General features: G+C 42.2%; 3 protein-coding genes across 8 annotated transcripts; all 3 read left to right on the forward strand.

The window, feature by feature from the left end:
• The first annotated feature begins 5,162 nt into the window (after positions 1–5,162).
• Positions 5,163–11,746, forward strand: sac3d1 (SAC3 domain containing 1). Of its 3 annotated transcripts, none has more exons than XM_017700979.2 (4): positions 5,163–5,254; positions 6,535–6,889; positions 9,783–10,059; positions 10,702–11,746. In XM_017700979.2, the coding sequence occupies exons 1-4, from the start codon at positions 5,229–5,231 to the stop codon at positions 11,163–11,165; spliced, it is 1,122 nt and encodes a 373-aa protein (XP_017556468.1). In that variant the 5' UTR covers positions 5,163–5,228; the 3' UTR covers positions 11,166–11,746. The 3 variants fall into 3 exon arrangements, with proteins under 3 accessions (XP_017556468.1, XP_037396929.1, XP_037396928.1); XM_037541032.1 differs by lacking the exon at positions 5,163–5,254 and adding an exon at positions 5,278–5,411; XM_037541031.1 differs by lacking the exon at positions 5,163–5,254 and adding an exon at positions 5,428–6,354.
• A 2,334-nt stretch (positions 11,747–14,080) lies between these two features.
• LOC108429307 (MRG/MORF4L binding protein) lies at positions 14,081–28,525 on the forward strand. Of its 3 annotated transcripts, none has more exons than XM_037540954.1 (6): positions 14,081–14,321; positions 16,832–16,953; positions 17,036–17,117; positions 17,212–17,286; positions 17,542–17,578; positions 26,824–28,525. In XM_037540954.1, the coding sequence occupies exons 1-6, from the start codon at positions 14,186–14,188 to the stop codon at positions 26,909–26,911; spliced, it is 540 nt and encodes a 179-aa protein (XP_037396851.1). In that variant the 5' UTR covers positions 14,081–14,185; the 3' UTR covers positions 26,912–28,525. The 3 variants fall into 3 exon arrangements, with proteins under 3 accessions (XP_037396851.1, XP_037396850.1, XP_017556467.1); XM_037540953.1 differs by having other exon boundaries at positions 14,088–14,321; positions 26,828–28,525; XM_017700978.2 differs by lacking the exon at positions 17,542–17,578 and having other exon boundaries at positions 14,101–14,321.
• Positions 28,526–32,850: 4,325 nt separating this feature from the next.
• Positions 32,851–46,496, forward strand: eef1a2 (eukaryotic translation elongation factor 1 alpha 2). 2 transcript variants are annotated; one of them, XM_017700976.2, is made up of 8 exons: positions 32,851–33,009; positions 33,607–33,807; positions 35,991–36,170; positions 38,455–38,751; positions 39,482–39,632; positions 41,370–41,626; positions 42,964–43,198; positions 45,818–46,496. In XM_017700976.2, exons 2-8 carry the CDS (start codon positions 33,664–33,666, stop codon positions 45,943–45,945), a joined length of 1,392 nt encoding a protein of 463 aa, XP_017556465.1. In that variant the 5' UTR covers positions 32,851–33,009; positions 33,607–33,663; the 3' UTR covers positions 45,946–46,496. The 2 variants fall into 2 exon arrangements, with proteins under 2 accessions (XP_017556465.1, XP_017556466.1); XM_017700977.1 differs by having other exon boundaries at positions 32,870–33,009; positions 33,612–33,807.
• Positions 46,497–71,492: the final 24,996 nt, after the last annotated feature.

The following is a 71,492-nucleotide window of genomic DNA, read 5'->3' on the forward strand; positions in this document are numbered from 1 at the left end:
CACACCTATTAATATTTTACACAACTTAAAATCACATGAACTGAAATGGTTTCATACCATGGCTGATCAGGTCAGATGGTCCCTCAATGAGGTGCAAGGAATCCTGCTGGGAAAAAGTCTGGTTAAAACTCATTGTCGTCAAGATGACTCTGGATTATTCAAATAGCGTTAATCTCAGATTAAGCCTCAACGCGTTAAACATCAAAACAATACAAAGCTGATCGAGAAAATGTGGCTGTGTGTATTTGAGCAAAAGAATGGAAGTGAATCTTCAACTGAGCCATTCAAACCCAAACATTCCGATCGCAACATTCCAATATTGCAACATTCCGTATCAAATCAAATCAAATACAATGTATTTGTAGAGATTTTTACAACTTATGTGGTCACAAAGCAGCTTCACAGAATTCCAGAAAAGACAATGTTTTAACTTGAATGTAAAACCCCCAGGTGAGCAAGCCAGGGGGCAACAGTGGCAAAGAGAACCTCCCTCAGAGCTGAGGAAGAAACCTTGGGATGAACCAAGGCTCACAAGGGGGGACCCGTCCTCCTCTGGTCAGACTACCTACAGAGTTATTATACTACTAATATTAATAGCAGTAGTATTAGTAGTAATAGAAGTAGTAGCAGCAGTAGTATTAGTAGTAGTAATAGCTGGGAGTCTATGAAAACTTCAGTGTAGGGTGGGCATCTAGTCCAAGGCAGGTGGCAGTAGCTGGGGAGTGGGCAGCTGGTCTGAAGTGGGCCGCAGGAGGGCTCGACAGTCAGTCGTCCTTCAGTGTCCGGCCGGACATGTGGGCAGTTGTTTACTCGGAAAAAGGCAGGGAGAGAGAGAGAGTTTTATTCTGTCTGTTTATACGTAAAACAGGGAATGTGAACATTTCCAGAGTGAGGCTAACGACTCCAGCAGATCTCACTATGACAGCTTAACTAACAGGAGAGAACCAGAAGGACACACAGACACGAGAGCACTCTGAGATAGTCTGGCATCCCTCCGCTCCACCGTCCACAAACCTGCGAGCAGCGGGACGACAGCACCAGCGTCTCAGTTTACTATAATTCCCTGTGTCCAGGGGCCCCTGGATCTGCTGCCTTTATCTAAGGGGGGAACATTAGCTACCAAAAGCTAAACAGAACACGTGAGTGTTCAGCCTAGTTTTAAAGACTGAGACTGTGTCCGAGTCCCGAACATTTTCTGGAAGATCATTCCAGAGTTTGGGGGCTTTATGAGAAAAGGCTCTTCCCCCCACTGCAGCCTTATGAATTCTAGGACCTATTAATAAGCCAGCACTCTGGGATCTGACTAGTCGTGATGGCTCGTAATAGGAAAATATATATTTACAGTGTTGACAAATATGATGAGAAGCCAAACAGAATATATATCATTAACACTGATCTAACTATTACATGCAAGCAGATTTTGTCATATATGCATATATATGTGGACAGGGGTCAGCTTGGGCACGCTGACTGGTCTGCGGCTATGCAGCCCCATATGCAACAAACTGCAATGCACTGTGTATTGTGACGCCTTTCGATCAGAACCAGCATTAACTTCTTGGGCAATTTGAGCTACAGTAGCTCATCTGTTGGATCGGACCACACCAGCTTTTGCTCCCCAAGTGCCCATGAGCCCATTGTCTGTTTGCCGCTGTTCCTTCCTTGGACCACTTTTGATGGATACTGACCACTGCCGACCGGGAACACCCCACAGGAGCTGCCGTTTTAGTCGTCCAGCCATCACAATTTGGCCCTTGCCAAACATGCTCAAATCCTTATGCTCGGCATTTTTCCTGCTTCTAACACGTCAACTCTGAGGATTAAATGTTCACTTGCTGCCTAATATATCCCACCCACTAACAGGTGCCGCTATGAAAAGATAATCAGTGTTATTCACTTCACCTCTCAGTGGTCAGAAGAGTAGTGAATCCGATGCTAAGCTGCAAGTGGTTTCGTTTTTTATTTATTTATTTATTTTCTAAAACTGATGGTGTTCTAGGGCCACTGTTAATAAAAATAAAAATAGTAGACTTTGAGAACAAAGTTGTATTATTTTGAGAAAAAATATCAATATTTCAAGAATAAAATTCATGAAATTATGACAGTAAAGTGGCATTCATACCAGGAAAGGTCACAATACTGTGGCTAAAGGCTTTGCAAAGGGGTGGTGAGTTGGTGGAGCTGCACTTTCATATCTATTCCCCCATAAAGAAACACTCAGCCTCCCCGTCTCTCCTGCACATCAACACCAGCCTGGTATTAGTATGAGAGATGGCTGAAACGGCTGAGCAGGAAACTGTTTATCTAGAATAAAGAGCCAGACGGACTCGGAGGAAACCGCCTGTCTGTGTTGTTGAAGGAGAATCACAGGCAGTGTCGTCTACACGGCAACTGGTGGCTACATCTCCACAGCATTCAAAGAGGACATGAAGTTTCACAGACAGTGAGAAGAATAATAAAAGTGATCCACAGAGAGACGGGAGTGAGTGGAGCTCCAGCGCCAGTACAGCAACCAAGACCCCAACACGTTACGGCAGCCCCATTGTTTTTATTAACAGTGGCCTTAAAACGCCGTCGTAGCTTTCCAAGCTGCCTCAGGCCTTAAAAAAGAGTTGTGAGAACTGCATCTGCTCTACTTTGTGATACTTTGCATGTGTATTACTGTAATAATAAACACACACCCCTTTACATCCTCTCCTACAGATCCTCAAGGCTACAGCTACAAAACAGCCACTAATAGCTGATGGTGTCTGCAGGGGTGTTGATAGTTCCAGTGATGCCATCAGTCCAGCCACAGTGGAGATATTTTGTTTTGCCCCATGACTTTTTATTGATATTCAATCTTTCAATGCAGATATTAGCAACATAATCCCACTTAAAGACTTAAAGATTCTTTAAAAAACACCACAAATACTTGAGACAGACCACAACGCTCAAAACGCAACGTTAGATCAAATGAACAATCACTGGTGGACGAAGTTCAGACACCATGTGCTTGAGTTAAAGTAGATACCCAAGGTAAAATATCACTCCAGTAAAAGTAGAAGTTCCTCCCTTTAGACCTCCACTTGAGTAAAAGTACTAAAGTATTTACCCTCAAATGTACTTAAGTATAAAGTAAAAGTACTAAAAGAGGAATTCTGGCTCTGATGTCCTGTTATCATTTTTATAACCAGACTGGCTTCATGAACTCATTTCAGGTGAAAGTCCTCCAGCGTCTCTCTTGGTAAACCAGTCTTTTAATAGAAGGTCATTAATTAGTGACGCTGACGTCTATTAAAATGATCAGAAGCACAAAACACTGAAGGTAAACAGTTTCCATCAGGGAGAACCGAGTGGCTCTGAAATCACTTTTTACACACAAGCAAAGTTTCAGTTTCAGATTTATTTACAACTTAGTTCCAAGTTTAAGTTGAATAAAAACTGGCTTTAAACTCAGGATCACAGATGAGCTCCTTTACTATGTTGATCTGTAGGCGTCTGTTCATAAACATGTTGTCTTTGGTTAATATTGTTTTTCAGCGTTTGCTGGTGCACAGTGAGGTAATCAAAACTCAAAGTGTTATATGGAGGCAAACGTCACTCCACAGGATTACAAAGATAATAAAACAAGCTTTATCATGGCATGGTGGGTGGCGCAGTCGCCTCACAGCAAGGAGGGCATGGGTTCGAGTCCCCGGCCAGGTGACTTGGGTCCTCTCTGCGTGGAGTTTGCATGTTGTCCCCGTGGGTTTCCGCTGGTTTCCTCCCACAGTCCGAAGACACAGTCAGGCAGTTTGGACATCCTAAATTGGCCCTTGGTGTGAGTGAATGTGTGTGTCTGTCTGCCCTGCAATGGACTGGCGACCTATTCAGGGTGAATCTTATATTTCACCCAATGACAGCTGGGGTAGGCTCTAGCACCCCACCCCAACCCCCAAGAGAGAGAGAGAGAGAGAGGTGGTAGAGAGTGGAAGTGAAAGAGAGAGAGAGAGAGAGAGAGAGAGAGAGAGAGAGAGAGAGAGAGAGAGAGAGAGAGAGAGAGAGAGAGAGAGCTTGAGTCACATCTAAGTTGAGCAGAGAGCTCCATCTAGCGGTTGATTTGTTAAATTGTTTTTCAAAGACTCAGAAACTGGGCTCGGCTCGGTTTGAACCGCAGGTGCGCTTTAAACTGCAGCTTCTGAAGGAAAACAGGGGCTGAATTTAACAACCCGTCGCTCTTTCAGGTTCAGCCGTTCTGTTCGGCTACATTTGGGGTAAATAAGATTTTTCTGGGGGGTAAACAGTTGATTTGTGACCGAAGAATCGTTTTAGTCAACGATTCCAGAATTTACCGTCAGATACAGATGTGGCCTCTCAGATGTGGAGTCTTAATCCGATGTAATTAATCTGCTCCATATACATGTATATGGATGGGGTGTAGGGGAGAGACAGTTACACCTCCCATCAAGCTCTTTCTAACAGTTTTACATAATCTTACTAACTTTTTTCACTTTTCTCTTTCTTGCAGCTTTTACTACTTTAATAACTGATCGTGATCATTAGAAAGTATTCAGTCTGCACCTGATGGTAAAAACCGAGTTTAGCGCGAGAAACACAAACACACACATCAGCAAATCCATCAGTGTGTGAATCACTTCTAATATTAATACACATAGAAATAAAATAAACCCCCCAAACACAGAAAGAAGGACGGAGCTGAATTCGGCCTCCTATTCTCCAGCTTCTGGTTCCAGTTTTCCCTTTCTGGAGCCTGAAGCTGCTCCACTTAAGGTGGAACGGGAAAACTCGAACGAGAAGCTGGTAAATAAGACTCTGACTTCAGCTTCGTGTCAGAAGGTGCTGACGTTAATCTATTATGAATATCTACACGGATTAAGGAACGCTGGAACTTACCGAGCTGCACAGCTTTAACCATCACTGTAAATAAATAACTACTACATAAAGTTAAGACCCCCTGAATAGACTATTAAATAAAATAAGCTGAATATAAAACCAGAGGAGGAACAATCACAGCAACAGGTTCTCTGTTCATCACCAACCACACGACCACATCTACACACAGTGATTTTGCGCGAACGCTCCATATCAACCCATTCATTTTGGACTCGCTCGTTGGCGCCCCCTAGCGTTTGCGTTACCCTGATCACGTTGCAGAGTGGGAGGTCTCCTCTCTACAGGCTCTCTGGTACAACGAAAACGTACGTCACAGCCACGCGCCGTTCTGCTTTGATCCTCTGCCCCGACCAATGAACAGGAGCGCCGCGAGCCGCCCGTGAGCGTTTGTTTGTGATATGATTGTTTTTTTTATCCAGTAAAATGTTTTGAATGCACTTCAGCTCGAAATGATCTGCGCTGAGTTTAATCGGCAGGTCTCTGTGCTATAGCCTGATCTCTATAGTAGAGACCCACTGTGTAACTTACACTCCTTTGTAAGTCCAGTTTAGACGTTTTAATGCAGTTGTGACGCTAAATATGAGGTGTTTGTTGGGACTGATGTCAACACAGCCTCACTTACTGACCAGCTTATGGAACCAGGTTTTATTACAAAGCAGAAACCTGAGTTTTTGTATAGTGGCCAGCCTCTCATAGTTAACCTTGATATTATTGATAATTGGGTGCTTCACTTCATGAAACAACGATGCTTATTATAGTCCATTATAGTCCATGGTAGTCGATTATAATCCATTATAGTCTACGGTAGTCTATTGTAATCCATTATAGTCTACGGTAGTCTATTGTAATCCATTATAGTCTACGGTAGTCTATTGTAATCCATTATAGTTTATGGTAGTCCATGGAAGTCTATTGTAATCCATTATAGTCTATTGTAATTCATTATAGTCTATGGTAGTCCATTATAGTCCATTGTAATCCATTATAGTCTATGGTAGTCCATTATAGTCCATTGTAATCCATTATAGTCTATGGTAGTCCATTATAGGCCATTGTAATCCATTATAGTCTATGGTAGTCCATTGTAATCCATTATAGTTTATGGTAGTCCATGGAAGTCTATTGTAATCCATTATAGTCTATTGTAATCCATTATAGTCTATGGTAGTCCATTATAGTCCATTGTAATCCATTATAGTCTATGGTAGTCCATTATAGTCCATTGTAATCCATTATAGTCTATGGTAGTCCATTATAGGCCATTGTAATCCATTATAGTCTATGGTAGTCCATTGTAATCCATTATAGTTTATGGTAGTCCATGGAAGTCTATTGTAATCCATTATAGTCTATGGTAGTCCATTATAGTCCATTGTAATCCATTATAGTCTATGGTAGTCTATTGTAATCCATTATAGTCAAAGGTAGTCCATTATAGTCCACTGAAGATTGCAAGATGTCCGGACAGGTCAGGGGGAGGTGGGTTCTTCTTAAAAGTCTCTGTCATGATGTTGCATTTGATTGTATTCAACGTCATGGGTTTGATGATTTTTCCTGCTCAAACTTGTCTACTAAACCTGCCCTTTAACTGCTGATTTGAACCAGCAGGCGTAGCTGGACACCCTCTAAACATCTTCTTGTGAACTGCCCCATGTACAGGAGACCCCACTCCAGGAAGGCTGGAGGGAGGAGGCGTGAGGAACACTGCAAAACAGAAGAGAAAGCAGATGATGTGGCCCCTCGCGGCACCTGCACCACCATGTGTCCCATTTCAGAGGTGCGGCAGCGGGAAGCACAGAACCGGCTGCACCACTTCGAGGTCCTGGCCGGCACGGAGAGAAACCGCCTGCCCCGTGCAGACGTCTGCCGTGCAGTCAAGGAATACAGCCGCCCAGCAGCCGGGAAGGACACAACAAGAGCCAGTGAGCTGCGGCCACCAGACGTGCTGCTGAAGACTGTGTGCTATTTGGTGGACGACGTAGCGGCCTGTCCTTCGCGTCAGCCCTGGACTGAGGTGAGCTGTGGGTCTCTATGTCTTCACGATGAGTGTAGATGCTGATCTAAGTATCTGATGCCCTTTACTTTGTATGTAAATTTCATGATGAATGGACCAGAAGAAATAACTCAAAACGACTTGGAAAAATGTCCGGTTCCATTGACTTACATCACAAGTGAGACTTAAAACATTAGTCATGTACGGAGCCCCGCTGGTGACATCCTGTAGAAATAAAAATAATGCATGACCACGACTTAGTAAGGCATGGGTACGAGATAATGAAGTTGTGGCCGCAACTTGGCAAAGCCTGGGAACAAGATCCTAATGCATGGCCATGACTTGGTAAGCCGTGATCTCATTCCCACACCTTACTAAGCCATGGCCACGCATTAGGATCTCGTTCCCACGCGTTAATAAGGTGTGGCCACACATTATTTTTATTTCCACAGGATGTCACCTGCGGGGCTACGTAGTCATGAGCTTATCTCACATACCTTTTTTTGTTTGATTCATGATATATTAACCGAGGGCCTCTTCGGTGCATGTGTAAACTTATTTTGATGTTATCTGGTACAGCCAGGTGAGTTTGGATCCCATTCGGTTCATCTTTGAGACTTGGGCCCAATCCCATTTTCTTCTTTTTACCCCTACCCCTTGTTGGTTGAAATCTTGTCCTACTAAATTAAAAAAAAGAGCATCACTTCATTAACAGCTACTGGCGCTGCTCTGTAGGCGACCCTGCCCGTCTGCAGTGGCTACAGTGGAGGGGAAAGTTCAGCTCCTCACTGCTGGGCTTTAGTTACATTTAGGCATTTAGGGCATCATACACCTTCAAAGAGGTAGGCAATTATTTATTATCACCCCCCCCCCCACCCCACCCACCGCCTAATTCTTCAGTGATATGAAGCTGAAGTCAGATATTCTCCAGATTCCCGTTCAAGTTTTCCCGTTCCACCTTAAATAGAGCAGCAGTGACATTCTGGTGCTTCAGGCATCAGAACTGCTGGACTAGAACACGACATTAAACTACAATAATAAGGTTAAGGTTGTTGTAATTTTCTAACAGAGAAAATTCTCACATTTGAGTGTTGCTTTGGTGTCTGCATGGGTTTCCTCCGGGTTCTCCAGTTTCCTCTCACAGTCCAAAGACATGCAGTCAGGCCAATTGGACGTGCTAAATTGCCCCTGGGTGTGAGTGTCTGTGTCTGTCTGTCTGCCCTTCGATGGACTGGTGACCTGTCCAGGGTGTATCCTGCCTTCCGCCCGATGACCGCTGGGATAGGCTCCAGCACCCCCCCGCAACCCTGAGGGAGAAGCGGCTTTATGGATGGATGGATGGATGGATGGATGAATGAATGGATGAATGAATGGATGGATGAATGGATGGATGGATGGATGGATGGATGGAGTGTTTCTTTGGTCTCTTGCTTTCTTCTTTCTTTTTTTCCTCATAACTCTCTATTTGGAGTCTCTGAAAAACCTTTTGTAGGACCATGCATCTCCAACACTCCGCCATACCCCTCTATCTCAACAAAAATTGGGACACCCTATGCCTAGACATGAACACACAAAACAGAGGGCCAAAGGCTCAGTGGTAGGGCTGAGGGGTGATACGGGATTGGGCCTTGTTTCCGGTTTTTCATACCGCTTTTGGCTTCTGCTTATGTGGTAGAGGTTTGTAGCCGGATTTCTACAAAGCTGCTTTGTCTTGATGTCTATTCTGAAAGTGGTGTAGAATTGACTTCCGTACACATTAAGCTCATTTGAAATGTGGGTCTGGTAGCCGGTATATTAGCCCGTATATTGTTCACCAAAAGTCACACAGAGGAGGAGAAATTTCAAAGGAAATTTTCTTACCTTACAGTGCCCTGTATGTACCACTCCACTATGAATTCATTTAAAAATATGTTTTAGGCCACAAGCTTGTCTCAAAACTGTTATTAAATATCAGGCAGCACATTTTGTGCCATGTTTCCATGAGGGAGCTTTTAGAGGCAATATACGCTTCTGACTTCTAGTTACCACCACTGTGAACAACCCTGACTTTTTAAAGGGGAATTCCACCAATTTTTCAAAACTTCTTAAATAATTTAGTCCTTGAGATGTAAGCATGGTCATTCAGAGTGGTTTGATGTGGCGTGGCTTATTATAGAGACACTAACAGACTCCAGTTTCTTTGCAGTGGTAGTGATGGGAACCAGGGGTCACAATGGAGTTTTGTTTGTAATGTTGATGGTAAAATGGTAAAATAGTCATAAGTATGAACAAAATCGGTTCTTTTGTAACTATTTTGTCCACATGAAGTTTGGAGGTCTGTAGTGATTGACTCTGCAGAAAGTTGGTGACCTCTGCGCACTATGCCCCTCAGCATCCGCTGACCGCTCTGTCATTTTACGTGGCCGACCACTTCGTGGCTGAGCTGCTGTCGTTCCCAATCGCTTCCACTTTGTTATAATCCCACTGACAGTGGACTGTGGAATATTTAGTAGTGAGGAAATTTCACGACTGGACTTGCTGCACAGGTGGCGTCCGATCACGGCACCACGCTGGAATTCTCTGAGCTCCTGAGAGCGACCCATTCTTTCACTAATGTCTGTAGAAGCAGTCTGCAGGCCTAGGGGCTCGGCTTTATTCACCTGTGGCCATGGAAGTGATTGGAACACCTGAGTACGTTTGGAGATATAGTGCACAACACATTCTCCAATCTGAAGAACCTTTTCACCATGCAAAGAACGTTTAATGCATGTGAATGGATCTGATTGTTCATGGCTCTATATAGAATGACCGTCTTTTCTTTTGACATGACAAGGTTTTAAATTCAGAGGTTGATTCTGTTTTCATATCAATGTTCCCAGTTTTACAGCTCATCAGGAGTATGGTCAGGTTTATTGTGTCTCTGGATGTTGTTCAGGTCTACAGCTTTGTGTTTGACCGGTTGCGCAGCGTGCGGCAGGACATGGTCATCCAGCGTGTTTCTGGGCCGGAGTGCGCGAGCGTGCTGGAGCGAACGGTGCGCTTCCTCCTGTACGCCTCTTACCGACTGTGTGGTCAACCTTTAAGGCTTTACGACCCGCACATCAACGACACACACCTACAGGAGAGCCTGAGCTGGCTGCTGGAGTGCTACAGTGAGGGACAGCACCAGCACCAGGACGAGTTCCAGGCCCTCAGCCTGCTCTACAATCTGGGTGAGTGGATGGGATGCTTGTAAGCGTGTTGCTCATGCAGGCATGTTAGTATGTACACCGATTTGCCAGTTTATTAGGTGCCCACCACATGTGCACTCACTGGCCACTTTATTAGGTCTTGTATTTTTTTAGATCCACTGACCATATAGGAGCACTTTGTAATTCTACAGTTACAGACTGTAGACCGTCGGTTTCTCTGCAGACTTTGTTAGCCCCCTTTTATGCTGTTCTTCAGTGATCAGGACCACCGCAGAGCAGGTGTTATTTAGGTGGTGTCATTCTCAGCACCGCAGTGACACTGACGTGGTGGTTGCATGCACTGTCAAAACATTATGCAGCTTTTAGACCTAAAAAGTAACCAAGTTGACAATTTTGGACAATTTTATGCTTCCAACTTAGTGGGAACAGTTTGTGGACGGCCCCTTCCTGTTCCAACATGACTGCGCACCACTGCACAAAGCACATATGAAAGTGGCTCAGGTCTGATTTGAAAAGATCAGATTTGTGTCCACACAGCCCTGAAAACATCAGATCTGAGTCACATTAGGGCAAAAAATCGGATTTGTGCCACTTCAACCTGGTAATGTGAACGTAGCCCTGGTCATTCTTTAAAAGCTTCTTTACTTCTTTGTGTGTTTCCAGGTTCACCACGTGCTCTCCAGCACGCCCTCGAGCTACCGCATAAGGTGCGGCACTCTTCACCGGTTCAGTTGGCTCTGGCACTCAATAGGGCCTACATGGAACGCAACCCTGTCCGGCTCCTCCGCCTGGCCCAGAGATTGGACTTTTTGCAGGCCTGTGCACTCCACCGGCACCTGCTGTCCTGCAGGAGGGATCTGCTTCTGCTCTACAGCCACGGACACAGCAGCCGAAACTGCCGTTTCCCCATCCAGAAATTAGCAGACATTCTGTCTCTGGAGTGTTCTCTAGCTGCTCAGCTTTGCCAGACTCATGGGATACACGTTAACGGGGACTACGTTGTCTTCTCAAAGGGTTCTTTCACAGAGAGCCCGTCTGAAGAACTGCAGTGTGCACATATGCACAAGCTAGTGGACGACAAGCAACAAGATCTTTCACTTAGCAACATCATTCATGGCATTGCTTGAACATGGTTTGTAGTGGGGCTGCAACTAACGATTATTTTCATTGTCGATTAATCTCATGATTATTCTCTTGATTAATCGATTAGTTGTTTGGTCTATAAAATGTCAGAAAATGGTGCAAAAAAAGTTGATCAGGATTTTCTGAAGCCCAAGATGACTTCCTCAAATGACTTTTCTTGTCCACACCATAAAAAGATATTCAGTTTGGTGTCACAGAGGAGTAAAGAAACCAGAAAATATTCAAATTTAAGAAGCAGATATCTGAGAATTTTTACCTTTTTAAAAAAAAGAAAAAACAATACTCGGTCTGATTAATTGGTTACCAAAATAGTTGGCGATTAATTCAATAGTCGACAACTAATCGATTAATCGATTCATTGTTGCAGCTCTAGTTTATAAAGGGGTTGTTTGCCAAAGTTTAAAATGTACTTTATTGTTGAGTATTTTAAGGTGGTAAACTTGGAGTGATGTTTTAATGCTAAGGATGTTCTGTGCTGCTTTTAAAGCCCTATGGTATTGTATTGATCTGGGACTGTTTATTGATAAGTTCACTGTTAAATCAATAAAGTGACTTATTGGCAGGATTTCAGGCGGTACACAAACCCTTTTGCCACATGCATTTCAGTGAGGTTTTTTAGTTTTTGCAGGTGAAACTTGAAAAATAAAAAATGTTTCTTATGAAATGTTCTGTGGACTAAATGTTATGGCTTATTAATATTAACACAGAATCACTGCAGATGGAGAAATCGGAGCGGTTAGGAAGAAAGCCTACGTTCTTTCTTCATGATCGTCTAATCTGTCATGCTTATGTTCTAATGTCCTTTATAATATTCATTCAGGTATGCATGAAACATAGACTTTCATTTTTCCGTTTATGTGAATTGGCATTTGTTCTTTGTCAACAACTACATAAATTTGTAAACAAGCCCATAAATTTAGCCTATGACTCCAGCTTCATAGCTGGAACATAAGCGGCACATCTAAATTCATATGAATTTCATGATGTGTATGTTTTGCGCTGAAAAAAACATCCTCAGATGTACTTTTTCGTAGCACAAGGGAATGTCCAAAACGTCTTCAGGGCAGCTGTCATTCATTCATCTCCTCAAGTGTGTGCATCATAATGCACAACTCCATGTTGCAAGCATCTCAGTCCTTCCATGGCTGGGGCCCGCTTACTAGACATGACGCCCACTATAGATATTCACTGAGCATGTTTGGAATGGATCAGGCGAACATGTATAGAAAGCATGTTCCAGATCCCACAGCAACATTATGAACTGAAGACATTGGTCACAATATTTCACTCATATCTGATTACAAAACAGTCGATAGATAGGGAGACACATAAACAGACAGACAGATACACTATATTTCCAAAAGTATTCAGTCACCATTCCAAATCATTGAGTTCAGGTGTTCCAGTCACTTCCATGGCCACAGGTGTATAAAGCCGAGCCCCTAGGCCTGCAGACTGCTTCTACAGACATTAGTGAAAGAATGGGTCGCTCTCAGGAGCTCAGAGAATTCCAGCGTGGTGCCGTGATCGGACGCCACCTGTGCAGCAAGTCCAGTCGTGAAATTTCCTCACTACTAAATATTCCACAGTCAACTGTCAGTGGGATTATAACAAAGTGGAAGCGATTGGGAACGATAGCAACTCAGCCACAAAGTGGTCGGCCACATAAAATGACAGAGCGGGGTCAGCGGATGCTGAGGGGCATAGTGCGCAGAGGTCGCCAACTTTCTGCAGTCAATCGCAACAAACCTCCAAACTTCACGTGGCCTTCAGATCAGCTCAAGAACAGCGTAGAGAGCTTCATGGAATGGGTTTCCATGGCCGAGCAGCTGCATCCAAGCCTTACATCACCAAGCACAATGCAAAGCGTGGAATGCAGTGGTGTAAAGCGCCACCACTGGACTCTAGAGCAGTGGAGACGTGTTCTCTGGAGTGACCAATCACGCTTCTCCATCTGGGAATCCAATGGACGAGTCTGGGTTTGGTGGTTGGGAGAACGGTACTTGTCTGCCCGCGTTGTGCCAAGTGTAAAGTTTGGTGGAGGGGGGATCATGGTGTGGGGTTGTGTTTCAGGAGTTGGGCTCGGCCCCTTAGTTCCAGTGAAAGGAACTCTTAATGCTTCAGCAGACCGAGATCTTGGACAAGTTCATGCTCCCAACTTTATGAGAACAGTTTGGGACCCCTTCCTGTTCCAACATGACTGCGCACCAGTGCACAAAGCAGGTCCATAAAGACACGGATGAGCCAGTTTGGTGTGGAAGAACAACTGGCCTGCGCAGAGTCCTGACCTCAACCCCATAGAACACCTTTGGGATGAAGTAGAGCGGAGACTGTGAGCCAGACCTTCTCGGCCAACATCACTGTCTAACCTCACCAATGCGTTTCTGGTAGAACAGACAAAAATTCCCATAAACACTCCTAACCCTTGTGGAAAGCCTTCCCTGAAGAGTTGAAGCTGGTATAGCTGCAAAGGGTGGGCTGACATCATATTAGACCCTATGGATTAAGAATGGGATACCACTAGGTTTCATGAGTGTGAAGGCAGACGAGCGAATACTTTTGGCAGTCGATCGATCTTTACTGGCAATTGCAGTGTTTCAGTAGCAAGACATAACTGCACTTAAACTATGCAGAAAGTAAAAACACAGACATAAGCTAAAGAGAGTAGAAAAAGAAGTATATCTATTTGCATATTTACATATATAAGCAAATAAGACTTTTGATGTATTTACATGACAGCAGGCCCTGAGTAGTACGAGGTCTAAAGGCACAGTGAGTGTAGACATAATTAGCAGTTGCAGCAGTATTACGAAACCTTTGCTGGGCTTAAAAGTGGTAATTTTATATTTATATGTTCACGATATACCGCAGACTCTTAACAATGACCGCTGCGATGTAATATATCGTGCAGCCCGTGGAGCCGGGCTTGTTTTGGACCTGTAGGCGGGCTTTGAGGACTCTTAACTGCAGCAGCTCGGTCGTAGTAAGGCAACCACAAGAAACTATGGGCGAAGCTGAAGCAGTCCCAGCCGACGAAAAGCAAGGGGATTCGGGCAGTTGTGCCGCTGATGAGTCGGTGGTGTGGAGTCAAGAGGTGGAAGTGTGTCTTTTTCACGCCATGCTGGGTCATAAACCTGTCGGTGAGACACATTTTTTGGTATTTTTCTTACGGTCTCATCACACTAGGCCTCGGTCCCCGGTGTAGAGTGCAGCTTTCAGTCCGTCAGCCGGCAACCCGAAAGCCCGCATACGGGGCGGCCGTGTGGTCGGCCACATTTTCCGGAGCCAGTGTTGTGAGGAATTTTACTTAGTTAGTGCAATTAAACGTTTTTAAAATACACGTATAGTTAGCTGGGCTTCTAGGTTCATTTTAATTGGACTGGTAAACCAGCGCTTTGAAGCCAGAGTCAGTTAGATTTATTTGCCGGCTAGCCAGTTAGCACGAAGCTAACTTACGGAGCTGTGCTGCTAATCTAATGCAAAAAACGACGAGAAGATTTAAAAAACACACGTATGCAGGCAGCAGTCGACCTTTTAAGGCAGTTTGTTGTAGAGTAAGTTAGTTAGCTTATGAGGGCGAAGCTGAAGTGAAGCTTCTTGTTGGAATTTTCTCCGGTCCACCTTAAATTCTGCAGCGGTTATGTTCTCGCACCTGGCGCTGCTGCACCATTTAAGGTGGAAAGGAAGAATTAGAATAGACACTCTACTTCAGCCTCATCTGTTTAGCCCTCAGTCGGCTGCCTGTGCGGATGCTGTAAACGGCTTAAAATGTGTTTAAATATGTTTTATAAAGTCATTTAACGGCTTGTTTAACCTCCCATCTCGGTTACGTTCATACAGAAGTCAAATGCAGTGTCAGGGACGGAGGAGGCCTCGTGGTCCTGCCACAGTAACTTCACTGGTGCTGTGATGCTTAAGTTCAGCTGCCCCATATGACCAAACCCTTCACAAGCCATGTTTTTCTCTGCACAGAGGCCTTAGGACAGTATGGGGTACATAGGCCTTAGATCAGGGGTGCACGGGTTCTCCAGACCTGGAGAATTTAGAACCATTTTTGCCAACTGGAACTGGCACGGTGGAATTAGACCTCTGCATTTCACCCATCCGTGCAGTGAAACACCAACATGCATGTACACTTGCCTGGAGTGGTGGGCAGCCTTATCCACGGCACCCGGGGAGCAATTGGGGGTTAGGTGCCTTGCTCAAGGGCACTTCAGTCATGGACTGTGAGTCAAGGGGATCGAACCGGCAACCTTCCGGTCACAGGGCTCATTCCCTAACCTCCAGACCAGGACTGCCCTCATAGAGAGCTGTAGTCTGGCACAGTTTGGAGGTTTCCCTGCTCAGACACACCCACTTAACCTGGCAGTTAACAGAAATGTAATCAGGTGTGTTGGAGCAGGTAAATCACCAAACTGTGCTGGACACCGGAGTTGTGCGCCCCTGCCTTTAGATAAATAAGCGAATGGAAGAGGGGAAGGGGATGCATGATGTTATTCGCTGACTGCTGGTGAGGTATTATATCTTTTCAGTGACTTGATATGAATGTGACCTGTAGGGTTCATGAACTAACAAGGTAAACCATTTTCAAGTTGACGTCACTCCTGTAAGGCCAGTTTTTATCCACCCTTTTCTGTTAATAATGCCATTTGTGGTGTTGTATGTGCTATATACATGCATGTCACACATCAGTCAGATTTGGGAGGGTGCATATCGGGTTTGTCGGGCTCATTTGGTTAAATACAGCTAATTTTGCTCATCTCAGCTGACTTAGGAAGTGTTGGAAGATGGAAAAAAGACTGGTAAAGTTGTGTAATGTAATGTTTATTTAAAAAAAAAAACTGGTGGTTAATTGGCAACAGGTCAATAACATGATTAGGTATAAAAGCATTTCTGAGAGTCTGAGTCTCAGAGAATCTGGAGAAATCTTTGTATGCACGGGACAAAACCTGTATTTGCTGGCTGTGATCTTTGAGCCCTTTGGCACTGCATTAAAAACAGATATGATTCTGTAGTGGAAATCACTGAATGGGCTCCGGAACACTTCTGAAAGCCACTGTCTGTGAAAAGAGTTCATCGTTGCATTCCCAAATGCTAATTAAAACTGAAATGCAAAGAAGAAACTATACATCAACAGGATCCAGAAATGCTGCCACCTTCTCTGGGCCAAGCTCGTTTAAAGTGGACTGTGATCCGACGAACTCGGCTTGTTATCAGTGCATAGTTCAAAAGCCAGTGTTCATGATGGTATAGGGGTGCGTTATATCTGTGAAGGCACCATTTATGCCGAATGACATACATGTTTTGACAACATATGCTGCCATCCAGGTAATGTCTTTTTCAAGGAAGGCCTTGCTTATGTCAGTAAGACAGCAACAAAACACATTCTGCATGTATTACAACAGCATTGATCCATATTGAAAGAGTGCAAAGCTGGCCTGTCTGCAGTCCAGAACGGTCACCCACTGAAAACATTTGGCACATTATGAACTTTTTGGGAAATGGGGTTGTAATATGAATCAGTAACTGGTTAGTAGCAATATACATTGTACGCCTATATACATCTGTAAATGTATTATGCAGTTGAGTGAACTAGATAGCTGTTAACAGAATAGCTATGGCTATTTTACTGCTTCTTCTCTTATTGCAGGGGTCAACCGTCACTTCCATATGATTTGCATTCGTGATAAATTTAGTCAAAACATTGGGAGGCAGGTGTCTTCAAAAGTCATCTGGGATCACCTGGGGACAATGTACGACATGCAGGCGCTGGTGAGTCAACCGCCTGATTGAGAATATAGTATCATTTGCGGTGAGAAAATAATTAACTTGTTTTTTTTGTTTTTTTTTACAGCATGAGTCTGAAATACTGCCCTTTCCCAACTCAGAAAAAACCTTCGTGCTACCTGAGGACATAATACAGGATGTTAAAGAAGGTGAGATGCATTTATCTACATTTTTAAGGGCTGTTTCTTCGTATATAGTATTTACCGTGTCTTAACTGAATGTCTTCTTTGGTTCTTGCTGCAGGGAAGGTAGGCTCAGAGGACGACTTGAAAGAAGAGTTCAAAGAAGAGAGGGATCTTTCCGCCACACATGAAGAAGGTTCTCTTTTCTCTTTTTTTTTATTTATTTATTTTTTTATTTTTTTTTTTATCCCCCCTTCATTTTCTTCCACATTGCTGTCCTCTGCCTTTTTGCTTTGCCCTCTCTTTCATTCTCTTTCTTTCTTTCTGATGCAAGACGTCTCTTTACATCTGCGTCATTGCATTTTTCTTCTTTTTCTTTCCTGGATCGTTCTCCCATTTGGCTCGTAGCTCGGTGCAGCTCACCCTGGTGATTTGTGTCTCATTTTCAAAGGTCTGGGTCCCAGTATGGCTGGCCAGGAGTTTGCAAGGTATGGACAGAAGAAAACGTTTCACTCTGTTCCAAAACTCCAGCTTGAGCTCAGTACAGACCAGCTCAGAACCAAAGGCCTCTGTAGGCAGTCCTCTGAGTCTCTCTCTCTCTCTCTCTCTCTCTCTCTCTCTCTCTCTCTCTCTCTCTCTCTCTCTCTCTCTCTCTCTCTCTCTCTCTCTCTCTCTCCTTATGTGTTGTACCTTATCTAGTCTTGCTGTGTGTGGATAGAGGCAAGCCCTATCAAGAGGTTGAATGAGTCTTAGACCTAAAACATACTTCATGCTAGGACGCGAATGCAGACACTTTGAGCTATGCAGATGGGGTTTCACGCATAGCTGCCTTAAAAAACATATAACAAGTATATATTTCATAACGTGATGCAAGCACAAGCTGCGTTTGGAACATTAAAGCAGGGGGCGCTATAACATCAGCCAAGCCTGACCAAGCTGTCTTGTACTGCCAGTGTGCTCTGTCAACTGTCATAGCAGAAAAGCAGTTGAGTCTCGCGCAAAGACAGCATAAAAATATGGGTATCGCATTTTCATTCCAAGAGGAGAGAGAAGGCAGCTCGCTCCCCTCGACTGTCCACATTTAGCTCCTGAGGCTGTTGGAATAATAGTAGATCTCTCTCTAATTTGCCCTCCATCACCTCTTTCAGTACGGAGTGGTTTAACCTCCACAGCAACGTAAGAACGCGTGGTGAATTTGTACAGAAGGACCGAGCGTTTGCAGTGCTTTGGCCAAGCGCGGTCATCTGTAATTTGGACTGTGTAGGTGTTTCTGACTGCTGTGACTAGCATAGCTACGGTAGTGGGTTTTATTATATATATATATATATATATATATATATATATATATATATATATATATATATATATATGTGTGTGTGTGTGTGTGTGTGTGTGTGTGTGTGTGTGTGTATATATGTATATATATATATATATATATATATATATATATATATATATATATATATATAATGTGTGTGGAAGTGACTACAGTAACTGACCATTTGCTCTGATAGTGTTGTGGCTGAGACGGGTGGGTGACAAGTGTTAGCTTTTGCTACACACATTGTTATACGTGTTTACAGTGGGTTGCAAAAGTATTCAGCCCCCTTGAACTTTTCAACCTTTTGCCACATTTCAGGCTTCAAACATAAAGATATGAAATTGTAATTTTTTGTGAAGAATCAACAACAAGTGGGACACAATTGTGAAGTGGAACGAAATTTATTGGATATTTTAAACTTTTTTTAGAAATAAAAAACTGAAAAGTGGGGCGTGCAATATTATTCGGCCCCTTTACTTTCAGTGCAGCAAACTCACTCCAGAAGTTCAGTGAGGATCTCTGAATGATCCAATGTTGACCTAAATGACTGATGATGATAAATAGAATCCACCTGTGTGTAATCAAGTCTCCGTATAAATGCACCTGCTCTGTGATAGTCTCAGAGTTCTGTTTAAAGCGCAGAGAGCATCATGAAGACCAAGGAACACACCAGGCAGGTCCGAGATACTGTTGTGGAGAGGTTTAAAGCCGGATTTGGATAGAAAAAGATTTCCCAAGCTTTAAACATCTCAAGGAGCACTGTGCAAGCGATCATATTGAAATGGAAGGAGCATCAGACCACTGCAAATCTACCAAGACCCGGCCGTCCCTCTAAACTTTCAGCTCAAACAAGGAGAAGACTGATCATAGATGCAGCCAAGAGGCCCATGATCACTCTGGATGAACTGCAGAGATCTACAGCTGAGGTGGGAGACTTTGTCCATAGGACAACGATCAGTGGTACACTGCACAAATCTGGGCTTTATGGAAGAGTGGCAAGAAAAAGCCATTTCTCAAAGATATCCATAAAAAGTCTCATTTAATGTTTGCCACAAGCCACCTGGGAGACACACCAAACATGTGGAAGAAGGTGCTCTGGTCAGATGAAACCAAAATCGAACTTATGTTTGGCGTAAAAGCAATACAGCTCATCACCCTGAACACACCATCCCCACTGTCAAACATGGTGGTGGCAGCATCATGGTTTGGGCCTACTTTTCTTCAGCAGGGACAGGGAAGATGGTTAATATTGATGGGAAGATGGATGGAGCCAAATACAGGACCATTCTGGAAGAAAACCTGTTGGAGTCTGCAAAAGACCTGAGACTGGGACGGAGATTTATCTTCCAACAAGACAATGATCCAAAACATAAAGCAACATCTACAATGGAATGGTTCACAAATAAACGTATCCAGGTGTTAGAATGGCCAAGTCAAAGTCCAGACCTGAATCCAATCGAGAATCTGTGGAAAGAGCTGAAAACTGCTGTTCACAAACGCTCTCCATCCAACTTCACTGAGCTCGAGCTGTTTTGCAAGGAAGAATGGGCAAAAATTTCAGTCTCTCGATGTGCAAGACTGACAGAGACGTACCCCAAGCCACTTGCAGCTGTAATCACAGCAAAAGGTGGCGCTACAAAGTATTAAAGCAAGGGGGCTGAATAATATTGCACGCCCCACTTTTCAGTTTTTTATTTCTAAAAAAAGTTTAAAATATCCAACAAATTTCGTTCCACTTCACGATTGTGTCCCACTTGTTGTTGACTCTTCACAAAAAATATCAATTTCATATCTTTATGTTTGAAGCCTGAAATGTGGCAAAAGGTTGAAAAGTTCAAGGGGGCTGAATACTTTTGCAACCCACTGTATATACGTATACGTGTTTTAGTACTCGCCGATACTCAGTCAGATATCATTCTGGCAGTGTTCACATTAAACGATTTTTGCCAATCCGATTACAGATTAAGACTGAGGTGTGTGTATATGTTCACTCTACTCAATAATCTGATGGAACATCTTCGTTTACATGCTCACTGCAAGTAATCCAGTCGACTAGGTGCATACGTAGAGAACCACTTGTTGTAGATGTTACCATGACGACCAGCATCACGTGAGTCCAATTCAGAGTGAGATGAGCAGCAGTGAGCAGTGCTTGTGTTTTCAATGGCTTTAAAATTATGTCAGACTTAGGAAAACGTCCTTGTTAACGAAGACCGAGAGGAATAAGTCGTGTTCTGAGACGCATAAGCCGGACGTCCGTCCCACCGCCGTCTTTTAAAGATCAGAACATAAACTTCGTCTCCTCTGCAGACCAGTTTCTGCTCCACCATGTTGAACGGTATAAACCTTCACTGTGACGCGACACACATGCAGAACAGACTTACTTTCCAGTTTTTTTTTATTTACAGGATTGTCCACCTCGTTCAGTCGGATAGAACCTGTTTTCCGAAAGGCCTTAATTGGACTAGACTATTCTGATTTGAGGTGTTGGTTGGATTATTAACAAATTATTAGGCTGCATGTAAGCGTGGTTACTGAGTAGCCTGCTTAGAATTAAACAGCTGTTAATGTAAATGAGGGCAGTGTACCGAAAATCATTAAATCTAGCTCATTTTAATGAACTAGAGTTTTACTGCACATCTAATAAGTGCGTCTGTACAGCTGTAAATAAAGTACGTTCCATAGTTTTGAACCCCAGTCTATTTTTAGGCTCAACGCCCTGTGCGGTCTCTGTAGAACAGTGACATCGGAAGCTGATCCAAGGAGCTCACTTGTGAAGTTTTACGCCTGAAGTATTTTGGTTGGCTGGTTGAGCTGTAGCTGTAGCTGAATGTCCTCTGAGGCCAGACTTGGGCCCAATCCCATTTCTTCTTTTTAACTCTACCCCTTGTTTTAGAGTGTCACCCTAACCCCTTGCAACTGGGTGACATGGGGTAGTGGTTGAAATCTTGCCCTACAAAATGGGACCCTCAAATAAAAATAAAATAATAAATAAAAATGATTTAATTAACAGCTACTAGCGCCGCTCTGTAGGCGACCCTGCCCGTCTGCAGGGACAGCAGAGGAGGGGAAAGTTCAGCTCCTCACTGCTGGGCTTTAGTTACATTTAGGGATCATACGCCTTCAAAGAGGGGGGCAGTTATTTATTATCACCCCCCCCTAATTCTTCAGTGATGTGAAACTGAAGTCAGATATTCACCAGATTCCTGTTCCAATTGTCCCATTTCACCTTAAATGGAGGAGCAGTTACATTCTGGTGCTTCAGGTGTCAAATTTTTTTTAATGGAGAAAATTCTCACATTTCTGGGTTTCTTTGGTCCTGCTGGTTTTTCTTTTTTTCTTATAACCCTCTGTGTTGAGTGAGTCTCTGAAAAACCTCTATTTGAAGAGTCATGTAGCTCTAACTCTTCGCCCGACCCCTCCGTCTCAACAAAAATTGGGACACCCTACGCCTAGACGTAGCTTTACAGAAAAATCCGTGTCCAAGCCACCATGAGTGTCGTCAATGGCAACAGTGGCAAGGAAAAAACTCCCTTTTTTTTTTTTTTTAAATTATTATTCCTTGGCCACACCACCCCTTTTCCAGGGGACATATTATTATTTCTTTTTCACTTTGTTATTTAAGTCACAGCTCATCATTTATTAATAATAATAATAATAATAATAATACAGATATAAGGTGATGTGGCACCACAACCACCCAACACCCCTCCAAACACCACCACCACCCCACCCTCACCCACCCCTAGCAAAACAAAACATATAAAAAAAAGAAGAGAGGATGAAATAACATTAGTAGTAATAAGCATAAGAAGAATGATAACAATAACACTTAACAATGGACAAACTGGACATGCAGGACAGACAAACGCAAAAACTTAACAAAAAAAAAAAAAGTAATGCCCCCTTTTGTAATCATAACATGGGTAGTTATCAAATCCTCTGTAGGGGTTTAGACCCTGTCCTGATGGGTTTGGAGAGAGAAATCAAATCAACTCTCAATGTATTGTAAAAATTGTGACCAGGTTTCCTTGAAAGGTTTTGTGTGATTTGTGAAATTTGCTGCAAGTCTCTCCAGGTTACCGTGATCTGTGAGGAGGTCAAGCCAAAGCTTTATTGAAATTTTGGTTCTGTCCTTCCAGTTCAGCAGTAAAGCTTTTTTAGCAATGGTAAGTGATATGAATATAAAGGGTTTGAGGTGATTGGATGATGAAAGTGAGGAAAGGTCATTAAGTAGCGCTAAGATGGGACATAAAGGGATGACAAGGCCCAAAATCTCTGATAGCCTGTCCATGACCTCTGACCAAAACTGCTGGATCGGGGGGCAGTTCCAGAAGGCATGATAACAGTAATCTGTTAAAGCTGGACAATGCTGGGATTGATCACTGTGACTGAAAGAGGCTGTAATATATATTCTGTGAAGGCTTTTATATTGAATTAATTGGAGTTTTGAATCGCTGGACATAGAGAAGATGTCACTGGATATATTTTCCAGTTGACATTACAAGGAAAAACTCCCTAAAAAGCAAGAGGGAGGAAGCTTGAGAGGAACCAAGACTCGATACTGGATAGCAAACAGCATTAGTTTAAATTATATTAATACAAAACGGGGGGAAAACGGGTGGAGCAGAGGAGGGGAAAGTTCAGCTCCTCACTGCTGGGCTTTAGTTACATTTAGGGATCATACGCCTTCAAAGAGGGGGGCAGTTATTTATTATCACCCCCCCCTAATTCTTCAGTGATGTGAAACTGAAGTCAGATATTCACCAGATTCCTGTTCCAATTGTCCCATTTCACCTTAAATGGAGGAGCAGTTACATTCTGGTGCTTCAGGTGTCAAATTTTTTTTAATGGAGAAAATTCTCACATTTCTGGGTTTCTTTGGTCCTGCTGGTTTTTCTTTTTTTCTTATAACCCTCTGTGTTGAGTGAGTCTCTGAAAAACCTCTATTTGAAGAGTCATGTAGCTCTAACTCTTCGCCCGACCCCTCCGTCTCAACAAAAATTGGGACACCCTACGCCTAGACGTAGCTTTACAGAAAAATCCGTGTCCAAGCCACCATGAGTGTCGTCAATGGCAACAGTGGCAAGGAAAAAACTCCCTTTTTTTTTTTTTTTAAATTATTATTCCTTGGCCACACCACCCCTTTTCCAGGGGACATATTATTATTTCTTTTTCACTTTGTTATTTAAGTCACAGCTCATCATTTATTAATAATAATAATAATAATAATAATACAGATATAAGGTGATGTGGCACCACAACCACCCAACACCCCTCCAAACACCACCACCACCCCACCCTCACCCACCCCTAGCAAAACAAAACATATAAAAAAAAGAAGAGAGGATGAAATAACATTAGTAGTAATAAGCATAAGAAGAATGATAACAATAACACTTAACAATGGACAAACTGGACATGCAGGACAGACAAACGCAAAAACTTAACAAAAAAAAAAAAAGTAATGCCCCCTTTTGTAATCATAACATGGGTAGTTATCAAATCCTCTGTAGGGGTTTAGACCCTGTCCTGATGGGTTTGGAGAGAGAAATCAAATCAACTCTCAATGTATTGTAAAAATTGTGACCAGGTTTCCTTGAAAGGTTTTGTGTGATTTGTGAAATTTGCTGCAAGTCTCTCCAGGTTACCGTGATCTGTGAGGAGGTCAAGCCAAAGCTTTATTGAAATTTTGGTTCTGTCCTTCCAGTTCAGCAGTAAAGCTTTTTTAGCAATGGTAAGTGATATGAATATAAAGGGTTTGAGGTGATTGGATGATGAAAGTGAGGAAAGGTCATTAAGTAGCGCTAAGATGGGACATAAAGGGATGACAAGGCCCAAAATCTCTGATAGCCTGTCCATGACCTCTGACCAAAACTGCTGGATCGGGGGGCAGTTCCAGAAGGCATGATAACAGTAATCTGTTAAAGCTGGACAATGCTGGGATTGATCACTGTGACTGAAAGAGGCTGTAATATATATTCTGTGAAGGCTTTTATATTGAATTAATTGGAGTTTTGAATCGCTGGACATAGAGAAGATGTCACTGGATATATTTTCCAGTTGACATTACAAGGAAAAACTCCCTAAAAAGCAAGAGGGAGGAAGCTTGAGAGGAACCAAGACTCGATACTGGATAGCAAACAGCATTAGTTTAAATTATATTAATACAAAACGGGGGGAAAACGGGTGGAGCAGAGGAGGGGAAAGTTCAGCTCCTCACTGCTGGGCTTTAGTTACATTTAGGGATCATACGCCTTCAAAGAGGGGGGCAGTTATTTATTATCACCCCCCCCTAATTCTTCAGTGATGTGAAACTGAAGTCAGATATTCACCAGATTCCTGTTCCAATTGTCCCATTTCACCTTAAATGGAGGAGCAGTTACATTCTGGTGCTTCAGGTGTCAAATTTTTTTTAATGGAGAAAATTCTCACATTTCTGGGTTTCTTTGGTCCTGCTGGTTTTTCTTTTTTTCTTATAACCCTCTGTGTTGAGTGAGTCTCTGAAAAACCTCTATTTGAAGAGTCATGTAGCTCTAACTCTTCGCCCGACCCCTCCGTCTCAACAAAAATTGGGACACCCTACGCCTAGACGTAGCTTTACAGAAAAATCCGTGTCCAAGCCACCATGAGTGTCGTCAATGGCAACAGTGGCAAGGAAAAAACTCCCTTTTTTTTTTTTTTTTAAATTATTATTCCTTGGCCACACCACCCCTTTTCCAGGGGACATATTATTATTTCTTTTTCACTTTGTTATTTAAGTCACGGAAAACGGGTGGAGCAATGGTCAATTAGATAGTTTGAGTTTATACAGTAGCAGCAGCATCAGAAGGGTGAGGTTTGCACAGCGTTGTACAGTGTGAAGCTCAATAGTGGTTGAAACGGTCCAGAAGGCTGGTCAGCAGTGGGCACCCGATCAAGGCAGAAGAAGCAACAGCACGAGACCCACAGGATGGGCAGCTGTTCAACTCCGCAAAGAAAAGGAAACGCACAGAAAGTGAGTTCTGTAGAGAGTGACTGATCACCGATTATTGTTAACAGACTCCAGCAGGTCAAATTATTACAGCCTAACTGAAAGGGAGAAACCAGAAAGGTAGCAGAGTCACGAGGCCCACTGAGATGTCAGCGCCCCTCTGCTCCACCGTCAGCAAACCTGAGTGAGTGCGACAGCACCAATACTCCCAGTTTACCATAATACTCTGTCCATCAACCCACAGATCTGCAGCTTTCATCTGACAGGGGAAAACTAATTACCAAAGGCTTGACCAAACAAGAAGGTTTTTAGCCTAGACTTAAAGACTGGGGCTGTGTCTGAGGCCCAGACACTGACTGGACGATTATTCCAAAGTTTGGGAGCTTTGTATACCTCATCTATTTTTGGCAAAAGGAGACAGGTGTGTAAATTTGATTTTTGTGAGCAATTCCTTTAAAGCGAATTTCACCAGTTTTCAAGTTAAATGTGTTTTCAGCTTGCCAAGAAAGCAGACGACTCGATACAGGACTAGGAGCATAACTTGGGACTGTTTGTATTACAGTGGGAGAATATTCATCTACGATTCTGCTTGTGTTTTGGCTAATAGACCATCATTGTAATGGAGCTGGTGCCTGCCTGTTTGGTCAGAGCTATGTCTCAGGAATTGGAAGTTTTAGGCTGAAAATGTGTTGACATTTTGGCTTTAAATGTCTGGCGCGAAATGTATGACCATCATATTTTCTTTCTAGGTCAGTGGCAAATAATGCTGTTCAAAATCATTATTTAAAAAATACTGCTAATAAAAAGAACGAGGTGCACTTTGTAGTTCTACAGTTACAGAATGTAGTCCATCTGTTTCTCTGATACTCTGTTACCCTGTTCTTCAGTGGTCAGGACCCCCATGGACCCTCACAGAGCAGGTACTATTTGGGTGGTGGGTCATTCTCAGCACTGCAGTAACACTGACATGGTGCTGGTGGTGGTTTAGTGTGTGTTGTGCTGGTGCGAGTGGATCAGACACAGTAGTGCAGCTGGAGTTTTCAGTGCTGAGAATGATCCACCACTCAAATAGTACCTGCTCTGTGAGGGTCCATGGGGGTCCTGGCCACTGAAGAACAGGGTAACAAAGGATCAGAGAATGCTGCTGGAGTTTTTAAATGCCTCAGGTTCACTGTTGGACTGAGAATAGTCCACCAACCAAAAATATCCAGCTGACAGTGTCCTGTGGGCAGCGTCCTGTGACCACCGATGAAGGACTAGAGGATGACCAACACAAGCTGTCGTGGACTGACGATATAGGGAGTGTCTAATAGAGTGGACAGTGTGTTTAAAAAACAAAACAAAAAAAAACCTCTATGCACTTCATCTGCTTCCCAAAACTAACACTAATCCCTCTCTTGATCCTTCCCTCTGTCTCTTTCTGTTTTTCGTTTCGTCAGGCAGCAATTCTTCAGTAAAGACGGAGCGCTCGGGCAGCGGGCGAGAGAAAGAGAGAGAGCGCGACCGGGAGAGGGGGCCCTCGGGTGAGTCGGGCGGAGGATCGAAGGAGGCCATGGGCGAGAAGAGGAAAAGGAACCGTACCACGGACAAGACGCTCGGCTCTGGCAACCCGTCCAGCCCCGGGGGAGCCAAGCGCCGCAGGACATAGACGGCCAGCAGCGGGCGACCTACAGACCAGAGGCACATGGAGAGGCTGGCTGGTTGAGACTGAGAGAAATGGCATGCAGTGGCCTAATGTGCAGCTCAGACGAGGTTAAGGCGCGAAGATCTGAGATCATTAGATGTTCCAGCATTTGAGGTTCTTGCAGAAGCTCACAGCGATGAGAGGAAGCTATTGTGCTTCATGCATACAGAGCATTTCACAGAAGAAAGGCAGAAATCTAGAAAAAAAGTATCAGAAATCGAAGAGCAGTGGAAACCTGTAGACTTGCTTCCATGTTATTGCTCATTTGGAAGGTTAGAAGCAGATGAAGTTGTGGTCTTTGTTAATGTTTTTTTTCCATCTTAAACTGAATTTTTATGTGGCTTAGGTTTTTGTTTTTTTTTTGTTTTTTTTTATGTTTCCCAGGTAAACTCGTTGTGAATTTCCACACCTGCAAATGTGTCTTTTGATTGAATTGCTGCAACAGGAAGATATGAGCTGCGTTCCAAACCTTAGGCTGCAGTCAGCATCCTAGTAGGCTGTTCCAAAGTGAAGGACCCTTCGTATACAGCCTAGAAATGCAGCCTATGCTTGGAGTGAGTTCACGGGCGCATCAGATGTATCCTTACAGGCCTTCGGTTACCCACATTTCTCTGTGCACAAATAATGTGAAGGAGAAAAAAAACACCACAAAAACGAAGCTGTTGGAGCAGCTTGTTTTAAAACAATCCTTGAATTCATCTTCGTTTCCTTATAAAGTGTAAAATCTCTGATTAATTAAAGCGTTCGTCCATGTCACATCATCCATATATGATTTTATTTAGAAGTATTCGTATGTATGTAGTTTATCGTACTACATAAGAACGTCTCCATTTCCATGAAGAACTGAAAAAAGCAATAAATTCAAAGCAGAGGATCCGTTTTCTCTCACCAGTGCCCTCACGAGTCTCGCACCGCCACGTTAGGACTGACCCAGTGTGACCTATAGGCTACTAAGGAGGAGTCTTCATAGGACAGTCCTACTGAGGACCCACACTACCTCGGCTGCAGCCTAGGCTCTGGAACACAGCTATGGAGTAGTGTTGCGTCATTTGGCAGCTGTTGGAAATATGAACATGGTCTATGATGGTCAGTTAGAATATATGGTATCATAGTGGTCAGTTAGTGATGAGATTCTTAGTACATAATGACATGGACTCCATTTGGGTTTGATGTTGTCATGACGTTCTTGATGGTATGAGGAACCCAGCCTTGCTTGTTCTGATGGTACATAATACCACAGTGCTAATTTACTTCAGTCATACATTTATAGACAAATTTTTTTTTTTTTTTTTTGTATGTGGTTGAAAACACTGTTAAATGTGCCGGACTATGCATCACCATCACTTACACTCTGTTGAGATGTGATTTTTTTACAGCGTTGTTTTACTGTATTTATTAGTTCTAAAAGCCTTGTTCTAAAAGGTCTAATCCTTTTATTAAATCAAGCTGTATTTTAACATTATTGTGAGTGGTATTGTGTTATGAAAGTAAGACGTGGGCGCTTTGGTGCATAATTCTACCACCTTTCAACTGTTTTGTACCCATAGACTACACCGAGCAGACATAACATTCTGACCACCTCCTCGTTTCTACGCCCATTGTCCAGTTTATCAGCTCCACTTACTGTATAGCTGCACTCTGTAGTTCTACAGTTACAGACTGTAGTCCATCTGTTTCTCTGATACTCTGTTACCCTGTTCTTCAGTGGTCAGGACCCTCATGGACCCTCACAGAGCAGGTACTATTTGGGTGGTGGGTCATTCTCAGCACTGCAGTAACACTGACGTAGTGGTGGTGTGTTAGTGTGTGTTGCGCTGGTCTGAGTGGATCAGACACAGCAGTGTCGCTCCTGGACTGAGAATAGTCCACCCAGCCAACAGCGTCCTGTGGGCAGCGTCCTGTGACCACTGATGAAGGACTAGAGGATGACCAACACAAACTGTGCAGCAGCAGATGAGCTGTCGTCTCTGACTTTACATCTACCAGGTGGACCAACGAGGTAGGAGTGTCTAATAGAGTGGACAGTGAGTGGACACATTGTATAAAACTCAGTGGGACCACCGGTGGTTCCAAAACATAGTTCGTCATAGTCTTCATAATTTTCTTGTTTCATAAGGTGGGTGTCGTATGAGGCTGTAACTGTTCTTTCCAGTGAAATAGACGATGTAATTGAAAAAATTTATAGTAAAAGAAGCTTAACTTTCTTCTGGAAGATAAACCCATGACCCATTTTTCCATAAATCTGAGCTATAAGCTGGACCTCAGATAGGCATCTCTTCAGTGATCTGCTCTGTATCTTAATCTTGGATTAAGAATCTTACGTTCATTTCATGCAGTTACTGAATAATTTGCCTAACGATTTGGGCGTTTAAACTCAGATGGAAAAACCGACGTATACGCTCGAGTATAAGAGGTTAAAACCCCCTTATGCAGTTTTTCACGAATGACCTTCTGACATTCAGCAGTGTTCTTACTTGGAATTTGATCTTGGTTAAGAACAAGGAGGACTTGTGAACTTGGGCTCTTTCTCAAGAACAAATTTAAGGAAATTCTCAGATATTGGTGAATGAGGCCCATTGTTCTTGAGAGGTTCTCTGCAGGGATGTTTCTTCTCCGAAGTTCAGTCTTAGAAGTTGGTTGCATTTTCTGCCTCACACGATCCAAATAATCGCAATCACATTTAATGATTTTTAAGGTCTGGACTGGTCAGTGGTCAGTCTGTTGATCTGAGAGCACCAGGGGCTCCTTTGCTTGATTTTGCAAATGTACCTTCTTTTCTGTCTATTTCCTTTTCTCATTGAGGTTCTTCTTGACAGCTACACATCCTTTCAGACCCATGGCGCAGAGTCATCTTCTCACAGTGGAAGGATGGACAAACACCTGTGGATGTTTTCGGATCTGAAGCAGCTTGATTTTCCCCAAAGATGAAAGTTTGGTAACACTTTACTGTAGGGTGCTGTTCATAAGGCTACCTACTTTACTTTTGTTGTAAGTCAATGGAACCAGACGTTTTTTCCATGTCATTTTGGCTTGTTTGTTTTAGTCCATTCATCATGAAACTTAAAAAAAAAAAAAAAAAGTAAAATGTAACCGGTATTTTCAAATTATTTCAAAAACTCAATGTCAAAAATGGACATGAGGTTTTCTTCCGACAACAGCGATAAGCTTGTCATGGCAACTGACATAACCCTACATAATTGTTTATAAATGCTTATTCCAATAAGCGTCATCTGTCATAAAGGCTACTTTATCTAACTTTGATCAAAACTGGCAAACGTAACTGAATGATGCCTATTGGAATAAGTGTGTGTGTGTATGTGTATGTATATATATATGTATATGTATATATATATATATATATATATATATATATATATATATATATATATGTGTATATATATATATATATATATATATATATATATATATATATATATATATGTGTATATATATATATATATATATATATATATATATATATATATATATATATATATATATATATATAAACATTTATGTAGTGTTATGTTAGTTGATATGACAAGCTTATGTGGGTGTCTTGTAGCCTTATGGATAGTACCCTACAGTAAAGTGTTACCGAAAGTTGTTTGTTCTTTTTATCTGATGGTGACAGTTTTGGTGGTTTAGTACATCTTACAAGGTTGTTTGGAGTCGTATTTTCTCTGTATCTGCTAAAATGTTTTTTAAAATCATATATATATATATATATATATATATATATATATATATATATATATATATATATATATATATATATATATATATATATATATATATATATATTTTTTTTTTTTTTTTTTTTTTTTTTTTTTTATCGTTTTCTTTTGACTTTCTCCTTCCTTACGCAACCGCACAGTTGTGGCCAAAAGCTTTTACACTGACACTAATTTTGGTTTTCAGAAATTTGTTTGCTTCAGTATGTTTGTGGTATACTGAAGTACAATTATGAGCATTTCATTTTTTTTTTTTTTTTTTTACTTTTATTGACAAATATATCAAGTTTTTTCAAAGACTCAATATTTAGTGTTGACCCTTCTTCTTTCAAAACTTCTGCAATTCGCCCTGGCATGCTGGATATCAGTTTCTGGGCCAGATCCTGACTGATGGCAAACCATTCTTACCTAATCACTGCTTGGAGTTCATCACAATTTCGGTGTTTTTGTTTGTCCACCAGCTTTTTATGGATTGACCACAGGTTCTCAATGGGATTGAGATCTGGGGAGTTTTCTGACCATGGACCCAAAATTTCAGTGTTTTGTTCACTGAGCCATTTAGGTGTCACTTTTGCCTTGTGACCTGGTGGTTCTTCATGCTGGAAAAAGCATCGTTCATCACCAAATTGCTCCTGGATTTTTGGGAGAACTTGTTCTTGGAGGATGTTTTGATACCATTCTTTATTGATGACGTGTTCAAGGGCAAAATTGTGAGTGAGCCCACTCCCTTAGATAAGAAGAAACCCCACACATGAATGATCAACTGTTAAGCATCAGGAGACATGACGCAGGGCCCTGTTATTCCTGCAGAATGTCAGTCTGTCCTTGATATTTTTATTTGTACAGAAGTGCCTCCTTTGCTGCCCTTCTTGATACAAAGCAATCCTCCAAAAGCCTTCGCATCACTGCGTGCAGAGGCACTCACACCTGCCTGCTGCCATTCCTGAGCAAGCTCTGCACTGGTGACGACCCTTTTAGGAGAACTTTAGGAGCCTTCTCCACAGCAGTTGAACTTCTCTCCCTGAAGTTCTTGATGATCCAGTAGATGGTTGATTCATACTATATTGCCAAATCGATGAATTCAGGCGTTCCAATCACTTCCATGGCCACAGGTGTATAAAGCCGAGCCCCTCGGCCTGCAGACTGCTTCTACAGACATTAGTGAAAGAATGGGTCGCTCTCAGGAGCTCAGTGAATTCCAGCGTGGTGCCGTGATCGGACGCCACCTGTGCAACAAGTCCAGTCGTGAAATTTCCTCACTACTAAATATTCCACAGTCGACTGTCAGTGGGATTATAACAAAGTGGAAGTGATTGGGAACGACAGCAACTCAGCCACGAAGTGGTCGGCCACGTAAAATGACAGAGCGGTCAGCGGATGCTGAGGGGCATAGTGCGCAGAGGTCATCGACTTTCTGCAGAGTCCATCACTACAGACCTCCAAACTTCATGTGGCCTTCAGATCAGCTCAAGGACAGCGTAGAGAGCTTCATGGAATGGGTTTCCATGGCCGAGCAGCTGCATCCAACCCTTACATCACCAAGCGCAATGCAAAGCGTGGAATGCAGTGGTGTAAAGCGCCACCACTGGACTCTAGAGCAGTGGAGACGTGTTCTCTGGAGTGACCAATCCAGTGGACGAGTCTGAGTTTGGTGGTTGCCAGAGAACGGTACTTGTCTGACTGCAAGGAACTCTTAATCGAGGGGGGAGGGGGGAGGGGGGGGCATATAAGTACAAATCTGCAAGTTAGATATAATTGCACTGTAACATTTTTACATCAAAGGTGCCAGTCAGGCGCCAGCTGTCTCGCCCAGGTCACTGACACACTTAGGAAAGGATTGATTTAATCAGGTTCTGTGTCTGAAGGGAATTGGAGTGAATGCGCTGAGTCACTCAGTCTTGCACGCTGCTGCTTTCTCTTTCCCTTCTCCTCCCTTTCTCACAACTTCCAACCCAGCCCCACCAACACCAACACCCCCACCCTCACCCCGCCCTCGCTTGCTTTCTCCTGCTGCCTTTGCAGTTCCCTCGCTTCACCATCTCTCCCTCTCCCCCTCCTCCCTCCTTACTTAAAGTGCCGCATTGCTGTATCAAAGTGGGGTGCGTTCACTACGCAGACGGATTCAGAGCCGGCCACCCCCCGTGTTGGTGTGCTGAAGGAGAGAGTGTTCAGAGGGAACACACTGCGCTGCCTGAACACAGCTGCGGGTAAGAGGCTGAAAACAGCTGTGTGGTAATGTTTATGCTTCTTTCTTCCACAGCAGGCAGAATTCATTATTTTTGTGGGTGCATGTTTTTGGTTCTTCTAAGCTGTGATAACACTTGTGCGCTTGAACATTAAGCTGCTGATGCTGAATGTAACATCTGTGATGTTGTTTACAAACACGACACATGACCTGATGTACTTCAACATACTGTACGCTTCCAATTCAGTACACACTATAAAACACTTAAGCTGTAAATGCCTCAAAGACTACATATTTAATGCTTGACTATAGTTTGTACTTGAAATTCTGCCTACTGACCTCCAGCTACCGTTCATGCACCTAGTCTGTGTTTAGTCTCGATGCACGTCTCGTTTTTTTCCCTTATTGTTGTTGTTCTTTTTATCTGTATTTATCGCTGCGAACCTGTGCTAGTATAATGACTAAGCTGAATACAATTACATTTAGGAAATTATCATCATCGCATTCCTTTTCATCCGTTTAAAGGTTCAGGTGGGCTTCAAGTCTGTATCCAGTTATGGTTGATGTGTCTGCAATAAGCTTTGCTTTTCCCATGTGCTGTCATGTTATGTCTGTGAAGAGCAGGGAACGCTGGGTGGCCACATTCTGTCTTCTTTGCCTCTGTGATCCCTTCGTCATGGGGAAGGAGAAGATCCACATTAACATCGTTGTGATCGGCCATGTGGATTCTGGGAAGTCCACCACCACTGGCCACCTCATCTATAAGTGCGGGGGCATCGACAAGAGAACCATCGAGAAATTCGAGAAGGAGGCTGCAGAGGTAGAACCGGACATTAGCTTCCCACCAGCTTCCACGTTTCATTTGATAGCCCAACTGAAAGTAGAGAATACAGAGAAAAGGGTGTGGGTTGTGCGTCTGAAGTGACGTCCCTGGATTTAAAAGGCCTGCCCAGTGTCTTAATGTGAATTATGATGTTGACGGGAGAAAACCTTGTATATCCAAAACTTTACAGGAGAAGGAAAAAAGCTACTTTGCTTTTAATGGAAGTCAATGGAACCAGAATTTTTTGCTGGTAATTTTGGGTTTTGGCTTTTATGTGACTGCAAGGAAGAAAAGACTAGTTTGGCATGTGAGGGGCGTAACGGCAGGTCAATCCTTGTGTGCTGTCAAGATTGGCACTCAAGATATGACTACATTACATTTATATATCACTGCTGTCGGAACAAAATCTTGAATCTCCAAAATGGTAACTTTACAGGAAAAGGAAAAAACCTACTGTACTTCTAGTGTAAGTCAATGGAACCTTTTTTCCAAGTCATTTTAGGCCGTTTCTTTTAGTCCATTTGTCATGAAATTTATAAAAAATGTAAAGGGTAACCAGTATTTTCAAATTATTTCAAAAACTGAATAATCAAAAATGGACATACAAGGTTTTCTTCTGATGGCAATGTTATATCAATTATTTAGATAAACAATTTTTAAATGAAACTTTAAAATTGAGGTGTATAAAATAGAATTCTAACATGCAAAATTCATATTTTACCAGTAAAAAATGTTTTAGAATGGGGGGGGGGGGAAGATACGTATCTATATGTAGTAATAATTCAGCTTTACTAGTCAAGTTGAATGGGAGTCATAATTTCTACTTGCATGAATTGAATTTTCATATTTAGCAATCGAATTTCACAAGTTTTTAAAAAAAAGTATGACGTAACATTTTCAAAATTTTATGTGTAAAAATGTAACACTTATTTGCAAAAAGGAAATTATCAAATGGAAAAACTAGTGAACATTGTCCCGCTGCAATGCATTGGGAAAACCATGAATTATTGTTAGATAACTCAAAAGTTCTATGCTAAAATCGATGGTCGGGATGTAACGAAATCCCAATATGGGATTCAGATTACGAAAATTAAGTGTCTACATTCCATCCAAGTTACATTTTGTAAAGGGAGTTGCTTTTTATATTTTTAGGAGAATAGTTTTTAGAACACTTTAGAACAGTGTATGCCGGTCAGGCGTAACATCATGACCACCTCCTCGTTTCTACGCTCACTGTCCACTTTATCAGCTCCACTTACGTATAAGCTGCACTCTGTAGTTCTACAGTTACAGACTGTAGTCCATCTGTTTCTCTGATACTCTGTTACCCTGTTCTTCAGTGGTCAGGACCTCCATGGACCCTCACAGAGCAGGTACTGTTTGGGTGGTGGGTCATTCTCAGCACTGCAGTAACACTGACATGGTGGTGGTGTGTTAGTGTGTGTTGTGCTGGTCTGAGTGGATCAGACACAGCAGAGCTGCTGGAGTTTTTAACCACTTCAGTGTCGCTGGTGGACTGAGAATAGTCCACCAACCAAAATATCCAGCCAACAGCGTCCTGTGACCACTGATGAAGGACTAGAGGATGACCATCACAAACTGTGCAGCAGCAGATGAGCTGTCGTCTCTGACTTTACATCTACAAGGTGGACCGACAGGGTAGGAGTGTCTAATAGAGTGGACAGTGAGTGGACACAGTGTTTAGAAACTCCAGCAACGCTGCTGTGTCTGATCCACTCGTACCAGTGCAGCACACACTAACACACCACCACCACCACATCAGTGTTACTGCAGTGCTGAGAATAATCCACCACCCAAATAGTACCTGCTCTGTGAGGGTCCATGGGGGTTCTGACCACTGAACTACAAAGTGCACCTATACAGTAAGTGGAGCTGATAAAATGGACAATGAGTGCTCATAATGTTATGCCTGATTGGTGTAAATTATAGTAGTAAATTTGGAATTTTAACGCCCTGTTTAATCAAGTTTTAATAAAATGTTTACTTGTTCAAGTTGAATTACTGGTATCAAGAAACTATACAGTAAAGATTAAAATGATTTACTGTAAAGTTTCCCTAAATTGTAATGAGTGAAGATGGTCATCATTACAACGTCGCAGGTTATTAAACTTCATTTTGCTAGTTTTATGTTCTCGTTTTCTCCTCTCCCTATCACCCAGATGGGAAAAGGCTCCTTTAAATATGCCTGGGTTCTGGACAAGCTGAAGGCCGAGCGAGAGAGAGGCATCACCATAGACATCTCCCTCTGGAAATTTGAGACTTCTAAATACTACATTACCATCATCGATGCTCCAGGACACAGAGATTTCATCAAGAACATGATCACTGGGACTTCCCAGGTAAAACAACCTCACACATCTGGTTAATGATATTCTCCACTAAAAAATCCTTTGAGACTCCTGGGAAGGCTTTCCACAAGGGTTAGGAGTGTTTATGGGAATTTTTGACCGTTCTTCCAGAAGCGCATTTGTGAGGTCAGACACTGATGTTGGATGAGAAGGCCTGGCTCACAGTCTCCGCTCTAATTCATCCCAAAGGTGTTCTATCAGGTTGAGGTCAGGACTCTGTGCAGGCCAGTCAAGTTCTTCCACACCAAACTGGCTCATCCACGTCTTTATGGACCTGCTTTGTGCACTGGTGTGCAGTCATGTTGGAGCAGGAAGGGGCCGTCCCCAAACTGTTCCCACAAAGTTGGGAGCATGAAATTGTCCAAAATCTCTTGGTGCTGAAGCTTTAAGAGCTCCTTTCACTGGAACTAAGGGGCCGAACCCAACTCCTGAAAAACAACCCCACACCATGATCCCCCCCCTCCACCAAACTCGGCACAATGCAGTCAGACAAGTACCGTCTCCTGGCAACCGCCAAACCCAGACCCGTCCATCGGATTTCCAGACGGAGAAGCGTGATTGGTCACTCCAGAGAACACGTCTCCACTGTTCTAGAGTCTAGTGGCGGCACTTTACTCCACTGCATTCCACGCTTTGCATTGATCTTGGTGATGTAAGGCTTGGATGCAGCTGCTCGGCCATGGAAACCCATTCCATGAAGCTCTCTACGCTGTTCTTGAGCTGATCTGAAGGCCACATGAAGTTTGGAGGTCTGTAGTGATTGACTCTGCAGAAAGTCGGTGACCTCTGCGCACTATGCCCCTCAGCATCCGCTGACCCCGCTCTGTCATTTTACATGGCCGACCACTTCGTGGCCGAGTTGCTGTCATTCCCAATCGCATCCACTTTGTTATAATCCCACTGACAGTTGACTGTGGAATATTTAGTAGTGAGGAAATTTCACGACTGGACTTGCTGCACAGGTGGCGTCCGATCACGGCACCACGCTGGAATTCACTGAGCTCCTGAGAGCGACCCATTCTTTCACTAATGTCTGTAGAAGCAGTCTGCAGGCCTAGGGGCTCGGCTTTATACACCTGTGGCCATGGAAGTGACTGGAACTCCTGAGCTCAATGATCTGGATGGGTGAGGGAATACTTTTGGCCTGATATTGTATTTTATGACACCTCTTTCAATGGAAAGTGGAATAAACTTTCAGTGGAATAAATCCAGTTAAATCAATGTAAGTCAAAATGTGTTCATGTTGTAAGGGATTCCAAGCCAAAGGCAGTATGCATTGAATGAAAGCCTAAAGTCTGCATTTCTGTTTTTTTTTTTTTTTTTTTTAAATGGCTGTCGGTGCCACAAGTTGGCAAAAAATGTAAAGGGTGATTTTTCTTTCTGCAAAACTCTAAAGCAGAGGTCACTAATAGGCGCACCACGGACCAACTCCGGATCCAGACTCTGTCTCATGCGGACCTGGACATATAACCAATAAATTACGTTGAATTATTTAATTTTTACAGGGTGGTTCTATTTTAATCAGCGTAGCTTTTCTAGCCTTAATGGTACGGCTTTAGCGGCTGAAGACTCACAGACCAATCACATGTATTGTAAATACACATGACGCTACTCAGCGAATCAGATCTGTGCATTACGATGAGCTCAGACTCGAGTGACGCCACACAGGGGAGGGACAAGGAGAGAGACAGCAGTCAGAGAAGAAAGTGAGTTAGAGGGAAGTTATTCCTCAAGTTGTGCTCTAAAAAGAGAAAACTGACAGTAAATGTTGTTGAAATCTGACCGAACTGGACTTTATTTGATCTGATATTCAGTAAATGTTGTTGAAATCTGACCGAACTGGACTTTATTTGATCTGATGTTCAGTAAATGTTGTTGAAATCTGTCCGAACTGGACTTTATTTGATCTGATGTTCAGCTGTTGACTGTATAAGATGTTGATATTCCTACTCGGCTACTTCAGTAAACAGTATATGGCGCTGAATCATGATGCAAGTTAGACATTGATGTTCTGGACCTTGGCTTGAGGAAATTTTCTCTAACTGGACATTAAATTTTACATTGAAATATTGATTGCAAGTTACAGAATCTGCACTTGCAGTAGTTTCTCAGCTTATTTGAGTGAGCAACTAGTTAATAATATCGTTTTATTATTTCCTGCAATGTCTTCAACTTTGAGAGGTTAAATCGAACTTAAAAATGACCTTTGTTAAAAACTTTTGGTCATTTTTTGCAATGTAGGCCTAAACCAGTCTCCCCTGGCTCTCTCTAATAGGCAGACTGTGCCGTTCTGATCGTGGCAGCTGGTGTGGGCGAGTTTGAAGCTGGCATCTCCAAGAACGGGCAGACCCGCGAGCACGCCCTGCTGGCCTACACGCTGGGCGTCAAGCAGCTGATCGTAGCTGTCAACAAGATGGACTCCACGGAACCTCCCTACAGCGAAAAGCGCTATGACGAGATCGTTAAGGAGGTCAGCGCCTACATCAAGAAGATCGGCTACAGCCCAGCTGCTGTGCCCTTCGTGCCCATTTCAGGATGGCATGGGGACAACATGCTGGAGCCTTCCTCTAATGTAAGTCCTGAGAATGTGTGTGTGTAATGTGTAAGTGCACATAGTTACTGCCATCATCAACAGTGGTGGACAAAGTACACAAACAATCTGTTCATGTTCATAAACAAGTTTAAGTTGAATAAAAACTGGCTTTAAACTCAGGATCACAGATGAGCTCCTTTACTATGTTGATCTGTAGGCGTCTGTTCATAAACATAAACCAGCCCAAACTCATTTACTATAAAATGAAATGGTGTTTGTAGAAATTCAGAAAAAAGCCGCGTCAGTCTCGACTGCATATGTGGACATATTTCTATATTGTGCTCTATTTACACAAAGTTAGGTTAGTTCATCATTTATGTTGAACAGACTCTCCCAAAGTTTTACGCTGCTGCGCTGACGTTGAACCGCGTGCTGCACTGGGTCGGTATGACCAACAGGTCAAAACCAGCTCTAAACAAAGTGACCGCTGGGCCCTGATTGGTGCTCTGGCTTTGCGCTTCTTTCGTTTTGACATGTTACGTTTTTATACACACAGAAACCAAAAGGAACGACAGATTTCTCAAAATGTAGGAGGAAAAAGTCGGATATTAGACTCTGAAATGTAGTGGAGTGAAAGGAAAAAGTCACCCAGTAATGGAGAAACTTCAATACAGATACATGAAAAATACTAAAGTACAGAAACTAATTACATTTACTGAATTACTGTCCACCTCTGATTATCAGTGTGTAATGCCATCGTCCACTGCAGATGCCGTGGTTTAAAGGCTGGAAGCTGGACAGGAAGGAACATCATGCTACTGGAATCAGTCTGCTGGAGGCTCTGGACACGATCATGCCCCCAACACGGCCCACTGACAAACCCTTACGTCTTCCCCTCCAGGACGTCTACAAGATTGGAGGTACCGTAGGCAAATTTCAATTAACGAGGGTTAAAATGATTATGATGATTATGTTTAAGCCTTATCAGCTTTGTTTCCTCACTACAATACCCAGCATGCATTGTGGAAATATGGCATACAACTACTGGGAGTCCCTGTGATGTCAACCAACTGCTAAACTAGATTGTCACTGATCAATAGGCTAGTAAATACGCCCAAACTAACATTCGTGCCCAGTCTCACAAATAAAGGTACTACACTGTCACAGGGGCAGTGCCCCTCCTGTTCACTGGGGGTGGGCCCTTTAGTCAGGGAACATAACTGAACCATAATTCACTGAAATGATGTGTTCTAAGCTGGACTGACTCCACACACCCCGCCTCGCCTCCAGGCTTTTACTCTACTGCTCTGTCGGTTATGAAAAGTTTTCACCTGAAAAAATTGATTTAAGGTTCACAATCAGACCCTAAAACCGCTGCTGTACTTTTGAGGGAACGTTTACGTTGATGGACGCAAAGTGTACCTGCACAGAACCTTTATTTCTAACAGCATAGCTGTCAAACAAAATTGCAATGAAAGCAGCAATTCTATCCGTATTCAGCACAGAATGGATGCCAGAGGCAATGTTTTTACCCTTTCAGCCAGAGAAATGTCAAACTGAGGTAAGACCTTGACTCATTTGTCATTTCAAGTTATCCATTCACTGCTTTGAAATGATGATCTGAAAACGGTTCCTACAGTTATACGGCTGCAATAAGAGATTCTGCTTCTTGGCAGTAACTCATTCCTGCATTCACCAGCTTAAAAAACAATTCAGAACAGCCTGCTGCTAAAAATTCACACCAAAGGAGTTCTAGTTTTTCAAATGTTTCTCCCACCGTCAAGATGCATCATGTCTTCAAACTGGGGAATTTCACTGTATAGATGACTGTGTCGCTGTTGTAGAATGCGAGTGTGTTATCAAGGCATTTTGGCTGGAATGGTCCTTTTAAGACGTTTAACAAAATCTGTTTGACACATGAAATTCTTGCATACATTAATATTTGAAAAATGTATTATGTAAATTAATTAATTAAAACATTTGCCATGGGTGTTACAGTATTCTGATACACATACATTCGTTCACAGGTGCAGGGTGATTCAAAAAGATTCATCCAGTTACAAGTAAATAAATAAATCACTTTGAAAATCATTACAGATCAATGCAATGAATTGGAAATGGTTTAAATGAGTGTAAAGTTTACATGATTTTACAAGGTCTTAGTCTGAACCTCCTCAAGCTGCTCAGGGGTCTCATCTCTCAGCCCGAAGGAGCCGGTCAGAAACTGTATGACCCCCTCTTACAATTGGATTGCGATTGGTTCCTAGACGCCTCACGGTTGGAAAAATATGGTGCTCCAAAAATATGCATCGATTTCAAATCACCCTGTAAAATCATGTTATCAGTATGGTCATAACTGTAAATTATGAATTGTACACTCCTGGTGAAAGTTTTGGGAACACCTGTCTATTCAGGTCATTGCTAACTAATATTCTCATAGGTAATATTTTCAATGTGAGCAGTTTGATGTGTCCCTTTGATCTTTTTTTATTTATTTTTTCTTCATACTTCAACTTTTCAAAATTCTCTTCATCCCCTCATGCAGTTCACAATGTACAAATGTAGTACATGATCACACATTCAGCATCACAGTGGCCAGGCGTTTGTGGACGCTGCAGCTCTTTACTCAGGGTCTTTATGCCGCTGTCTCTGCTCAGGCATCGGGACAGTGCCTGTGGGAAGGGTGGAGACTGGCATCCTGCGTCCCGGCATGGTGGTGACCTTCGCTCCAGTCAACATCACCACGGAGGTGAAGTCTGTGGAGATGCACCACGAGTCTCTGAACGAAGCGCTGCCGGGTGATAACGTGGGCTTCAACGTGAAAAATGTGTCTGTGAAGGACATCCGCAGGGGGAACGTGTGCGGGGACAGCAGGTCAGACCCACCCCAGGAGGCCTCAGGCTTCACAGCACAGGTCAGACAAACGCTGGACTGTTTTTAACTACAGCAACACACTGTGATTGGAACTACAGTAGAGTAACACAGAGTTTTTTTTTGGTTGGTTTTTTTTTTTGTTGTTTTTTTTTTTTTAATTGACAACAGACAGATAGTAAACGAGACAGAGAAATAAGATCAATACGATTTATATATATTTTTTATTTATTTATTTGTTTGCCTTATGTACTGTCTTTGTCATTTTTTTTGTGTGGCATTATTTATATATATATATATATATATATATATATATATATATATATATATATATATATATATATATATATATATATATATATATATATATAAAATTATGGTCGCCCAGCCAACAATCAAACCCCCACTTACTGTATAGCTGGTCTTTGTAGTTCTACAGTTACAGACTGTAGTCCATCTGTTTCTCTGATACTCTGTTACCCTGTTCTTCAGTGGTCAGGACCTCCATGGACCCTCACAGAGTAGGTACTATTTGGGTGGTGGATCATTCTCAGCACTGCAGTAGCACTGATGTGGTGGTGGTGGTGGTGTGTTTGTGTTGTGCTGGTATGAGTGGATCAGACACAGTAGTGCAGCTGGAGTTTTCAGTGCTGAGAATGATCCACCACCCAAATAGTACCTGCTCTGTGAGGGTCCATGGAGGTCCTGACCACTGAAGAACAGGGTAACAGAGTATCAGAGAAACAGATGGACTACAGTCTGTAACTGTAGAACTCCAAAGTGGAGCTGATAAAATGGACAATGAGTGTAGAAACAAGGAGGTGGTCAGAATGTTATGGTGAGTGAAGTATGTGGGTGTTTCACCGCACAGATTGGTCAAACACGTAGGTGAATTTCCCCTTGTGGGATTAATAAAGTTATGAATTACTTACTTATTACAAAAATACAAAATCTCCCTTAACCTTTGGAAGGTGACCCTTTTTAATGTTTTTTTTTTTTCCCCTCCAAAATGTTACATTTAGCAAATAAACAGTGATTTTACATTAAAATGTGCAGAGGTGTGTTTTCTGTAAGAATGTATTCACTTAGAAAATCAACTTTACCAGGGGTGCTCACATTTTTATAAATCTGGGCCGTTGTGTCTCAATCCAGGCTGTCCACAGTAATTGGTGGAAATCATACTTTACGCTCTGTTAGCTGGCCAGTCAAGTCTCTTACTAAACTTTCCCTGCTAAAACTCATCCAGTGCTGATGTCACACTCCTGGCTGGATTAATCCATAAATCTAATGCAAAATGTTTCACGAAGCTCCAATGCACAACCTGTTGAATTTCACTTAAAAGTCTTCTCAAACCCCCAAACTCCCCCCTCTTTCTTTCAGGTAATCATTCTGAATCACCCAGGTCAGATCAGCGCCGGCTACTCTCCTGTCATCGACTGCCACACGGCTCACATCGCTTGCAAGTTTGCTGAGCTGAAGGAGAAGATTGACCGTCGTTCAGGGAAGAAGCTGGAGGACAACCCCAAGACCCTGAAGTCTGGAGATGCTGCTATTGTGGAAATGGTCCCAGGCAAACCCATGTGTGTGGAGAGCTTTTCTCAGTACCCTCCTTTGGGTGAGTCTCTGCTCAACAGCAAGTCACAAAGTATTGTGAGTGACAGTGTTGTTTGGGAATCAGAACGGTCTTGGCGAAGAAAATCACTTTACTGGAAAGATCTGATGTAGATCAGCAGTTCATATCTTGGACTACAAAGAAAAAAAAATCCAGAAAATTGTATTGCATTAATAGACACATCAGGCATAATATCATGACCACCTCCTCGTTTCTACGCTCACTGTCCATCTTATCAGCTCCACTTACTGTATAGCTGCACTTTGTAGTTCTACAGTTACAGACTGTAGTCCATCTGTTTCTCTGATACTTTGTTAGCCCCCTTTTACCTAGAAACAAGGAGGTGGTCATAATGTTTGTTTATATATATATATATATATATATATATATATATATATATATATATATATATATATATATATATATATATATATATATATATATATATATAGGCATTATTATATTATTATTTAGATGTCTGCTAATGGGAGTTCCTTTAAAAGAAATGATGCCTCTTTTTGTACTTTTGGACTTCGGATGAATGTAATGTAAAATAATTTTTATATTCTGAAAAAAAAATCTTAATCTGGGGCCATATTCCTACCTTTTTCTTAACTGAAGATCTGACTGGTCAAGATAATATTCTTCACAAATCCGTGTTACAGAAGCAAATCTCATCTTAATGTAAGAATCTTATCTTGCAGCATCTTATCTCAAGTTAGGCAATCTAAACTTACTCGATTGAGTCGGCAATCAACTCTCCCGTTTGTTACCTAGCAACCGACCATACGCGCACAGCTGAAGCATAAACACGTTATCAAGTCAGTTAGCCAGACAGCTAACGTTAGCTGCCGTACTGATGTAAACAAAAGGTCAAATAAAACTAAAGCGCGATAAACTGAAAGGTAATATTGTTTCAGCGCTTCGTGCTGTTTATCGTATTCGCCGCGCCACAGTTTCAGTTTCCATTTCCCAAAAATTTTGGCATCTCAAGATATTTCTGTAAAACAGTTTTCTTCTCTGGAAATAAGATTATAGATTTAAGAACTGTTGTTCTGTAATGGCATCTGGCCTAAACTCAGTCTTAACTGAAGATACCATGAAAAAAAGCAGATATGATCTACAACTTAAGAATTTTATGTGATATGGCCCCTGATCTCTGTGTCTCAACCACTCTTGGTCTTAACTCAGAATTGCTTTTTACAAAGTCTTGGCCTTGACTCTGACTCGCCTCTAATTTTCTACAACACTAGTTTGATGTAAAGCTTCAACCTTCTGGGTAGCAGCTTTTTTTTTTTTTACACATTTTCATTGTATCACCTAACATTTTGTGCAGAAGGTCGATGACAAGGCTATGGACTTATGCTTCATAAATGACCTGCTTCATATAGTTAAACTAGGTCAGCTTAGCCTCTCCCCTCTCTTCATGACCTGACCTGGCCTCACAGCCCTGTCAGCTTGCTGTGGTCTCCATCCATTTTTTTTTCCTTTTTCTTTCCCTCTTTCTCTTTTTAATCAAGTGCTCAATGACCTAAAGCTTGGTTTCTGTAAGGCACAGATAACCCACACCACTTGAGACATGGAACACTAAAAGGCACAGTTTCTATCTGTGCTGCATTTCCATAAAACACGCCTGCTAACCCTTAGGGATCTGCAAACGCTTAAGTCAGAATGGCAGTTTATGCAATGCCAGCTTCTTCAATCAAATTCTCTTAAAAGCCACTCATGCATGACTTACTTTCACACACTGCTTACATTTCCACCGATCAGGCATAACATCATGACCACCTCCTTGTTTCTACGCTCATTTTCCATTTCATCAGCTCCACTTACTGTATAGCTGCACTCTGTAGTTCTACAGTTACAGACTGTAGTCCATCTGTTTCTCTGATACTCTGTTACCCTGTTCTTCAGTGGTCAGGACCCCCATGGACCCTCACAGAGCAGGTACTGTTTGGGTGGAGGATCATTCTCAGCACTGCAGTAACACTGATGTGGTGGTGGTGTGTTAGTGTGTGTTGTGCTGGTCTGAGTGGATCAGACACAGCAGTGCTGCTGGAGTTTTTAAACACCTCAGTGTCGCTGCTGGACTGAGGACAGTCCACCAACCAAACATATCCAGCACACAGCATCCTGTGGGCAGCGTCCTGTGACCACTGATGAAGGACTAGAGGATGACCAACACAAACTGTGCAGCAGCAGATGAGCTGTCGTCTCTGACTTTACATCTACAAGGTGGACTGACAAGGTAGGAGTGTCTAACAGAGTGGACAGTGAGTGGACACAGTGTTTGAAAACTCCAGCAGCACTGCTCTGTCTGGTCCACTCAGACCAGCACAACACACACTAACACACCACCACCACCACGTCAGTGTTACTGCAGTGCTGAGAATGATCCACCACCCAAACAGTACCTGCTCTGTGAGGGTCCATGGGGGTCCTGACCACTGAAGAACAGGGTAACAGAGTATCAGAGAAACAGATGGACTACAGTCTGTAACTGTAGAACTACAGAGTGCAGCTATACAGTAAGTGGAGCTGATAAAATGGACAATGGTCATGTTATGGTTCTAGCAGGTCTATAGAAGAACCGCTGTTCCGACATTTGTGGGTGTTTTTCAGGACGCTTTGCTGTCCGGGATATGAGACAGACCGTCGCCGTCGGGGTCATCAAGAACGTGGAAAAGAAGGTTGGCGGGAGCGGCAAAATCACCAAATCAGCGCAGAAAGCTCAGAAAGCAGGCAAATGAACCTGAGCCTCCTGTTCGTCCTTACAGCCCGGACCCCGTCCTGCTCCTACACAACTAAAAAAAAAACCCATCTCTCTACCTGGGTGTGCTCGGCCCGTCCTCTTGCAGCTCAACTCATTCTGCATCGCTGATTGGATGAAGGTCAACTGAGTGTGAAGGACAGAGAACGTCTATCGAAGGGTTTTGCCACAGCCTTGCTGCACTTTATTCGTTTTTACTGCTCAAGCTGCAGCTTATATGTATTCACATCATATCCATTTAATATGTACGAGGTTTGAGTTTGAGGCACTGGAACCTTAAAATAAATGAAGATGGTGTCCAGTGTGGATAAATGTGTTTTGGTAAGATTGTTCTAATGACTGAAATGTGAGAAATAAACATTTTATTTTATATTGTTTATAATTTCCTGTTGTATACCAAGTCATTACACAACATAATTAATTTATGCTTGGTGCGTACTTGTCCTTACTATAAAAGGGGACTTTGTGACCCTGAGGCTTCAATGATTCATGAATAAACATGTTGCTGAATGTGACCAGACTTTGAGTTCACCATGGCCTGAGGCTGTTTGCTTTTTTTCTTTAATTTAAAGCCTCTACAACTTTTTTTTTTTTTTTTACTCCCACTTCAATAAAATGATTAAAGCTGTAGGTCGGTGTCACGTGACCTACGAGCGATATGGCTGTGTAGAGATCTGCTCCGCTCTATCTTTATCTACTTTAGTCTGCCTTCCTTCATTTTTTTCGTTTTAACTGGGTCCGTGAGCAAGGGTAATATGTCAGACACTCAGAATGACAAAGATTTCCCGATTTTTGGCTCTACTCGCTCTCAAAAATCGAAAGAAAAAAAGAAAGCCTGCCAGCCGCCTAGCGAGCCCGGTGAAGAAGCTACCATGCAGTCCAACATGGCTAATATACTGGCGGAGATCAAATCAATCGGCTCTCGCCTAGATGGTATTGAAACTCGACTCGATGGGATAGCTGGTTCTATCTCTAGTCTAGAAGCTTCACTTACAAGTCTGTCTGGTAGAGTTGCAAGTGCTGAGAGTCGCCTGGACGAGGTCGAGCAGCGTGTTTCTACTAGCGAGGACGATGCTAACTCGCTAACGGCACACATCGCTGCTCTGCAGAGGACGGCGGACCAGCTGCAGGCTAAAACTGACGACCTAGAAAACCGCGGCCGCCGCAAGAACGTGAGAATTGTTGGTTTAACGGAGCAGGTAGAAGGCAATGTCCCTTTGGCTAAGTTTCTACAGGACATGCTACCCACTTGGTTGGATTTACCGACACATACAGGGCCGTTAGAAATCGAAAGAGCCCACAGAGTTCTCGCCCCTTCAAGAGGCTCCCGAGCCGCTCAGAGCAGTTCACCTAGAACCATCCTCGTGAGGTTTCTACGCTATGCTGACAGGGAGCTGATTCTGGGTGCAGCAAGGAAGAAACGTGCCATTCTATACAACGGCTGCCGTTTGCGGTTCTACGCTGACTTTTCAGTAGAGATTATTCGGCAACGACGACAGTTTGAGACAGTGGGAAGGGCCTTCGCCCAGCGGAATATGTTCCGTGGGTTCGCCTATCCGGCCAAGCTTAGATGTCTACATGAAGGGAAAATTCGCTTTTTTGACGACCCAGAAAAAGCGTCAGCCTTCCTGTCGTCCCTCGAAGACTGATCAGTCTAACAGGCTTTTTTGTGAACTTTGGACGGACCGTCGCACGTTGTCATTACAGAAGGTATGACTGTTTAGTGAGCTGATTGGATAGACGTTTCTTGAGTTGAGGGGAGAGCTGTTGAAATTGACTTTAACCTTTTTTACCCTCTTCTTTCTCTTTTTTTATTATTCTCTCCGTTTCAGTTAATGAGCAGAATCTCTGTCTTTCCCCTCCCTTTTTTTTTTTTTTTTTTTTTCCTTTCTTCCTTCCAATCAAGCTCCAGTGTCCTTTTTTTTTTCTTCAATATCATGATGGAGCGGTAATCCTATGCAGCCAGTGTGGGTGAAAATGAGTACAGCCAGTGTTTTTACTCAGCTGTACGGGAGCGTAGTTAGTGACCTGTGTGGTATTTCTGTGCCCCATCATTTGGGGATGGGGTCGGGGAGGGGGGGTGTTCAAATGTTCACTTCTGTTGTTATTTTTCATCTTGTTCTACAGTGTTTAGACTCAGGGATTGTTGTTATTTATGTTAAGCTTTGCGTTAAAAATTATCAGGCCTCTAAACTCTGTTATTATTTACAACAACCATTGATATGTAATGAGTTCTCTTAATTTTGTATCCTGGAATGTTAAGGGCATAGGACATGTGGTTAAAAGGAAAAAGATCTTGACATTTTTAAAGAAAGAAAAGGTATCTATTGCTCTACTACAGGAAACACATTTGTCTAACACAGAACATTTAAAATTGAAGAGAGATTGGGTAGGTCAAATTTACTTTTCCTCATTCAGTCCCAACAGAAGAGGAACTGCTATTCTTGTACATAAGAATGTTCCATTTATTCTTGAGAAAGAAGACTACGACCCGGAAGGCCGATATATATTGGTTACCGGTTTTATCTTTGGTCAGCATCTCACCATTCTAAACATATATGCCCCCAATGAAGACTGCCCTAGGTTCATGTCTCGTATGGTTCTGCTATTTAACCAGCATTGCAAAGGTTTTGGACTTATAGCGGGTGATTTTAATTGCATTTTAAACTCTATGCTAGATAAATCCTCTTCCGCCCCTATGTCCAATCCAAAGTCGTCTCATACACTCAGGTTCTTATGTCAGAACTCAGGCTTAGCAGATGTATGGCGAGAACTACATCCTGTGGATAGAGACTACACATTTTACTCTAATCCACACAAATCTTATTCCAGACTAGATTATTACTTTATTCCATTCACTTTCATACACAAGGTAAGAGAATGTCGGATAGGTCCTATTGTGTTGTCAGATCATAGTCCAGTATATTTAAAGGTTGACCTTAACTTAACAATCCCAAGGACCTCCAGCTGGAGGTTCAATTCATCTCTTTTGAAAAATGAATCTTTCTGTTCTGACACTCGAGAGAAAATATTACAATACTGGAGGGAAAATCAAGATTCTCCCACTTCTTGTGCAACCAAGTGGGATGCTTTTAAAGCCACTCTGAGAGGACATCTGATCGCATATACATCTTTTCAGTCCAAAAAACGAGCATTAGAAAGGGAAGAATTGGAGGCAGAGGTCATTTATTTGGAACAACAACATAAAAACACTCCAACTCAATTCATTTGGAATCGACTTATTAGCGCCAAGTTAAAACTGAACACGGAATACACGGAACAGGCTAAAAAACTTCTATTTATTACCAAGCAAAAATATTACGAATCCGGGAATAAGCCTAGTCATCTATTAGCGTATCAACTGAAAAAGCTCCAGAGTGACAGAACTATAAAGGCGACCCGGACATCATCTGGTATTGTTACTCATGATCCCTGCTTGATAAATAACTCATTCCGTGATTTTTACAAAATACTTTACTCTTCCGAGTACTCGGACTCAGAGGATGAAATAAAATTCTATTTAGATAAAATCTCACTCCCTAGTGTGTCAGAGTCAGACAGAGATTCTTTGGGTGCCCCATTTGCTCCGGAGGAAGTGTGGGAAGCTATCCAGTCCATGCCTTCTGGAAAATCACCAGGTCAGGATGGTTATCCCTTGGAATTTTACAAATCATTTTGGCCTGAGATAAATCCCATTCTTATGCCTGTTCTTGATGAGATGCTGGAAAAAAACATAATACCTGAGACATGGAGCCTGGCTACCATCAGCCTGTTGCTAAAAACAGACAAAGATCCGCTAGAATGTTCATCATATCGGCCAATTAGCTTACTTAATGTAGACTTTAAGATTATTGCAAAAGTATTGGCACGTAGACTGGAATCTCTGCTCCCAAAGCTAATTTTTCCAGACCAGACCGGATTTGTCAAAATGAGATATGGACCAGATAATGTACGGCGATTATTAAATATTATTGATCACATAAATAAAAACAAACTTCCTGCAATGATTCTATCACTAGATGCTGAAAAAGCATTCGACAGGGTGGAATGGGGGTTTTTATTTACAGTTTTAGAAAAGTTCAACCTTGGCTCTAATTTTATTAAATTTATTAAACTTCTATATTCAAATCCCATGGCTTCAGTCAATACAAATAATTTGCTATCTGACAAGTTTCCAATTTACAGAGGTTGTCGTCAAGGGTGCCCTCTCTCCCCTTTATTATTTACATTAGCGATAGAACCTCTGGCCCAGTTAATTAGATCAAGGGTTGACATATCAGGCATCACAATAGACAAAGTAGACCATCGCATATCCTTGTATGCAGACGATGTATTATTATATCTATCTGATCCACAGACCTCAATGTCAGCAATCTTCAATACAATATCTCAATATAGTAAGTTTTCAGGATACAGAATTAATTTCAACAAATCCATGGCAATGTGCTTCAATATCTCACCTACAACTATGCTAAATTACTCACTTCAGGTAGTAAAATCCTTTAAATATTTAGGAATCATTATCACATCTAAGCTTCAGCAACTATTTGAAAGAAATTATCCTCCATTAATTACAAGAATTGAACAAGATTTGGCCAACTGGTCTACACTACCTATTTCTCTTTTTGGGAGAATCAATGCTATCAAAATGACTTTACTTCCCAGACTGAACTACCTATTCCAGAACCTTCCGTGTTATTTGCCCTCTGTTTTTTTTAAGAGAATCAACAATTTATTCTCAAGGTATGTTTGGAATAATAAAAAGCCACGAATTAAATTATTGACACTTTTCAAACCCAAAGAACTGGGAGGGGCATCGTTACCTAATTTGCAACATTACTATTGGTCTGCCCAACTAAAACATATGATGAGCTGGTTTATGGACAGAAGCGACTCACGCTGGCTAGCTATAGAATCCTATTCGTGCCGACCAAGACAACTTAGCTCATTACCATTTATTTACAATTTTCATAAGTTCCAACTTGCCATAGATAATTATTCAGTTCTTAATACGCTTATGGCCTGGAAAGACATTAGAAAACACTTAAACATCCCATCTGATGTATCTCTATGGTCCCCATTAGCCCTTAATCCTGATCTTCCTCCACAGATTAGAAACATTGGCTCCTTGAGTTGGAGATCAAGAGGAATAATAAACTTCTCTCAACTAGTCACAAAAGACATATTTAAACCATTTGAAGAAATAAAAAAACATTTTGAAATACCGAATAAAGAGTTTTATAAATTTTTACAATTAAGACATTTCTTTGAGTCTCTGAAAAAAGAGGGTAAAATACGAATGGAGCTTACAGGCTTAGAGGAACTGTTACTGTCTTCTAACAGCCTTAAAGGCAAGATTTCAGCCTTTTATAGACTGTTGTCAAGTACGAGCGTCTCATCCTATAACGCATTGAGGACCTTATGGGAACGTGACCTTACCGTATCTTTTAGTGATGACGAATGGTGTCGGGTATGTAAGCAGACATTTCCTAAATGCACTTCTGTAGCTCAACATGAGCAAAATTTCAAATTTATTCATCGTTTTTATTTAACACCTGTTCGTTTACATAGGATGTTTCCCAGCTTGTCCAATCTATGTTTTAAATGTAAAAGTGAAGTTGGCTCGGTTATGCATATGTTTTGGAACTGTGACAGAGTTTTTAGCTATTGGAAGGAAGTTCACTCTGTCATACAGAAGGTGTTCGAACTAGATTTTGAATTGTCACCTTGTATCTACCTGTTGAACTTATTCCCTGATAGCTTGAACACTAATATTGTTTATGTATTGAACACACTTCTGTACTTGGCTAAAAAATGCATTCTATTGCTGTGGTCTAATTCCGAGATACCCTCAGTTAGGATGTGGTTTACACAGATAACTAAGTTTTTACCTTTGGAGAAACTGACATTTGATCTGCACCATAACTCAGGAAAATTTTGGAAGATATGGTCTCCTTTGTACGTATATTTGGAAATCTAAGCATACTCATTCCATGACTTATTTACTTGTCTCTATGTTCCCTTGTTTGTAATTCTATATGCCCTGCTCAGTTGCCTTATATGTCGTAAACTGTATGGAGTGTGGCCTGATATGTATTATTTATTTTTATTGTTATTTATTATTATTATTATTATTATTATTATTATTATTATTATTATTTATTATTATTATTTTTTTTTTTTTCATTTTTCCTTCTTATTCTATTTTATACATGCATCCCTGGAAAAATCCAATAAAAAGATAATAAAAAAAAAAAAAAGCTGTAGGTCAAACAAATCACATGCATTTGAAAGCTGCAATGCTAGACCTTTACTGGGGCATTCATTTCACTGAGAATACACTCGCCATCTTATTTAAAAACACATACCGAGTACTTCCAGTAGCCACTTTGAGCTTCACCTACCTGATTACTGCACCTTTTACTGTGCAAAAGTCCGAGACCACCCTCTATGTACTCATTTGCAGTCAAAATGGCTATTAATGTAATTTCAATTTAATTAAAGTTCATTTTCCAACAGAAATCATATTCAACAGAAAGTGACACAGAAGACTCAGCTACTAAATATAATTGAATATTTTTAGTATTTATTTAGCTTTGTTACAGCTTCCGTTGTTATCGGTTGCAATTTCTGGTTCTCATGATCCAAGTAATATCAAACGCATTCAGTGACGTTGAGGTCTGGAGTCTCAGACGGTCAGTCCGTCTGTTCTGAGCACACCAGCAGCTTTTTTGTTTGACTTACACTATATTTCCAAAAATATTTGGTCTTTTGGCTTCACATACATATGAACTTGAGTGACATCCCATTCTTAATCCATAGGGTTTAATATGATGGCTCACCCTTTGCAGCTATAACAGCTTCAAATCTTCTGGGAAGGCTTTCCACAAGGGTTAGGAGTGTGTTTATGGGAATTTTTGACCGTTCTTCCAGAAGCACATTTGTGAGGTCAGACACTGATGTTGGACGAGAAGGCCTGGCTCACAGTCTCCGCTCTAATTCATCCCAAAGGTGTTCTACTGGTTGAGGTCAGGACTCTGTGCAGGCCAGTCAAGTTCCTCCACACCAAACTGGCTCATCCGTGTCTTTATGGACCTGCTTTGTGCACTGGTGAACAGTCATGTTGGAACAGGAAGGGGCCGTCCCCAAACTGTTCCCACAAAGTTGGGAGTGTGAAATTGTCCAAAATCTCTTGGCGCTGGAGCTTTAAGAGTTCCTTTCACTGGAACTAAGGGGCTGAGCCCAACTCCTGAAAAACAACCCCACACCATAATACCCCCTCCACCAAACTTTACGCTTGGCACAATGCAGTCAGATGAATACCGTTCTCCTGGCAACCACCTGGTATCTGTTTTACACCAGTGTGATTGGTCCCTCCAGAGAACACATCCCCACTGCTCTAGAGTCCACCACTTTACACCACTGCATTCCACGCTTTGCATTGCACTTGGTGATGTAAGGCTTGGATGCAGCTGCTTGGCCATGGAAACCCATTTCATGAAGCTCTCTATGCTGTTCTTGAGCTATTTTGAAGGCCACATAAAGTTTGGAGGTCTGTAGCGATTGCCAACTTTCTGCAGAGTCAATCTCTGACCCCACTCTGTCATTTTATGTAGCTGACCACTTCGAGGCTGAGTTGCTGTCATTCCCAATCTCTTCCACTCTGACAGTTGGTGAGTGAATACTTTTGGAAATATAGTGTATATATTGGTTGTCTTCTCACAGTGGAATGATGGACAGAAACACCTGTTGACACATTTTGGTGGTCTACCAGGTCTTCCATGGTTGTTAGTGAACTCTTTTTCCCTTTATGTTGTAAAAATTCCTTTGACTTTCCCCTTCCTTACAAGTGGATCACATCAAATTTTCTCATAAATATATCCTGAAATTTGAAATTACTTGCAAAAATGGCCATTTTGAGTGGAAATTAAATAAAGGAAGGGTCTCAAACTTTTGCACAGTACTGTAAATATGTAGGTGTGCAATTGCAGATTGTGTCTTTCGCTATGCACAATTTGTTAGCCACCCTCTACCCCATTAATTACCGGTCAGTTTTTTAAGCACAGAACTGACGTTATATTGACGATGCACCATTCTCAGCACTACCATAGAAGTGTTTATGATGATGACAGCTTACATGGTGGCTAACACAAGCTGTGTGTGGCCTACAGCCTCTAACTCTACACCAGCAAGGTGAACCTGTAGGGTAGGTGTTTCTAATAAAGCTGTCAGCAAGAATAAAATGATATGAACACTAAAGGAGAAGGACTAAAGCAGACTGTGTCTAGTCTGGATGCCAGTTTTGAGAAATGGATCTCTGGTTATAGATGGAGGCCTCAGCGGAGGCTAAACTGCTGAACTTTAAACTAGACACAGCTGCATCCCCTAATCGCCTTTCACATACTTCTCTCCCAAAGCCAATCTCCATTAGTTAGCCACTGATTAGAGCGATAACTACCCCGTTTATGGTCACTAACAGATGTCCGAGAGCAGAGTCAATTGGGATTTGTTGCTGCAAGGCAAGTTTTAGGTCTCTTGTAATGAAGGGAAGGTTAAGAGGACTCAGCGATAATGGACTTAAGGGCTCTTTTTTGACCAGATGAACTCCCTTTGGGAGCCGATTACTGATACATGTCAAGAATGCAAGTGTGGTGACGATTTAGATTATACTATGTAAGCAGGAGCTTGAACTTTGACCACTGTCGACAATTTTGCATGTCTGTTGTACACAAATTAGTTCTTCCAGTAATAGTTACTACTTGTAAGCACTGTAGACAAAATTCTTTCCCAGTGCAAGTTCTTTTTTACCAGTGGTGGACAAAGTACACAAATCATGTGCTTGAGTTAAAGTAGAGATACTCAAGGTAAAATATCACTCCAGTAAAAGTAGAAGTTCCTCCCTTTAGACCTCCACTTGAGTAAAAGTACTAAAGTATTTCCCTTCAAATGTACTTAAGTATAAAGTAAAAGTACTAAAAGAGTAATTCTGGCTCTGATGCCCTGTTATCATTTTTATAACCAGACTGGCTTCATGAACTCATTTCAGGTGAAAGTCCTCCAGCGTCTCTCTTGGTAAACCAGTCTTTTAATAGAACGTCATTAATTAGTGACGCTGACGTCTATTAAAATGATCAGAAGCACAAAACACTGAAGGTAAACAGTTTCCATCAGGGAGAACCGAGTGGCTCTGAAATCACTTTTTACACACAAGCAAAGTTTCAGTTTCAGATTTATTTACAACTTAGTTCCAAGTTTAAGTTGAATAAAAACTGGCTTTAAACTCAGGATCACAGATGAGCTCCTTTACTATGTTGATCTGTAGGCGTGTTCATAAACATAAACCAGCCCAAACTCATTTACTATAAAATGAAATGGTGTTTGTAGAAATTCAGAAAAAAGCCGCGTCAGTCTCGACTGCATATGTGGACATATTTCTATATTGAGCTCTATTTACACAAAGTTAGGTTAGTTCATCATTTATGTTGAACAGACTCTCCCAAAGTTTTACGCTGCTGCGCTGACGTTGAACCGCGTGCTGCACTGGGTCGGTATGACCAACAGGTCAAAACCAGCTCTAAACAAAGTGACCGCTGGGCCCTGATTGGTGCTCTGGCTTTGCGCTTCTTTCGTTTTGACATGTTACGTTTTTATACACACAGAAACCAAAAGGAACGACAGATTTGGGTGGTGGGTCATTCTCGGCACTGCAGTAACACTGACATTGTGGTGGTGCACATGTGTTAGTGTGTGTTGTGCTGGTACGAGTGGATCAGACACAGCAGTGCTGCTGGAGTTTTTAAACACTGTGTCCACTCACAGTGTCAGTCGGTGTGTCAGTTTGTCAGTCCACCTTGTAGATGTAAAATCAGAGACGACAGCTCATCGGCTGCTGCACAGTTTGTGTTGGTCGTCCTCTAGTCCTTCATCAGTGGTCACAGGACGCCATTGGCTGGATGTTTTTTGGTGGACTATTCTCAGTCCAGCAGTGACACTGAGGTGTTTAAAAACTCCAGCTGCACTGCTGTGTCTGATCTACTTGTACCAGTGCAACACACTAACACACCACCACCATGTCAGTGTTACTGCAGTGCAGAGAATGATCCACCACCTATATAGTACCTGCTCTATGAGGGTCCATGGGGGTCCTGACCACTGAAGAACAGGGTAAAAGGGGGTAACAAAGTATCAGAGAAACAGATGGACTACAGTCTGTAACTGTAGAACTACAGAGTGCAGCTATACAGTAAGTGGAGCTGATAAAATGGACAATGTGCATAGAAACAAGGAGGTGGTCAGAATGTTATGCCTGATCAGTGTATTTGGCTTTCCTATGCACTGTGTTTGATCATGAAATTCCAAAAATGTCTACTGGCCTACTGGCATCAGTGCAAACTGATTTCACTACTATTGCCACCAGGGGTCACTATTGTACTTTTAAGTGCACCACTAATGTAATCTCTCTCTCTCTCTCTCTCTCTCTCTTTTTCTCTCTCTCTCTCTTGCTGGAGTTTGTACCTGTTATATCAGTCTATGGCTGTGGTTTCACACACAGGTCTGAATCAGAGCCGGGTCAGCAAAGACCAAATGCCCTGACCTCTCAGCACTGGAAGGAACGTTTTGCAAAAAAGATTTCCTTTTTTGTTCATGTGTGCTGTAATCCCCCCTCCAGACGCTTTTCTCTGGTGTTAGAACAGAACATTGAGCCCAGTAGAAGACTTATGTACAGTGTCAAGTGTATGAGCTGTTCGTGATGGATTTTTCCTGGATATTAGGCTTAACTTGGCATCCAGAAACGGAATTACTTCTCCCAAAGTTGGGAATGTTATGTTTTTGTCAGCCTAGCTGCAGGTACAGATTCCATTAGTTTCTGCTTTGCATTTCCAAAAGTCCCTCTCTGTTTGAACAAATGCTGCCTGTCCTGCATTGTTTAAGGATGCAAGTTGTGAGATGCAAGAAGAAGCTTGAGCTTTGACTGGACACTGTCATTAATGCACCCAAAAATCAGTTCTTCCAGTAATAGTTACTGCATGTAAGCACTCCAGGTGCCATCTTTTCTCCAATGCAAGTTTTGTCTTTAGAGGCATATTATTCTGCCTTTGAGTAAATTCTCTTAATTCTAGCCACACGTCTTTTCTCCATGGTAGGCATCTACACAGTAAAGCATGAGCAACACATCAACACCCCATTAAGCTAAGAACAACTTGTTTACAAGAAATGTCTCTCCTGCTATGAGCCTGGCACCTCCTGAGAGCCTCCTTGCACAACCATCCCACATGACCATACCTCTCGCGCTCCCACAACAATTATTCTACTATATGTTTTCATAGATTAGATAATGCAGTGACTTCCTGGCCACTTTATCTATTTAAGAATAAGAGACCCTCATAAGTCCCACAACAGGGAAATTTCACCTCCACATTTAACCCACCCATGACGTGAAACACCACATACACACTAGTGAGCATGCACCCACACACACTAGGGGGAAGTGAGCACACTTATCTGAAGCGGTGGGCAGCCCTATCCACAGCACCCAGGGAGCAGTTGGGGGTTAGGTGTCTTGCTCAAGGATGCCTCGGTCATGTACTGTCTGGGGATCGAACCGGCAACTTTAAGGTTACAAGGCTATGTCCCTAACCGCCAGCCCATGACTGCCCCCAACAAAACATGATGTATAATACCCAACAACGCACTCATCCAACCAATAAAACCATGCCGTGTTTCCATGCCGCCCAAAAAATAATTCATCAGCCCAGCCGCAGGAACAGATCCCATTAGTTTCTGATTTGCATTTGCAAAAGTGCCTTTCAGTTTGAACAAATGCTGCCTTGTTCTTTATTATTCAAGCATGCAAGTTATGAGATTAGAGTCAGATCTGATCTCTTTGACAGCATTAACAGTTGATATTTCCACAGCCTTTCTTACTAGTCCCTTTCAGTACCAGTGGACTTAATGCTCGCATGTTAAAGGCTCTGAAGATTTAAAGTAATGTTTGTGGTGACAGCACTTTCTGTCCACTCGCTTCTTCCTGTCATCCATTCTTTAGAAAGCGACTTGTTGCTTTTTAAATCGTGCTCTTAAAAGGATTTGGGGCTGAACTGCGGTTGTTAATGCCAGTTGGCTTTTTTGCTCCACTGTGAATGGTGGCTTAGGCCACGAGCAGCCTTTTCTGAAGCGATAAGTGAAATAATTACGGCGGGTGAGTGGGAATGCCCGCGGTGGGTCGGGTGCTGGGCTGTCGTGGTAAATGAAATTGTCAGGCCCCTTTTGTTCGGTGCTTCAGTCGCAGGACGTTAATCATACCGTAGTGTGTGTGTGTACTTGGTTTGATGGAGGAGGGAGATGGAAAGAGTGGCTGTGCACACCCAAGGCGCAAAATTATTTCCAATATCCATTTTCGACGAGTGCATGAGGCATAAAATAGAAGACCTGAATTGATTCGAGTAGACAGGCAGTGTGACAGATATATCATGACTGGGATGGGTTCTGTGGGCGACGGGGAAATAACCACTGGGCTGTGCGACCTTCTCAGTTTTCTTTGGCCCTCTGCGCATGCTGACATTTACAGCAAGTAATTGCTTGCAGAAAAGAAGAAGGCCTTGTTGACCTCAGCGACTTTTTGCCTTTGTGCACATACTCCATCCATGGCAGATTAGTGGCGAGACAGTAGCCCCCTGCTCTCCGGCTGGACTTCGAACCATCTCGCTACTTCTGCTCAACTGTTTATCAGCCTCAAGAGTATCTTCACCCGCTACGCAGAGGCTGAAGCCTGCCTGCTGCAGCTTGACTCTAATTATTCTGAGTTAAAGTGTGCGTTCCATTGCCTTCTCCGCTAAAGGCTCCTCAAGGAGCTGTTTTCCTCAAGGCATTTTCTGTATTAAATGGAGCTTTGATATCTGAACAGAGTTCTTCCACATGCAGACACAAAATAAAAGCTCTTTGCATTGCTTTTCCAAGACGCTGTGTTATTAATCAAACTGTGGCCTGAACTTTTTGACAGTATTTCATGCAATTCTTTAGTGGAGTTAGAAATGTGAGAGCAGGTGTTGCTTAGCCAATTTCAGTAAGTTAGGTTGGATCAACAAAATTGCCTTATTTTGACAGAAAGACTTAATTGTGTGGAAATAACTTCCATGATTAAATTCTTCAGGCAAAGAATGCACTAGCATAGTAAACAGCAGCTAGAATGCCATCTTGGTAGGATGTCTCAGTTTCATTCTTGGGTAAACTAAGTTTTTGGCTGTAGAATATCAGCCTGAGCCATTCTGCTTCACTGTCTTTGGGATCAGCTTAAGCTCTTGTAAATAAATTAACTATATACTTGGGAATTGCTCTTTTCCCAATAATGGATGAGGCACTGGCGCATATGCAATTGGTTTCCCATCTCATCCACAAATGGCTTTGTGGTTGTGGTGCACGTGATCAATTGCTTGACTGAGACCAGCTGATTAAACAAGTGGAGTCAGGTGTGCTGCTGCTTGTTTGCAAAGAACCTGCAGCCACTCTGGCCTTTTGTGGATAAGATGGGGCAACCATGATATATGATTTGACTCTCTGGAGGCATAAGGAATGTATTGCATGAATGAATGAATGAATGAATGAATGAATCAATCAATCAATCAATCAATCAATCAATCCTGGTCCTGGAGATCCACTACACCTGGCTAGTGTGCAGATGCCCCTTGATTGCCAGAATCAGGGTGTTAATTTAAGGTTGGTACCTCTTGACCCAATGCATATGTGCCTCGTAGGAGTGGACGGCTCCTCAACTGTTCTTCAGTAAATTGAATGGTTCTGTTTAGAACCATGAATCTAATAGTTCTTTGCATGTTGCAATGCTTCTTTAAATTGATAGAGAATGTGTTTATAGTTCTGTAGTTATAAGCTTGACATGGTAAGAGCAGACCCCTTTTAATGCTATATAGAACCATACTCAACACAGAAGAACTGTTTACGCATGAAATGGTTCTATATAGAAGTCATGGATTCTAAATAGAACCATTCCCTTTACTAAACCCTTAAAGAACCACCTTTTTATAAGAGTGATAGTGTGTATTATGGTATTTGTTAAGAGACAGTCATGTTTGTCAATATTGACTAAATGTTCTCTAAAATATACATATAAAATGACACTTGGTGTTTATTATATAGTAGAATTGAACAGATTATGAAGCCTATATCCACTAATATCTGCGGAATTGACCGTTTTTGATGGAAGCTCTTTGAGCTAGCAATTAGCCATTACAAAGACAACAGCTGTGGTGATTTTAGGTTGATTAGCGTTTTCTGAGGACCGTCGAAGCGTCAAGTAAGATTTACACAAACATTTTCATGTGGAGAAACTAAATATGATGAAATATGAACTTCACGAAGGAGTCTGGATGGTACTGAGCTGACAGATAAGCTAACCAGTATGCTATCATTTTAACGCAGGCCGTAACTTTAGCCAAGTAAAACTGAGGCGAGCCACTGGTTCTCTAGACAACCGGCCGTTGTTTGTACGGCGTTAGCTATTAGTTTAATCACGGGATTCAACTTTTAACGATAAACCAACCGGTTTTAAATGGTTTGGATGTCAGAAATACGTTTTATACGAACTATTCCTCCTACCTAGCATTGTTTTTCATGCTAACGTGACTGACAGCAAACAATTTACCTCAGGTTAGCTCTTTAGCTAACGTTAGCTAATGTTAGCAGTTTTAGGCCTCAGGCAGGACGTCAGAGTGGTATAAATACGAATAAACGCCATTTAAAGCTTTTAAAGAGTAATAATGCTCATTAGTGAAGGAGTGAGTGCTACTTAAAGGGGAATTTTTTCAAAATGTGTGCATAGCTAACTCAGTCACTGAGGTGTAATTCAGAATGGTTTGATGTAAAATGGTGTTTTACAGGTAAACATAACTAACCAACTGGTGTTGATGGGAACCAGTAACCGCAATGCAGATATAGCCATTTTATTTTACGGTCCATCATGACCAGTGAATCCCCAGGTGTGTTCTTAGTTTTTAATGTGTGTCTATTTTTGTCATTTTGAAAATGGTTAAGTCGTAGTAAATATGAAGAAAATATTCTTCTTTGAGTACTGTGCTTTGCCTTACAGTCCCCTACGTGGACCTCATTGTCATTAAAGACTTCTTTCATCTTCATAACTGTTTAATGGAAATGCTCTGTTTGGGGCAGTCGTGGACTGGAGGTTAGGGAACTGGTCCTGTGACCGGAAGGTCGCCGGTTTGATCCCCAGTGCCGACAGTCCATGACTGAGGTGTCCTTCAGCAAGCCACCTAACCCCCAATTGCTCCCCAGGCACCGTGGATAGAGCTGCCCACTGCTCTGGGCAAGTGTGCTCACTGCCCCCTAGTGTGTGTGTATTCCCTAGCATGTATGTGGTGTTTCACTTTACGGATGAGTTAAATGCAGAGGTGGAAATTCCCCGTTTGTGGGATTAAAAAAGTATCACTTACTTTCTATCACCACTACTGTGAAATTGTGGTAAAACCACAATTGGTCTGATGCATTCACACCAAATCCTCATTGGATTTGGCAGAAATTGCGTAAAATGAGTGTAATTCCCCTTTAAACAAAGGAAATGTGTCTAGCTTCCAAACCCTTTGCCTATGAATTCATGTCACTGTCAAAAATGTCTTGGAACGTAGCACCTAAAATCGTCTTCTTCCTACAGCAGCTCCCTGTGGAGATTTGTTCAATGTAGGGCACAGTGGCTGAGGAAACAGGTGAATCATTCGGAATGCATGCATGTCAGTCAGGTGGGAGTCTCACCTTCCTCATTCCTCATGAGTTTGGTCCCTCATCTTCTGAAAGCGCAATAAGACAGTCTGCAGTCATTTGAACACGCTTTAAAGCACTGTCTTATGAATGTGGACGCACTCCGGCTGCTCTTTCCAGCAGGCAGACTTTTAGCGAATGATCCAAATATACCAGAGACTGTTAAATAATTGAGCGTGAGTGCTGAATAATTCAGTGCACATATTAAAGTCTGGTTGCTGGGAAGGTTTTTGGCTCATGGATGTAAACGAGACAAATGTTCTCGGAGAGGAATACAGGCCCCGGATCTGTCCACACATGGCCAGACACAGATTTGGCACGACACGTTCTTTGCCTGTGCCACAGAAGCGGCTGGCTGCCATTTGCATTAAGCGCATAACTAATAGGGCAGAGCGGAGGGAAATGGAGAGAGCCGAGTCCCGCTTTTCTAGAGCTGCTCAGGGCTGTTTGCGTTGATCTTCAGAGAGCTGCTGTTGGCCTGCTGGCTGTCCGTCCACATAGCTTCTCAGCTCAACCTTGATCACGTGACGGTTCCTCTCGAACCACAGCTTGGGTTGGGGGACTTTGGCCGTGTCGCCGTCGTCTCGCATTAGCGCAGCGTATGATGAAGATAAGGAGGAAGTCACCAGGGGTTAGACAAAGTTGACTTGGAGTTAGCCTAGTTTTCAGCCCCGTTAGAATAGCAGAGCGGCCGTCATTCAGAGCGCTAAGAATAGCAGAGGATGTCGTGGGGACTCTGGTGCTGGAGTTCCGGGTCAGTGCACGCAGTCACGGAGAGATCAGGTCCACCATGGCTGCCAAATAAAACTACAGTCACTGCACTCACCTCTTTCAGGAAGGACTGCAGCAGGCAGTTTTGTGGTGGGCTAACAGAGGCAATGCTGCAAGACCACCAAGACCACCGCTCCAGCAAGTCCTGCATAATATTAGTACAACACAGTGTCAGGAGTTTTCTTAATAGATTGTGACATCAGATGATCTGGAAGTTTGCTTCAATAATGTGATAAACTCAGCATGACTAGTAAACAGTCCCAAGCATCTGTAAGTAGACCATGTACTTGGGTTAAAGTCGAAACACCCAAGGTACAATATTGCTCCAGTAAAAGTAGGAGTTCCTCCCTTTATACCTCCACTTGAGTAAAAGTACTGAAGTATTTGCCTTCAAATGTACTCATTAATTAATGAACTTGGTAAACCAGTCTTTTAATAGAACGTCATTAATTAGTGACGCTGACGTCTATTAAAATGATCAGAAGCACAAAACACTGAACGTAAACAGGTTCCATCAGGGAGAACCGAGTGGCTCTGAAATCACTTTTTACACACAAGCAAAGTTTCAGTTTCAGATTTATTTACAACTTAGTTCCAAGTTTAAGTTGAATAAAAACTGGCTTTAAACTCAGGATCACAGATGAGCTCCTTTACTATGTTGATCTGTAGGCGTCTGTTCATAAACATAAACCAGCCCAAACTCATTTACTATAAAATGAAATGGTGTTTGTAGAAATTCAGAAAAAAGCCGCGTCAGTCTCGACTGCATATGCGGACATATTTCTATATTGTGCTCTATTTACACAAAGTTAGGTTAGTTCATCATTTATGTTGAACAGACTCTCCCAAAGTTTTACGCTGCTGCGCTGACGTTGAACCGCGTGCTGCACTGGGTCGGTATGACCAACAGGTCAAAACCAGCTCTAAACAAAGTGACCGCTGGGCCCTGATTGGTGCTCTGGCTTTGCGCTTCTTTCGTTTTGACATGTTACGTTTTTATACACACAGAAACCAAAAGGAACGACAGATTTCTCAAAATGTAGGAGGAAAAAGTCGGATATTAGACTCTGAAATGTAGTGGAGTGAAAGGAACAAGTCGCCCAGAATGGAGAAACTTCAGTACAGATACACCAAAAAATACTAAAGTACGGAAACCAATTACATTTACTTAGTTACTGTCCACCTCTGCTACTAAGTAGGGCTGGGCGATTATGGCAAAAAATATTATCACAATACTTCAACATTTTTGCGATTGACTATATGCATCATGATATTTAGTTTCTGAGATTCACTAAGTTGGTACAGACAAAATGGAACGTGTAGTGCCACATATCAAAATTATTATAACAAATCTACAACTATAATTTAGTGAGTTTTATAGGCATGTTGTGATGTAATTTATCACAGTAGCAGTAAAATGACGTCATATTGCCCAGCTCTACTTTTAAATGTTATGTAATGGTGTTTTTCCTCTGGTCAGTGTGGTACAGCACTAAGGTTGCGAATCTGAAGCCGTAATCGTATCCTGGTCAAGCACTTTAGTACCAGTACTAGTGTCTGCAGTCACGAAACAGAACCGTGAAAGTAGGCAGGGCTCTCTGTTGCTTGTGTAGCCATGTGAGTTCTTATGTGAGGCTGTTCGTGATCTACTTATTTATTTATTTATTATTATTATTATTATTATTATTATTATTATTATTATTATTATTATTATTAAGGCAGTCAGTCGGTGATCCTGGGACAGTGACGTTTACCAGTCAAGGATCTGGACCACTTTTAGCTCCACCCTGCAACTAATCTAATTCAGCATTGGTACTTGGGCACTTAACAGTGGAAATTACTTCATAATACCTGAACATAAATTTGTCTGTCCAGTGGGAAAATGCTGGAAATGTTTGGAAATGGGGTTGGATAGCATTGATAGTTTGATGTGGTTTCACATGACATTAAAGTTTGCATTAATGAGGTAAATGATCCGATGCTTCCTTGCTGATGCTGTACGGTAAAAAAGCTTATTATATTACCTGCTTTCATTGGACTGTTTCCTTTGCACCAAAGAGAACCATGTGCTTCTGCACAGGTATGTTTTTCGTTCATCAAGGTACAAACAGTGTAAATGTTCCCTTGAAGGTTCTACAGTGGTTTTAAAGCCTTAAATCAGTCTCTCCAGGTGAAAAGTTGGTATTTGTACCTTTTCATAACCGAATATTTTACAACGGAACAGTAGAATAAAAGTCTGGAGGCGAGGCGGGGCGTGTGGAGTCAGTACAGCTTAGAACAGATCATTTCAGTGGATTATGGTTCAGTTATGATCCCTGACTGAAGGGACTGGGATGGAGCCTTGAGGGAACCACCCCATGGACAAGAGGGGAACTGACCCAGAGACAGTCTAGAACCTTTATTTCTGAGAGTAAGTCTCTCTCGCTCTTAGAAAACTTAAACATAATTTCAGTGGATTATGGTTCAGGTATGCTCCCTGACTAATGGTGTGTTCCAATCAGAAGGCAGCTGTCTAAGTAGGCAGCATTCTAAGGCAGCATTTTACGTGCTCCTGAGACGAGTGCTGTCCCACAGTCACAGAAGTGTGAGGTGAATGATGACGGCTAAATTTCAGACTAGGAGCTCATAAATCAGATGATGATGCATAAAATGAAATGCATATTAGCTTAGCTGCTTAATGGATTGCGTGGGGTCCCTTTTTCTGAGTGCATTTTGTACAAAATTAAGCAACATTACTGTTTATCTATGTGTTAGAAATAAAGCAGGTTCGTTAAGGTGGATGAGGACTGAATGAATTGAATTGATTTATAACCTAATAGTCACGATTATCTGTATTCATCTGGGCTGTTGAGTCGAGTATATAGCGATAGATATTACTCCTTAAATCAGCCAGTTCTCCATATACAAATTTCCGTAGCATTGTCCGTGCAGGAAAACGGCTGTTGCAGATTCAGAGCAGTTCCTTTTCGGTTAAAATGCTGCCCAACATGAGAGCTGCCTTTGAAGTCAGTGACTAGTTAGGCAGCTGCCTTCAGAATGGTAACACTATAAAGGTACTGAGATGGACACTTGAGGGAACCACCCCAGTGAGGAAAGGGATGCTGCCTCAGAGACGGGTGGCTGCCTTTATGAGTGTACACTGTATTTTTGAACCTTTAATCCAGAGCAACCAGCAAATAATGTGACACTACAGTTAATACCATATTTTGTGGGCATTATATCATACACTACATTTCCAAAAGTTTTCACTCACCCTTCCAAATCATTGAATTCAGGTGTTCCAGTCACTTCCATGGCCACAGGTGTGTAAAGCCGAGCCCCTAGGCCTGCAGACTGCTTCTACAGACATTAGTGAAAGAATGGGTCGCTCTCAGGAGCTCAGTGAATTCCAGCGTGGTGCCGTGATCGGACGCCACCTGTGCAGCAAGTCCAGTCGTGAAATTTCCTCACTACTAAATATTCCACAGTCAACTGTCAGTGGGATTATATAACAAAGTGGAAGCGATTGGGAATGACAGTAACTCAGCCGTGAAGTGGTCGGTCATGTAAAATGACAGTGCGGGGTCAGCGGATGCTGAGGGGCATAATTGCTACAAGGTCTTCAAACTTCATGTTCAGATCAGCTCAAAAACAGTATAGAGAATGGGTTTCCAAGGTCGAGCAGCTGCATCCAAGCCTTACATAACCAATTGCAATACAAAGCATTGAATGCAGTGGTGTAAAGCGCTGTCACTGAACTCTAGAGCAGTGGAGACGTGTTCTCTGGAGTGACCAATCACGCTTCTCCGTGGCAATCGGATGGACGAGTCTGGGTTTGGCGGTTGCCAGGAGACGGTACTTGTCTGACTGCATTGTGCCAAGGTTGTTGTGTGAGGTTGTTTCTCAGGAGTTGGGCTCGGCCCCTTATTTCCAGTGATAGGAACTCTTAATGCCTCACAAATTTAGCTTCTGGAAGAACAGTCAAAAAAACCTAACCCTTGTGGAAAGCCTTCCCAGAAGAGTTGAAGCTGTTATAGCTGCAAAGGGTGGGCCGACATCATATTAAACCCTATGGACTAAGAATGGGATCTCACTTAAGTTCATGTGCATGTGAAGACAGATGAGCGAATACTTTTGGCAATATAGTGCAGATGCAGAAGGGGAACTTATGCTTTTCTCCTTCATCAACAGACCTTCTCACGGTGAAACGCTGATGTCAGTCTCCTCTTTTCAGAGGAGATCTGTGAACCTTCATTAATATAATATTGAGAACTGCTTTATTTCTCTGAGACAGGTTTTTTCCCCCTCTGGGACGTGAAACCTCAACACGAAACTTTTGTATGGTACATTACATTATCTATGTTTAGTATAAATTCTTAATCAGGACAGTCTTGGGTACAGTTTTACAGTAGTTAGGCATGGTGCAAAATAGGCCTGTCATATAAGTCTGTTAGCCTGTTATATTGTTTGTACTATGTAGCGTTAGAGAAATGCTTGCCCTTTCTAAGCAGTCTCTTTTGAGCTGTAGCCATACAGCCCCACAGAGCCTGAAAAAAAAACAAATAGTGCAAGCAGCATCTCTAGCTCTGAAACGAAGTTGTGTGAAATAAGAGGCAGCAGTGATCGATGCAGACTAGAGGCCTGTGGGTGGCTGGGGTTTGCAGTTAGCAGTGAACTCTGTTGGGACTGGAGGAGTGCTTGTAGTGTATGGCAGAGTGTTTAGGGCACTCCTACATGCTGACTGCCTACTTCTGGGTCCCTGAAGGGCTTGGGAAGTTGTTTAAGATAAAAAGTCGTGACGCCTTCCCAGGTAGTGCTGGGTGATGTATTTTCTGTACCGATTTGCCGTTATTAGCACAAAACAAGACTAATTCTTTAGAATTAGTAGTGTGTGAAGGAGTGTGTTATAGTGAAGTCATGACTTGGTTCCCGTAGATCATCACAGCTGTGATGTTACACTAACACACAACCTCGAGTGTTCTATTGCTTTTATACAGTCAAATAAATGAAGCAAGAAATGAATAAACTGGGCCGTGAATGTGGCAGTTATTATTTTTTAATGTCGCTAGTTCCTTCTGGCAAATTATAGTTCCTGTAAGCCTTGCCTTTTGTAACAGGGACTGAGCCATGAAACATATCAAAACATAAACCATATCAAATATCAGGTTCAGCTCAGTTTTGTCAATTTTTGCCAGATCAGTATTAATGTTGTTCTGCTCCAGCCAGTCTGTAAAGCATCTTACAGCCCAGTTAGTTTGATGAATGGTATTGGGTTCATTTATGGCTGGGCTGTTCTTCTGTCACAGCTGCCGACTGAAAACCTGCTTAGTGGTGAGGACAGTTTGGGAATTTAGTGTCATCTCATCTTCAGAGTCTGACCAAATAAGCAGTTGGTCATGTGATCTTAAAAGTTTTTGTTTTCTGTTTGTGGCAAAAAAGTAAAAACGTTCAAATGGCTTGAGTATCTCCGATAGCTGTCAGGGTCGTTGCTTAGTCTACCTTCACACGCATATGAACTTGGGTGACATCCCATTCTTAATCCATAGGGTGTAATATTTCGGCCCACCCTTTGCAACTATAATGACTTCAACTCTTCTGGTAAGGCTTTCCACAAGGGTTAGGAGTGTGTTTATGGGAATTCTTGACCGTACTTCCAGAAGCACATTTGAGAGGTGAGACACTGATGTTGGACGAGAAGGCCTGGCTCTCAGTCTCCGCTCTAATTCATCCCAAAGGAGTTCTATCGGGTTAAGGTCAGGACTCTGCTGCACCAAACTGGCTCATCCACGTCTTTATGGATCTGCTTTGTGCACTGGTGCACAGTCATGTTGGAGCAGGAAGGTCCCCAAACTGTTCCCACAAAGTTGGGAGCATGAAATTGTCCAAAATCTCTTGGTGCTGAAGCTTTAAGAGCTCCTTTCTCTGGAACTAAGGGGCCGAGCTCAACTCCTGAAAAACAACCCCTCACCATGATCCCCCCTCCACCAAACTTTACACTCAGCACAATGCAATCAGACAAGTACCGTTCTCCTGGCAACCGCCAAACCCAGACTCGTCCATCCGATTGCCAGACAGAGAAGCGTGATTGGTCACTCCAGAGAACACGTCTCCACTGCTCTAGAGTCCAGTGGCGGCGCTTTACTCCACTGCATTCCACACTTTGCGTTGCGCTTGGTGATGTAAGACTTGGATGCAGCTGCTTGGAAATGGAAACCCATTCCATGAAGCTCTCTACGCTGTTCTTGAGCTGATCTGAAGGCCACATGAAGATTGGAGGTCTGTAGTGATTGACTCTGCAGAAAGTCGGTGACCTCTGCGCACTATGCCCCTCAGCATCCGCTGACCGCTCTGTCATTTTACGTGGCCGACCACTTCGTGGCTGAGTTGCTGTCGTTCCCAATCGCTTCCACTTTGTTATAATCCCACTGACAGTTGACTGTGGAATATTTAGTAGTGAGGAAATTTCACGACTGGACTTGCTGCACAGGTGGCGTCCGATCACGGCACCACGCTGGAATTCACTGAGCTCCTGAGAGCGACCCATTCTTTCACTAATGTCTGTAGAAGCAGTCTGCAGGCCTAGGGGCTCGGCTTTATACACCTGTGACCATGGAAGTGATTGGAGCACCTTGAATTCAGTGATTTGGATGGGTGACTGAAAACCTTTGGCAATATGGTGTTGCACTGTTCCTGTTGCCATAGCAATAGATATACATCTATACAATGTTCTCTTTGAAAACAATTCAATCACAACCAACTCTCAGACATTCTTGTACCATGGATTTAATAACTTTATTAGGGCCAATTTAAATATGTAAAATCATGATACTGTGACATGTTTAGAAATTATTTAAATATTGATATTTATTGATTTTTTTTTTTTTTTTTTTTACCATGCACTGGTCCCAGACATTTACATGATGCCTTAAGGTCAGGCTCGCATTATCAAGTTATCGGCCCCTGGACACATGCTTGGTAGATCTCTTCTTAATTGAGTGTTCAGGGAATTTATCACATTTTCACAGAAGGCTATGCAGCACCACAACAGCAGCACCTTAACTACAGTGCTGACCATGTTATTGCTCTAAGCACATATTTTCCAGTCGAGACAGAGCAACAGCAAGATAATGCACACAGGATCAAGGACACAGGTTGGCATAAACCCATCATCCAATGCAGCACTTCCCTCTAAAAGCATGGATCCTCTTAGCAAGCTTGACATTTACCTCAGTGAAGACGGCAAAATCAAACAGCTAAAATACACATAATAAATAGGGCCAAAGCAGCAAAGCCGACCAGTCTAGCGTCCTAAGCTAGAACGTACTGTGATGGTTTTAGTCTTGGAACCCTAGTGTACTTGTTAGGCTCTTCTTCAGAATCGAGCAGACATGAAACTTGGTCAATAGGTAGTAGTCCCTCCCGCTACTCAGGTGCTCAAGCTCAGCCCAGTAGGCCTGATGGTGGTGCTATAGTAATGCTGTGCATGTTTAGGGCTGCCGATTCTGTACCGTATGTTAGAGACAAAATTCCTTCTTCTCCTGATTGCTTATGTCATGGCCCACAAAACTATTTTGCCCATATTAAGACTCTCTATAGATTTTAAGCTTTACATTTTATGCAAATTTGCACAAATTTGAGAGCTGAGAGTAAACTAGTCCATGGGTTTTCGCACAGTCTGCACAAATCTGTTATCATTAGTAGCCTAAGAAGCTGAACGTTAATAATTATCATAATGTTGGAATTTCATCGCTGCAGATCATCCAGGCCCCACCCGAAAATGTGGGTGGAGCTCAACGTTGTACCTCCACTTTTGATATTTTTCAGTTTGACATAATTTGAAAATGCCTGTTTTTTATTACATTGTATGTAAATTTCATAACAAATGGACCAAAAAAAAAAAAAAAAAAAAACGGCCCAAAGTGACTTGGAAAAAAAGTCTGGTTCCACTGACTTCCATTAAAAGCAAAGTAGGTTGAAGTTGGCATTTTGGAGATACAGTCTGGCATCTTAAGTTAAACATACTGTGGATTTTCTTTCATTTATATCTTGCAAAATGTAACTAATTTATTCTTGTACTTCTTTTAAATATTTAAATATTTAGAGCTTCAAATTTAAAGTGTGCTCACAGGAACTGTCCCACTAATTAAAAAAACGAAGTCTTGATCGAAGTAATGGTGGGAAGTGGAAAGCCTGCTAGGCCATGTGTGGAAAGATTTCAGATTTCCTCATAATTGCTCATAGGAGCCCCATGGTTTCTCCGGCCCCTGGACCCGTAAAAACCTTGGGATAATCAAGGCCTGCTAAAGGTGCTTGGCACAATGGTTGCCAGAGTCACAAGGGCAAGTGGGCAAACTGTATGTACTGATGTCCTGTAGGTGAGTCCAACTCAACAGGAGAACCATAACAAAAACAACAAAACTTTTTTTGTCATTCTAAATTTACTAGAACTAATGTTTGGTTACAGTTTGTTTGAAATTCACTACCTTGCTTAAAATGAGAGTTAATGATGTTCCTACTATCTGAAGTTTGCTATCTGAACGCAAGTGGTGACATTATAAAGGAGGACTGTTATTTCCACCCACTCATACCAATCCAGGCTCCTATATCTTTGAAATGGGCAGGAACCTATAAACTCGATTATACACTATATTGCTGCTGTCGGAAGAAAACCTTGTATCTCCATTTTTCAGTTTTTGACATAATTTGAAAATACCTGTTGCCCTTTAGATTGTGTGTATATTTTATGAAGAACGGACCAAAAGAAACGGCCCAAAATGACTTGGAAAAAATTCTGGTTCCATTGACTTACATTAAAAGTAAAGTAGGTTTTTTCCTTCTCCTGTAAAGTTACTATTTTGGTGATACAAGGTTTTCTTCCGACAGCAGCGATATACATATACAAAAAGCTACATATACAGTATTATAACCATTTTATTTAATTATAACATTTTCTCTTTAATTGTAATCATTGCTCCACCCGTTTTTCCCCGTTTT

This window comes from Pygocentrus nattereri, chromosome 9 (assembly GCF_015220715.1).
Source record: "Pygocentrus nattereri isolate fPygNat1 chromosome 9, fPygNat1.pri, whole genome shotgun sequence".
NCBI lineage: Eukaryota > Metazoa > Chordata > Actinopteri > Characiformes > Serrasalmidae > Pygocentrus > Pygocentrus nattereri.

Excerpts from the sequence above, each read along its gene's own strand:
- sac3d1 (XM_017700979.2), top strand. The coding sequence starts at position 5,229 with ATGAACAGGAGCGCCGCGAGCCGCCC. Across the intron at positions 6,890-9,782 it reads CGCGTCAGCCCTGGACTGAG|GTCTACAGCTTTGTGTTTGA; the intron begins GTGAGCTGTGGG and ends GATGTTGTTCAG. Across the intron at positions 10,060-10,701 it reads CAGCCTGCTCTACAATCTGG|GTTCACCACGTGCTCTCCAG; the intron begins GTGAGTGGATGG and ends GTGTGTTTCCAG.
- LOC108429307 (XM_037540953.1), top strand. The coding sequence starts at position 14,186 with ATGGGCGAAGCTGAAGCAGTCCCAGCCGACGAAAAGCAAGGGGATTCG. Across the intron at positions 14,322-16,831 it reads GCTGGGTCATAAACCTGTCG|GGGTCAACCGTCACTTCCAT; the intron begins GTGAGACACATT and ends CTCTTATTGCAG. Across the intron at positions 16,954-17,035 it reads TGTACGACATGCAGGCGCTG|CATGAGTCTGAAATACTGCC; the intron begins GTGAGTCAACCG and ends TTTTTTTTACAG.
- eef1a2 (XM_017700976.2), top strand. The coding sequence starts at position 33,664 with ATGGGGAAGGAGAAGATCCACATTAACATCGTTGTGATCGGCCATGTG. Across the intron at positions 36,171-38,454 it reads TGATCACTGGGACTTCCCAG|GCAGACTGTGCCGTTCTGAT; the intron begins GTAAAACAACCT and ends TCTCTCTAATAG. Across the intron at positions 43,199-45,817 it reads TTCTCAGTACCCTCCTTTGG|GACGCTTTGCTGTCCGGGAT; the intron begins GTGAGTCTCTGC and ends GGTGTTTTTCAG.